The sequence below is a fragment of the Staurois parvus genome, unplaced genomic scaffold (assembly GCF_062004578.1).
Source record: "Staurois parvus isolate SC_StPar_1 unplaced genomic scaffold, SC_StPar_1.0 ptg000715l, whole genome shotgun sequence".
Taxonomy (NCBI): Eukaryota; Metazoa; Chordata; class Amphibia; order Anura; family Ranidae; genus Staurois; species Staurois parvus.
Window position 1 is genome coordinate 670,367 of NW_028318511.1, and position 68,551 is coordinate 738,917.

The 68,551-nt window shown below is 42.2% G+C and overlaps 1 protein-coding gene across 1 annotated transcript; it reads left to right on the top strand.

The window, feature by feature from the left end:
• Window positions 1-6,739: 6,739 nt before the first annotated feature.
• On the top strand, window positions 6,740-50,846 carry LOC149445607 (cathepsin D-like). Its single transcript, XM_089653522.1, has 9 exons — window positions 6,740-6,909; window positions 23,386-23,536; window positions 27,421-27,544; window positions 34,131-34,249; window positions 35,653-35,852; window positions 41,146-41,268; window positions 43,725-43,869; window positions 49,139-49,237; window positions 49,379-50,846. The coding sequence occupies exons 1-9, from the start codon at window positions 6,842-6,844 to the stop codon at window positions 49,538-49,540; spliced, it is 1,191 nt and encodes a 396-aa protein (XP_089509648.1). The 5' UTR covers window positions 6,740-6,841; the 3' UTR covers window positions 49,541-50,846.
• The last annotated feature ends 17,705 nt before the right edge of the window (window positions 50,847-68,551 follow it).

Genomic DNA, 68,551 nt, shown 5'->3' on the forward strand with positions numbered 1-68,551 from the left:
CAAAACAAGCAATTGCCAAAGCGTGGTGAACTAGAAACCTCAGGCTATCTGCCATCCTATCCAGATTTCACTGGCAAATATCAATGAAAAGATTACTTCAAAACTCAGATTCTATGGTTAATTTTAAGAGAAAAGTGGGGATGTGTGTACCATTTTCTCCCTTCAAGATTTGACCACCAATTAGTTGACCAATAGGTCCTTACCTGTTGTAGCTGACTTTACCATATATGTGGCAGCACAACAATGACCTTTCCTTTAACAGTGGTACAGATTCTGATCACATGACCACTGTGACAGCCAATCAAAATGATCACATTATTTAGAGAGCCCGCCTGCCGGCCACTGACATGAATCATGCCTTGAAGGGTTGGCAGGAGCTAGCATCCTCTTTGGCTGCAAAATGCTCAGCCTCCTCCCTTCCCAAATACCTCAATCCCATTACTCCCCTCTATTTCCTTTCCCTTTCCCATTTTGATTGTATTCGAATCAAAGGGAAAGCTACAGGATGGTGCTGATTACTGTGCTATAATAGAACAGTCAGCGACTCAGAAAATGTCTAGATTAGAAACTGCTAGGCATCTTGCATTTTCAGGAGGTGATCAGTAGTTTCAGACCCATATCACTATCTTGAAACCAAGGTGACCATTAAAGGATAAGTTCACCTTTGGGAACATATTACATGTTCAAAATGCTGCAGTTGCCACCAGCTGCCTACCCTCACAGTGACAGAAGTGCCGGGAGAAGTTCAAGCTGTCAGTATTTAAAAACAGCACGACCATGCGGGGCCCTGCCCACATGGCATCATTCATTCACAGTGTTCTGGGAATGAGTTAAATAAAGTCCCAACAGCTTTAGCAGCTGTTGGCTTGTAGTTCTCAATGAACTACCATGGCGCTGTGGAGCACTGTGGTAGTTCATCGAATCTTCCTTTCAGTATATCTGTTTGCCACGTACATCCCGTATAATAATCCTTGTAAATATGGAAAAAAAAAAGGACCCATTTTAGCATAGGAGTAGAATGTACAAGGCCAGGGCATTCTGAGACTAAGAGATGAGGTTTTACTCAGCAGGAAAGTGTTCAAGGCCAGCCTAAAGTAAATTTGTAAGGGATCAGATTAAACTGAGGGGAGAATATGCACTCAAGAAAATTAAAGGAACGCTTTTTAATCAGAGTCTAGCAACAAGACAATTAAACTCCTGGGATAGTGATCTGGTCAGTTAAGTAACAGAGGGGGTTGTTAATCAGTTTCAGCTGCTTTTGTGTTAATGAAATTAACAATAGGTGCACTAGATGGGCAACAATGAGATGACCCCAAAACAGGAATGGTTTTACAGGTGGAGAACACTGACTTTTTTTTCCACTACTCATCTCTTCTGACTGTTTTTCACTAGTTTTGCATTTGGCTAGGGTCAGTGTCACTACTGGTAGAATGAGGTGATACCTGGACCCCACAGAGGTTGCACAGTCAGTCCAATTTCTCCAGGATGGCACATCAATACTTGCCATTGCCAGAAGGTTTGCTGTGTCTCCCAGCACAGTTTCAAGAGCATGAAGGAGATTGCAGGAGGCAGACAATTACTCTAAATCAGCTGGACAGGGCCGTAGAAGGTCCTTAACCCATCAGCAGGACCGGTATCTGCTCCTTTGTGCATGGAGGAACAGAATGTGCACTGCCAGCACCCTACAAAATGACCTCCAGCAGGCAAATGATGTGAATGTCTCTGACCAATCAGAAACAGACTTCATGAGGGTGGCTTGAGGGTCCGACATCCATAGAGCTCGATTGGCATTTGCCATTGAACACCAGAATTGGCAGGTCTGCCACTGGTGCCCTGTGCTTTTCACAGATGAGAGCAGGTTCACCCTGAGCACATGTGACAGACGTGATAGGGTCTGGAGAAGCCATGGAGAACGTTATGCTGCCTGTAACATCGTTCAGCATGACTGTTTTGGTGGTGGGTCAGTGATGGTCTGGGGAGGCATATGCATGGAGGGACGCACAGATCTCTAGAGGCTAGACAATGGCTCCCTGACTGCCATTAGGTATCGGGATTAAATCCATGGACCCATTGTTAGACCCTATGCTGGTTCAGTGGGTCCTGGGTTCCTCCTGGTGCTTGACAATGCCCTGCCTAATGCAGTGAAAGTATGTAGGCAGTTCCTGGAGGATGAAGGAACTGATACAATTGAATGGCCCCCATGTTCGACTGACCTAAATCCAATGGAACACCTCTAGGATATCAGGTTTCAGTCCATTTGACGCTGCCAGTTTTCACCTCAGACTGTCCAGGAGCTCAGTGATGCCCTGGTCCAGATCTGGGAGGAAATACCCCAGAACATCATCTGTCATCTCAGGAGCATGCTCCAACATTGTCAGTCATGCATACAAGCACATGGGGGCCATATAAACTACTGAGTACCATTTTGAGTTGCTGAAAAGAAATTTCAGCAAAATGGCCTAGCCTGCTGCATAATTTATTTCACTTTGATTTTCGGGGTGTCCTTGAAATCAGTCCTCTCCTAGGTTGATTTTCATTTCCATCAAACAATGGGGCATCCTTACATTCCTGACACATTACCCAGTCCATATCAGTATGGATATCCAGCATGAGAATTTTCCCCATTGAGATCTGATGTGTTTTCACAGTGTTTCTTTAATTTTTTTGAGCAGTGTAGCAGGTTTGTCATACTGACAATTGGGGAGTATAGGAAAAAACCAAAAAGTACAGATAATCTGCATTCATTTTTAGCATTAAAGGAAACCTATAATAAAAGGAAATGGGCTGTTTTTGCTGACCTTTTCTGAATATGTGAATGCTAAGTTCCAGGATATCATGCAATAAGCCTCAACAAGTGTGCAGGTAAAGACTTTAAACATTTGTTTAATTTACTGCTCTGCGTACTTGTTCTGAGTACTCAGAAAGTTCTGAAGTCCGAGGACCAGTCTTTTCTCCAATCAGAATTTTCTGAAGCTGGTTGGCAATGGGAGCCCCTTTGTTTCTTTTATGACAGATTTACTTTTAAATGGCTTTGTCTGCAGTGAATGTGTTACAGTAAGTGAGAGGTTGGTTGAGCTGGGGGCAGTACTTGGTTCGTCCAGTGTTTGAAGGTTTTTAGATGCTTTAGTTTTATATGAAAGTTTAAAGAGAATCTTCAGTGACTAAAAAAATAAAAATAAGTCAGTGGATACAAATACTGTAGCTTCTGACTTTTAATAAAAGGACACATACCTGCTCCGGGGTCCAGTGCTGCCTTCACCCAGGCTAGTTAAGGCAGGTCTTCAGTTCTCCGATGCCAGCATGTTTACTGTGGGAAGCCAGCTGTGACTCCTTGTGGCTTCACAGCCAGCTTCTCACTGCATATTTGCGAGGTTTGCAATGCCTTGTGAATGGTCCCACAGCCTCATGGGACCTGTGACATGTTCCATGAGGTGGTGGCCTGGATTTGGGAGAACTTCCATTGGTATCACCTAGGCAATTCCAGCAGAAGTGGGAGCGGGTTCCTGCCAAATAGGTACTGGCCCCCCTAAAAATAAAAATAAAGTGCCAGTAATGTTGGAGGTGTTCATAAGAGCAGAACTTCCCATTTAGGGTGGAGTACCGCTTCAATGTAGAAGTGTATCTAAAGCTTACAACACAAATCGAAGGTATTGCAACATACCAGTCTTTCAATGTGGTGGCTGCTTAAAAAAAGCTAACTCCACCTGTCATTTTTCAAATTGATGGAGCTGTGCATGGCTCCACCTGTACAGCCTTGTCATTCATTCACAGAAATCTGTCATTGGAAGAAAACTACAAGTTCCATCTGTTACCACGGCAGAGGGACTGTAGTTCTGATTGGGGCATAAGTGTGGTTGTGGTAGCACCCAGATATGGCAGAGTTTCCCTTTAAACTCCTAACACTTTTAGCAGCCTGTGTTTGTAGAAGCAAGGTTTTTGGCTCATCTTCCTCCCTCCCTTATTTCCTGTGAGTATTATGTGTACCGGTTCGTAGCTGGTATTTTTATATCTGCAGCTGATGTCCAAGGTTATTCTGAAGAGTTATTCTGTAGAGTTTAGTAAGCCTTTTGAGTGTATAGAAAGTAAGAAAGGAATGTATGCCTTGTGACGTAATCATTGGTATATACACTTGTAAGAAGTTTTCTATAACTCACTTAGCAGATGAGAGCACAAGCCATCTGTTGAGTCAAAACAGCGCTGTTTTTAATCATTTGTATTCCTCAAGTCCTTGTCCGGAGTTCTCTGGTTTGCAAAAATTGCTACTACATGGTGACATCACAGCACTTGTAGTCCATTGGTGCTTCCTCCAGCATGGCTGAAGGTCTGTAACTCTTTAGGGACAAGAGGCTGGAGGAAGAGTCTACCGGAGCATTGCACCAGAAATCACTGCTTTGCAGGCAGAAATGCAAAAAAAAAATAATAAAAATACTATTTTTGCTTTTCAAAAAAATGGTGGATTTATTATGTTTTGCAAAAGTTTGATGGAATCCTCTACCTTTTTTTTTTTTTTTCAGCTTGTGGCCCTTCCAGTAATCCACGTCCTGTCCTAAGGAGACAGCGCTTGCTGTACTGTATCTATGAAGAAGTGGAGGAACAGTGTTGTCACCACAGGATAGGAAGTGTGTTAGGACTACAGCATCTCTTTCTTTCTAATCATCTCATTAATTTGGTTGGGTGGTATTTTGTAGTCTTTACATGTATAACACTGTAAATAGTGCTGAGCATATGGGGCCCAGTGGGTGAGTTGTCTGACAGAAGAAGAGAATGTGATATGTTGGGACCGTAATTCTCCTTCACCCATATGTCAGAGGAGGCATATTGCAGTCAGGGAGGCAGCAACACAGTAGGCTCCCAGTGCTTTTGTGAGAGTGGGTACCAACTCTGACCTGACAAACACAGCTGCAAAGCCTTGGGTAATGTTCAGATCTTGCGTTCTCTCATTCTACAGTTATGTGCTAGTGTCAGGGACCATCGCGACGCATGGGTCTGCACATGTGTAGGTGTCTGTCAAGACATGCAGGCAGCAGGGCACTAGGACCCAGGCGCACCCAGCGCCTATGATGGTGCTGGGCAGGCACTAGGACCTAGGCTGCGCCTGTCAGGTGCAGGGCGGGCTACTTAAACCAGCCCTGCACAGACACAAGTTGCCGTATGGTCTGATCTTTGCTCCTGTGTTCCTGCTATTCGAGATTCGTTGCTGACCTTGCCTGAACCTGACCTCCGCTGACTTCTCCTGCTCTGACCCCCTGGCTAGTTTGACCTCTCTTCTGGATAATCCCCATACCTGATCTGAACTTCTGTTACCGACCCCAGCGAGTGACCTGACTATTCTTCTCCTTGCCGCCTTGTACTACGCTGATCCCACTGTTACCGACCCGGCCCGTTTGACCACGCTTACTATTCCGCCATCCATCCATCCCGCTCTGATCCCGTCTTCCACCTCTTCACGTCAGGCTCTCTACCTGAACATACCCCTGGCGGATCTCTCTACCACGGACGGGTGTACTCAGGGGCCACGACCTGGTCCCTGTCTGCTCCAAGCCCATCCCCACCATCAGGGGCCCTGGTGAACAAGCAGACTGGGGCTTAGACTCCGTGCCCTGGGGAATCCTGTCCTGTGGACTGCTAGAGGCCCTGCTAGGTGGTTACTAACGGCTAGCAATCAATCATACCATACTGATGGTCCTTGTAATATGTTTTCTTCCCTAGGACCAGACCTGGTTCTGCTGTTTGCCCATGGGATTGATCTTTTTCCAGGTTCTGCCTGCTTCTCAACATGGAAAACATCATAGCATTGGATTTTCACCACCGCCACAAGTTGGTGTTCTGGTCACATGTTACCCTGGACCTTATTATGAGCGCTAACTTCAACTCCAGCAATGTGGAATGGGCGCTGTCTTTGGGTCTTGAGAGTCAAGGTGTGTTGGAGTAAGACGTGAGTGATGGATAGAACATTTCTTACAACACAAATGACAGGACTAAACAATAAGAAAGGACAAAACCTTTTTTTTAGTTTTGGATATGGTGGAGAGGGATTAGAACACCTGTACATTTTTTTAGCTGTCTCTGCTCTCATTAGGGATATTCGCCCTCTATGTTTCTTCTGTTTACCATTATTACTGAGAGTGAAAGTGGAAGAAAATCTCAAATTTTAAGTTGTCACCAGAACAGGAATAGAGGGGAAATCTTCAAATGTGGGCATTAGCTCAGGTGTCCCTGGTTACAACCAGCGATTTCCTCACTTTGAAGGGATTTTCTCTCACTTCCTGTTTTGGCTGTGGCCAGAAAGAGAAGGAAAATCTCCCCAATGAGACACAGATCAGAAATAAAAAACTGACGGGTTATAACCCTTAATTACTCTATCCAAAATGGAAAACAATTGCCTTTAGTTCTACTTTAACCAGTTAAACTCCACCCTGTAGCAGTAAAACTGCTACAGGGCAGACTCCCTGCGCAAAATCGGGTATATATACGTGATCCACGCTCCCGTTGTGTTCACGGGCAGGGGGTGCCATACGTGCTTGTTGTAGAAAATTTCATGATCGATTGTTTCTCATAGTGTATACTAGGCTTTACATCTCAATAAAAACAGAAAAAAAATGGAACTTCAGAACTTTATCCATTTTATTTTTTCACTAGATTTCTGTATTTGTAATGGTTGTGATGACCACTAGGGGGAGAGCACGGGTTAGGAATGAACATGGTGTGTGTGTCCGCCCTTCTCGGGTCATGTGACATGCCGGTCAGCTGACACATCACGTTTGTTGAGACATCTTGTGACCTGTGTCGGGTGGAGGAAGAAAGCTCAGTGTTCTGTGTGAGGAGAATAGCCGGGACTGCTATGGAGGCTCTGCTAATATGGACTCTACTGCTGGGCTCACTGCTACATCCGGGCACAGCGCTGGTCAGGTGAGAGATGTGGGGGACCCCATCCCATGTATAGGTCATGTGGGGGTACCTTGTATATAGGTCACGTGGGGGTACCTCGTGTATAGGTAATATGGGGGTACTCCATGTATAGGTCATGTGGGGGTGAGCGTAACTTGTATATAGGTAATGTGGGGGTACGTCATGTAGAGGTGGGGTACCTCATATATAGATCAAGTGGGGGGTGGGTAGCTCGTGTATAGGTCATGTGGGGGTACCTCATGTAGAGGTGGGATACCCTGTTTATAGGTCATGTGGGGGTGAGGGTACCTCGTGTATAGGTCAGGGGTACCCCGTGTATAGGTCACGTGGGGGTACATCGTGTTTAGGTCACGTGGGGGTGAGGATACCTCATGTATAGGTCATGTGGGGGTGGGGTACTCCTGGTATAGGTCATGTGGGGGGGTGCCTAGTTTATACCTCCCACACTCAGCAGGACTTTCTCATTGCTTCTCTCCTCCCTGCCCAGCCCTGGCTGACATGAGAAGACCCTGGACTGGCTCTCCAGTGGGAGTTATATAGAGCAGGGAGTTATATGGCAGTGTGGTATACAAGGTGGACTCCACCATGGCCAGCCTGCACTGTACTCCTTCCAGCCATGTCCTGTGCCCACTGCCCTCACAAAATAATAAAGAAGCCTAACTATTTTTAAATGTTTCTCATCCCCTCCTCCTACCTATCCTGTTTAAAAAGATGTGAACTTACCTATTTTTATTCTGTTCTGGTATGGTCACATGATTCCAGAGCGCTCGGCAATGGCTGGGAATTCCTGGAGCCGTGACATCACCCATAGGCTCCCGTGGCCAAGCCATTGTTGATGTCCCCTCCTCTCCCCTGCAGCAGCCATGGTCTTCTCTGGCATGTAAACTGAGTTGCACATACTCAGCTTGCACCTCCAGCCGGGGCTCCATTTGTAGGGATGACTGTGCATGCACAGGAGTGGCATTATTCCACACTTGCCAGTGAAGATGGCAGTAGACTGACACACAGCAGAAGATGCCTGCTAGGTACAGGGCCGCTGAAGTTAAGGTAAGTTTACTTCTGCTTTAAGGGCTCCTTCACACGTGGGGATGGTGGCAGTGAAACCCTGCAGTTGAGCCTTGCTTTTACAGCCCCTCTAACTGCTACCCTCTTTAGCTGCAGAGGTAGCAGCCAGGGGTGTACACCTACCACAATGCTTTGTGGCCTTGTCAGGAATTATACTCCCTGTTGCTTTCAATGAGTGTAGCGCCCACCATTTGTCCACCAAACACAACCTGTTCAAGTGAATCGGCCTAATCATGTGAAATGCACGGGGTTGTGGCGTGCTAGTGTGGGATTTAAGGAGTTAAAGTGTTACTAAGCCCACAGCGGTAAAATCATTCTGTATATGCAGTAACGCATGCTTGTTATACTCACTGTAGAACTTAAGGGGTTAATCCTCTGCATTGTGAAGAAAGGCTGTTTGATCCTGCCTTCTCTGATCCCCCCCTTCTTTTACTGTCCTCAATTTATCTACTGATAGTACAGAGCTCTAGGAGTCACTCTGAACATGCTCTGTTTAATGTGTATGGCTAGAAGGTTTTTTTTCCTTCCTTTGGGAGAGTGCATGTGATCAGCACAGGGCCAATCAGCACTGTCCAGACAGAGGGTCAGGGGTCCTGCAGCCTCATAGGACAGTGAGAGGAGAATAAAAACTCCTGTAAGCTTTAACCAGTGCTCTGCTAGGCACTGATAAAGTCACAAGACTGCTATATACTACCGATGAGAAAAGGTATTTAGCAGATTATATTTATTAAAATAATTGCGTTTCCATGTTGTGTGTACTGTGGGAGACCAGATATAGTGAATGCAGGGTCCTGGGTTTAGTAACACTTTAAAGCAGGCACTGAAAGAATGCAGGTCACTTCTAGGACACACAGAAAAGAATTGTTTTCTATGTGTCCCATTCACACTGCAATGCACTCTGGAGGTGTGGTGCAGTGAGCTGAAATAAAATGTAAACATGCTGAATTTTATCATAGTGTACAGGAAGGGACCACTTGCCACTGTACTAACATATATTGAGAAAAATATATTTATATAAAACTGGTTTCTTTTAAAAAACAAATCCACCTTTTGCAAAAATATACTGAATGCTCCCATATTAACAAAATAAAATAAAAAAAAAAACCAAAAACCGCAAGGCTCCTGCAGACTCTTCCCCCAGCCCTGGGTCAATACAGAGGTCTGGACCTTTTGGTTGTGGCTCTGGAAGAAGTTAACCATAGACTACAAGTGCAGCAGCATCACTGGATTTGGGACTTGTAGTCTTTCCATTCACAGACCCCTGAATTCAAAAGAAAACAGGACACTATAGGAAGAAGAACCCAGTAAGGTAAGTGGGGGGGGGGGGGGGGGGGGTTAGGGAACACAACCATGTTTCATGTTATACCCTAAATATATGTGTAATGTTAAACGACCTGGGCTTAAAGGTGCAGTTTGCTTTTAAGGTAAAATATACATTCCATCTAATTACTATTATATTACTACAGTAATATAATAGGGAGGCTCTATTTTTCACCATCTGCAAAAGGGAGAAGCGGGTGATTGCATTATTCCTGTTTAATGACTTCTTCAGGTTCTTTCTTCTTTCTGAAATGAAGTTACATGCATACCACAGCTGCTGATGTAATGTAAGAAGTGTAGATTGCTCTTCCACAGGTATCACTATAGAACCAATGGGTGCCATTCAGCTAATGCACAATTGTGGAGTATATAAGATATTAGGGTTGTATATTGCACTCATTCGAGAAACTTTGGTGCATGTTGGAAGAAGCTTCCATCATTTCTCTCTGTTCAAGCCTTGGGCCTCATTCACACAAGCGTACTTATGCATACATCCATATGAAGGGCCATCTTCACCTGCACAGTGACATGTAACTACCCACCCCTCCACCTTGTCCAATCAGAGAACACTTTGGATTGATTCAGAAAATGCAAAGCATTCTTTGAATGGCACCCGTGCCAAGCGGATGCCCTTTAGTGTTCACAATGCAGTCGGCTGGCTGCTTAGCATAGGACCAGGAAGTGAGTGGCGATCACTGAAGTAGTGGTGTCTCATACGGTAACTTCCAGGGGAGTTGGCCAGGTATAGTATGTACATTCTTATTCTTTAACCACGTCAAAACCGCGCTATGGCTACAGGTTGTCCAGTTTTGGGAGGGCGTCATATGGCATCCTGCCAAAACGCACGCCCCAGCTGCACGCACCCGGAGCTGTCCGTGATCTGTGTTCTACGGACACAGCTGATCACATGATGAGGTAAAAGGCCAATCGCAGTGGCCTTTTACCACGTGATCAGCTGTGTCCAATGACACAGCAGATCACGGAGTAAATACAGTTGCCGGTTATCGGCAGCACTTTCCTCACGCTGTCACACAGGACATCTGCATGGGTGATCAGTGCCCAGTTGTGCCAGTCAGCGCCACCCATCAGTGCCGCTTGTCAGTGCCCATCATTGCTGCATATCAGTGCCTCCTCATCAGTGCTGCCTATCCATGCCACCTCATCGGTGCACCTCATCAGTGCTGCCTATCAGTGCAGCCTCATCAACGCACATCAGTGAAGGAGAAAAATTACCTGTTTGCAAAATTTTATAATAGAAACAAAGAAAAACTTTTTTTTTTCAAAATTTTTGCTCTTTCTTTGTTTTATAGTGCAAAAAATAAAACACCCAGTGGCGATTACCACCAAAAGAAAGCTCTATTTGTGTGAAAAAAAAAGATAAAAATGTCCTAATGGGTACAGTGTTGCATGACCGCGCAATTGTCAAAGTGTGAGAGCACTGAAAGCTGAAAATTGGCCTGGGCACGAAGGGGGTAAAAGTATCCGGTAGGCAAGTTAAAACCACAAAGCAAGGTACTATATACAGTTAGGTTCATATATATTTGGACACGGGCACAGTTTTCTTACTTTTGGCTCTGTATGCCACCAGAATAAATTTAAAATGAAACCATCCAAATGAATTTGAAGTGCAGACTTTCAGCTTTAATTCAAGGGGTTGAACATAAATACCAAGTACAAATTTTATGATCAACCTTTTTTTCCCCCGCCCTCCATTTTCAGGGGCTCAAATGTAATTGAACAATTGAATATAATCATTAATAAAATGTTCATTTTTAATATTTTGTGGAGAATCCTTTACTGGCAATGACTGCCTGAATTCTGGAACCCATGGACATTACCAAAGACTGGGTCTCCTCCTTTCTGATGCTTTGCCAGGCTCTAACTGCAGCTGTCTTCAGTTGTTCTTTGTGGGTTTTTCTGCCTTTAGTTTTGCCTTCAGCAAGTGAAATGCATGCTCAATTGGGTTTAGATCAGGTGATTCACTCATTCATTGCAGAATATTCCACTTCTTCTTCTTCAAAAGCTCCTTGGTTGCTTTTGCAGTGTGTTTTGGATCATTGTCCATCTGTACTGTGAAGCACCGTCCAATCAAATTTGCAGCATTTGGCTGAATCTGTCTGACAGTACATCTCTAAACACTTCAGAATTCATCCGGCTGCTTCTGTCTTCTGTCACATCATCAATAAACACCAATGACCCAGTGCCACTGGAAGCCATGCAAGCCCATGCCATCACACTGCCTCCACCATGTTTTACAGATGACGGTGTGTGCTTTGGATCATGAGCTGTTCCAAGCCTTCTCCACACTTTTTCCTTCCTGTCATTCTGGTACAGATTAATCTTAGTTTCATCCGTCCAAAGAATGCTTTTCCACAACTGGTCTGGCTTTCTTAGATGTTTTTTGGCAAAGTCTAACCTGGCTTTTCTAGTCTTCAGGCTTATGAATGGTTTGCACCTTGTGGTGAACCCTCTGTATTTGCTTTAGTGAAGTCTTCTCTTGATTGTAGACTTTGACAATGATACGCCCACCTCCTGGAGATTGTCCTTCACTTGTCTGGATGTTGTAAATGGGTTTTTCTTTAGCATAGAGAGGATCCTATGATCATCCACCACTGTTGTCTTCCATGGACGTCCATGTCATTTTATGAGCTCACCAGTGTGTTCTTCTTTCCTCAGAATGTACCAAACTGTTGATTTGGCCACTCCTAATGTTGCTGTTATCTCTCTAATGGATTTGTTTTGTTTTTGAAGCCTTACAATGACCTGTTTCACTTGCATGAGACATGTTGTAGGTTCACAGCAATAGATTTAAAATGCAAATACTACACTTAGAATCAACTCCAGACCTTTTACCTGCTTAATTGATGAAGAAATAACGAATGAGTAGCCCACACCTGGCCATGAAACTGCTTTTGATTCAATTGTCCAATTACTTTTGGTCCCTTGAAAAAGGGGGGTTAGCTACTCTTAAGAGTTTTAATTCCTAAACCCCTCCTATAACCTGGACATACATACCTTCAAATTAACCCTGAGAGTGTGCACTTTCAGCCTATATCCATTATAGAACTATAGCCTGAATATGTTTTGGTAAATACCTGGAAAAAAAACTAAAATTGTGCCTGTGTCCAAATATATATGGACCTAACTGTATGTCTTGTGGTGCGTTGAGATCAGATGCACTGTTTACTACATGGATGCATGTTGGGGGTCTATTAAAAAATGAATAGGAGTGCCCCCTAAACTTTGTGGCATGATGGGACTTGTACTGAGGGATAGGACTGCAGTGGCCTTTGAAAATCTACAAGTAGACTCATCACTGTACCACATGTTCCATTTTGTTTCAAGTATGTCTTACTGTCTCATGAAAGACTTTGACCACGGGTCTAGCCTTTTCTTTCTCTTCTTTCTTGCCATTCTTTGCTTGCTCATAAGCTTCATCATAGAACTGTTTTATTTCCTTGGACACCTGAGGAGGAGAAAATTATGAAATTGTATCTGGAACATCACACAGCCTCGTTTTAGTGTCTAAACTGTTTCTGGAAATTATTATTATTATTATACAGTATTTATATAGCGCCCAAGGGTATGCTCAGTGCTGTACAATAGCAAAGGGGACAGAACATGAGACAAGACAGTAACAATACAATACACAAGGGGTTCGAGGGCCCTGCTCTTTCGAGCTTACAATCTAGGAGGGAAGGGAAGGTGGTACAGGAGGAGATGGCTGTGGGGGATGGAGTGGCGGGAGGAGTGGAGGAGGTTAGTTGCTAGGTATATATGGACCTAACTGTAAGTACTGTCTAAAAGTGTAAGGTGCTGAGTAAATAAAGCAGAGTATGTCAGATATTTAGTGACTGCACAATAACCTGTACAGCTTCATATAATTGCACAACCATAAGTCTTACCACAGCCTGAGATGACTCTTTTTATGCTGCTTAACATGACACTGAAATGACCACAGGCAGCAGTATTGGCTGCTATGGGTTACAAAGCATTGCACATAATCACTTTTAAACTTCATTAACAAGTAAAGCAGACCATGCACTGAATTTTAATGTGCGGGGCTGTTACTGCTTGACAGAAGTCGATCGTATAATCGTATATATTCTGACAGCAGCGGGAAGGGGGGGATTTTTGTGGATGGAGGAATTTTAGTTAGATTTTTTTCTTCATGCAGTGTATGCCCAGCTTATCCCTGTTGCACTAAGCTTGTATTGGTAGCTCTGTAGTTGAAGTAGTTAAGCATGTCTGGACAGATTTGTGTTTTGATCTGTTTACTGCAGGTGACAGGGCCGCTCTTATTCTCACATGTATGAGCTGTATTTCTTTGTGTGTTTATTAGAAGCGTTGCAAGAATCGCATAACAAGGCCTTTTGAAGGCTGAGAAAATTTTCATACCATCATGAGCTAGCCTAAACAGTGTTACCTAATGACAATGCTGACTATATTATTGTCACCACCTACCTGCAGAATAAGCCATTAAAGGATACGAAGGCCTTAAATGATAACTGTAACTGCTTCCTTCACCTCTCTTATGCCAGAAATACCTAACACCAGACCTCAGATCAGGGGGTGTTCTCAAGCCAGTGCTGTGAGCACTCTTGTCCTCCATGTGGTATTGTGTGTATTCTCAATAGGTCCTGATAGAAAAGCTGTATACTTGTATCCTTGCAGGGAGACAGCTTCTCGTTTAGGAAAGTACCACACAGACTGCCCCTCTGGGTGCAAGTTTTCTTCTGATCTGTGGTAGTATATGCAATGGCAGGATGGAAAAATTGGCATTACCATTTAAAGTATTCTTATTTCTTTGGACCCTTTCACACTGATGTTCTTTTGATGCTGGACAACCAACCACTAGAACTGTCAGCAGCAAAGGGCGAGCGGGAGGTTGAACTGTCAGCTGCAGGGAGCAATAATAATTAAGATAAAAAAAATCCATCCATCCCCAGGTAGAACAGACAACTGGGGTAACGTACATTTACTTGCGATTGACAACACCACCCCGGCCACATGCTGAACTCTTGCAGGCAGCGGGTTGAACACCCCTTGATCTAAGGGAAGAAGCCTGTATGGGTAATTATTGACTGGTCTGTGTGGCAGCTGGAGGTTACCTCTGTTTAAGGCATTTAACTGCTTCCCTACCGTCCTATAGCAGAACTACTGCTACAAGGCGGCAGGGCTGCGCAATCACGTATATTTACTTGATTTCACACATCCGGGTAGGGGTTGCGCGCACCGCCCTACGTGTAACCGCCATTGGCGGCCTCAGCTGTCGATCACTGGGTCCTGGCTGGAGATTCCCTGCCACCACTCGGCAATCGCCGAGGAACACTGTCAGGGGAGAGGTCTGTATGTAAACAATACAGATCTCTCCCCTGTCAGCACCAGCATTCTACTTTGTATTGCTGTGCATAGCAGATCATTACAAAGCAGCATGCTTACACAGTAAAACACAGCACAGTTAATAAAAAAGCACATAGTTAACCCTTTGATCGCCCCAGATGTTATCCCCTTCCCGCCCAGTGTCATTAGTACAGTGTCAGTGGTTTTTGTTAGCACTGATCACTATATTAGTGTCACTGGGGATGTCAGTGGCAGTTAGTCCCCCTCCCCCCTACCAGTGTCAGAATGCCCGCCGCAGTCCCGCTGTAAGTTGCTGATTGCCGCCGTTGCTAGTATAAAAAAGACCCTATAACTTTCATGCAAACCAATTTAATTTACACGTATTGGGATTTTTTTTTTTTTTTAGCACAGACGTAGTAGAATGCATATTGGTCTAAATTTATGATGACATTTTATTTCAAAATTTTAACTTTTTGTTTACTGGATATGTTTTATAGCAAAAAAAGTAAAAAAAATTGTTTTTTTTTTCAAAATTCTTTTTTTATTTATAGCGCAAAAAAATAAAAACCGCAGAGGCAATCAAATAACACCGAAAGAAAGCTCTATTTGTGGGGAAAAGTACATAAAGTAACGCAGTGCTGTATCATAAAAAATGGCCTGGTCAGGAAGGGGGGGGATTCCTCTGGAGGGCAAGTGGGTAATTAGAGGTAGTAGCTTTAAAATGTATGTCTGGGTAAATAAAAAAATCTGTATATTTCTACACTAGATGCATATTTCGCCATGTTTTTTTACCTTTTAAAACATGTAAGGTACTGACAAATACCTGTTATTTATGCCATGAACTATCTCCTAACTTCCTGTTTGAGCCAGCAACACAGTGCCTTTGCTGCATAGAAATCCTAAGCTCTGTTACCAGCCCTGCCTGAGTTTCATCCTGCTGGGCTACAGGACACCTTGCCCTCATGGAGAGGAGGAGAGGGAAGGCAGTATGGGGAATACTGATTTGCAATGCAGCTTGAACACCTGCCTGTGCAAGATGTACCTACCCCCAGACCTAATATCAAGGTGTCAACCCAGTGTCATGGGCTAGGATGAGTCAGACTGTCTACCATCGAGCTTGAGCTCTGTGTGGTACTGTGCACTTTCTACATAAGCCCTAATGGAGAAGCATTATACTTTCGAGCCTGCAGGGAGGCAGCTTCTCCATTAGGGCTTATGTATCAGTTTTCCCACCTGCTCAGCAACAGAACACCTTCCTCTTGTGAAGATGTTATATAGTCCAGCGTGGAAAGAAGTCAGCAGGACTGACTACACTGCTTGGGATTTCAGTGCAGAAGAAGGTGACCACAGTATTTATGGCAGATCAACAGGTATTTTTCTGTACTCCAAGCATTTTTAAGGTATAAAACGTGGAAATGTGTATGTATTGCACAAATGTACTGAATTGTTTCCAGACATACATGTGACGATCGTGTGTCAAACCCCTGACCTTCTCACCAAACTCGTGATCGAAGGACTAGCCAATCTGAAACCGCAATGTCACGCACGTAACAATGCCACGCCCAGCTGCACACTCCACAACGATTTTCCAGCTAATGGACCACAAATCGATGTAACGGCAGCCTGAATGCGATTGTTACTGGGTCAGATTAGTTACGCAATTAACCCTTCACACTGCCACCACCTCCTTTTTGTACAGAGAGAGAGGAAACTCTGCAATATCAGCAATAACACTATGATGGTTGAGATAATCGTCTGTATAGCACGGTCACCGCAGACAGGTTATACAAAGGGTTAAACAAACACAGTAGCGCTCTTTTAGAGGCAGGAGTTCGTAAGTTGCATTAACGAGCTATAGAAACAGTTCAACACTTTCAGAAAGAAAGAGATTTATTACTAAAAGATCAAAAGGGTGCAATAGTAATGTTTACAGAAAAAAGATGTAACCAATATATATATATATATATATATATATATATATATATATATATACAGAGCACAGCAAAGAAGTAACAGGAGGTTAAAGTACTTGCCAATCAGCCTTGGGTTAAGCAGATCAAGTTTCAGAGCAAAAGGCCTCCCAAGTTGGTTCTGATGTTAAACGGGAGAATTCTTCAATTTCCACTCTTAGGCCTGACATCCTATTTTGTAGTCCCCCAGCAGGGGGTGTCTCTGAAGCCAAGGACCAATGCCTCATTTGGGGAGGGATTGTCTGGGCGGAGACCCAAACTAGAACCAAAATCTCTCATAGCTCGTATTTTGGCTCATATCTTTTCCTAGGCACAAGTACCATTCCACCCGAGGGTAGATTAATATGCAGACGCATCTGAGGAACGGTTAGATATGAAATATAAAATACAGACTTGAATGGTTCAAGAGATGGAATTTTCTGCTTTCCTATATATTCCAGCCAAGGAGAATGACATATCAAACGGTTTGTCTTCTCGTGGCCAATCTGAAGATATACCTGGTTTTTATGCAAGTCTCTCATATTCCAAGATATGAGACATAGGGGAAAAATGGATTTAAAAATGTTATCTAGTTTTACGCCTCTGGAATGTCTTTGAACTCAAAAGGAAGGCTTGGGTTATCTTTTTACGAGGTGCCAGATTGCTCAGCTGGCCCGGCACCCAGCTCCGAGATGGTTTATAGCTCGGAGCTCCCTGTTGTGCCCTGGCCTGCCTGTGACACTTCCAACACACACACACACACCGATCAAATGTCACTGTGACTCTTAGAGAGGGAGGGGGAGAATGAGGGGAGATATGTTTGTACAAGATGGATGATCCTTTGCCAAGATGGAGGTTGGAGCAAAAATGGTTGAACCGTGTCCATCTCTGTGGGTACGAGTGCTCCAATACATTCTAAGGAGTATGGTGTCCGTCTGACCACTATAGTATCCTATACTAAGCCTCAGTCTGTACCATGCCTGTATGCCCTGCATAACATTGGAAATATATTCCAGTCTATTCATCCTAGGGGTGGAAAGACCAGAATGCCCCTTCTTTATTTTATTTTATTTTTTTTAGTAAGTCAGAAGGTATTTTTAAAGTGGCTTTTATAACTGTGAAAAGTAGGCTAAAAGGACACTGTTTTTGCTTCTGTAGACCTAAGCTACTAAAAACTGTCACTTTAATGATGCACATCAAAGTGATCAGCACAAAAGTCAAATGAAATGTTTGAAAATCTGGAGGAGTGGGGAGTTTGAACATTTCCAGTACATGGCACCATTGCCCTAAACAGTCTCCAGGTAGTTGAAAGGTGAATCGAATGCTTTTTTAGCACAAAACATTAAAGAGGTACTACCCTTTTGAAGAAGGCAGCACTAGACTTTGGGATGCCTCTTTGAAAATTGACTGTCCTGTGGCTAAGGTTGCAGACATTCTGATCTCCCTGTTGACAACATGGCGAGATTAAAGAACTTCAGCTTGCAAGACTGACTTTACAGTTATGCCTAGAGCACAAAGTGACACCGTCATGGTGATGAAGTACTCCTATGAATACAAGTTTATAGTGGGACCTGAGAGGTGCCTTTTCTATGATTTAGTTGTTTGCCTCTCATGCTCCCCTGAGCACTATGGACACAATTTAGTACAAAGACTTTGCTTACTGTAGTAAAATGTATGTGTTGAAAATGTGCTTTGGGCTTGTGAAAGGGAAGTGTTCATTGATGACTTGGGGAAATTTAACACAGACTTGGGTGCTACAAATTGCAATACCGTGATTAAGCTTTATTCAATTTATCAGCATACACCAGGAACAAAATTTTAGCTGCAGTTGTTTTTCATATTTTAAGTATTTTTCCACTTTGCGATGTGTGCTTCTACATGTAATTACATGAAATATTCTGTGTTTTCCCTCCACCATCTTTCAGGACTGCACCGTTGAGAGACCTCGGCTCCACCCCACCTTAGGAAACAGCACTGCCACCCAGTTTAAAAAGTGGGCTCTCTATTAGGACCTCAGTAATTGTGTCTTCTCCGGTGGGGAGACACGAATTGGAAGACCTCCCAGGGTGGCCAGGGGGCCTACGCTGTACCTGGGGAGGGGAGGGGGGTGTACCGGACGCGGTCTATGTTCTTCTCCTTTCTTTCTTTTTTTTTCCCCTCCAAGGTGGGGGGAGGTACGGACCTGGTTCAGTCCTCTGGGGGCCCCTTTACCTCCTGTTCTATGGCCTGGCCTCCGCCTGGGGAGGAGAGGGGTGCTGGGGATCTGCTGTTCAGGGGGACCCATAGGAGAGGTGCCGCTACTCCATGCAGATGCAGGCAGTAGAGCTTTTGCCAGGCTGGATGGCGTGGAACGTCGCTCCCAGCTAAGGAAGGGGGACTTCCTACTGGTACATGGCTTTCAGCTTCCGGTCGCAGTGCTGTGATCAGCATACCAGAGTTCGGGCTGATGAGGGGAGCTGTATTCTGCAGAGGCAGGCCATGCGGACCACCATATTGGGACATGTCCTGAGTGGAGGGACAAAGTAATGCCAGCACCAGCCAGTCTCAGGTAGGTGGCTCAGAGGAGCCTCTTCCCCTACCTGTTAGGCCCATAGCTCCAGGGGGTGTCCTCAGTCCTCCTGGTGGTCAAGTGACGAGGCAGGGGGTGGGGGGTCTCATCTTAGGAGATGCCCACGCCCTGCCAGGCGTTGCACTAAAGGTGTCTAGGGGGGAAAAGGAAGCCTGGAAAACTATGGTGTACCAGGCGACTGTGTTTTCTGTTCTATGTGAAAGCCAGAGAGCCTAAGCCTCACCACAGGACTAAAAAGAAGTGCCCCTCGTGCAGGGTGACACTTAGGGACTCCTGGACTAAGGTGCTATGCAGATCTTGTATAGAGGGCCTTATTATGGAGGAAGCGCCTTACCAGGGGGGCCTGGTAAAGTTGGTTAAGGAGTGATGAGACACCTGGAGAGTTTAGGTTGACTTCAAGTCAAATTTGGTCCCTGCCCAAAGCATGGTGTACCTGGATTAAGAGCTGGATTCCACCCTTCAGAAAACCTTCCTATCGCAGGAGAAAATTCTGAAGTTAGACAGGGGAATCCAGCGGCTGCCAGGGAGTCAGGCCATGTCCCTAACAGAATCCATGTCTGTGTTAGGTCTCCTGACCGCATCCATCCTGGCAGTGCAGTGGGCAGCCCTTCCAGCTGTTCACTTTGGACATTTGGGATCACTAGCAGGAGTCTCTGTTCGGGCTACCCCATTCCCATCCCCCCAAGTGGAGGAGGTCAACAAACTTAGCTCAGGGGCTGTTATGGGCCTTTCCCATCTCCAGAGAGGTTACTGCGGATGTAAGTGCCAGAGGTTGAGGAGCTCACCTGAAGGGGTTTGTGGCTATTGGCTACCAGAAGAAGTGGGCAGATCCTCGAACTGGATGGAACTGAAAGCAGTGTCACTTGCCCTTGTGGTCTTCCAGGAGCAGCTGTGGGGGCAACACGTGTGGGAGCTTTTGGACAACTCCTCGGTTGTGGCGAACGTCAACAGACAAGGAGGGACATGAAGTAGAGCCCTGCAGGCCCATGCCTCAGAACTGCTCAGCTGGCCTGGGCCAATGTAGCCTCCCTATCCGCTGTCCACCTGAAGGGGGATTCGAACCAGGTGACAGATTTTCTCAGCAGGAGACAGCTGAGGGAATCTGAGTGGGTGCTCAGTCGGGTTGTTTACCAGATCGTCATAGAGAAGTGGGGGACTCCATCCATAGACCTGTTCGCGTCCGGTCAGAACTGCCATGGTCCCGGTATTTTTTTCCGTAAAACGTTGGAACAGGGCATTGGCGGTGGATGCACTAACACATCGGTGGAACTTTCCCCTGTGTTACGCCTTCCCTCCAGTGTCCTTGTTGCCGGCGGTTCTGAGAGAGTTCAGATCCGAGCAAACTTCCCTGATCCTGATAGCGCCACACTGGCCCAGGCAGGCCTGGTTTTCGAACCTCGCAGCCCTGGCAACTTATCCTCCCTGGATGTTGCCGTGCTGAGAGGATCTTCTTTCGCAGAATCCATTCCTATGTCCCCAGGTACACAGGTGGAATCTAGCAGCCTGGTTTCTGAAGAACAGCTGCTGGGGAGGAAACAGTTTTCTGCTAGGGTGGTATCCACCCTCCTAAATAGTAGGAAGATACCCGTTCAATCTACATTAAGGTTTGGAAACTTTTTAACAGATAGTGTGCCCAAACTTCCTCAGAAGTGCATAGTCTAGTATTGGTCCTGGAATTCCTGTAGGCTGGGGCCAACAAGGGGCTAGCAGTGAGTACGCTAAAATGCCAGGTCTCAGCGCTTGACGTATTTCTGGAGTTACAGTGCCAGAGACGAGCTTGTGAAGACTTTTTTTAAGTCCTTGACCAGACAAAAGCCAGTAAGGGAGAGGCCATTTCCGAAATGGGACCTGACGACAGTGCTCAATGCGCTGACAGGTTCCCAGTTTGAGCTTTTGGATTCAGGTTCCCTGAAAATCCTAACCTCAAGACAGTATTTTTGGTAGCTATTACCTCAGATTGAGTTGGAAACCCTATCAGTCAGGGCCCCCATCCGCCAGGTTTTTTCAGATGGGGTGATGTTTAGGACGGACTCGGCCTTCTTACCCAAGATAATCTCGGGTTTTCATCGGGGCCAAGAAATTGCTTCACCATCATTTTGTTCTAATCCTTCGTGTGACCAAGAAAGGAAATTTCACACGTTAGATGTTAAGAGATCTATTCGTCTTTATTTAGATATGACTAAAGATATTAGGAAGTCAGATTCTGTTTTTTTATTATTTGCAGGGGCGAGAAAGGGCTGTAAGGCTTCTAGGCGCATCTTGGCTCGGTGGCTGAGACTAGAAATTAGACAGGCATATCTGGCCAAAGGTCTAGAAGTCCTGGAAGGCATTGGGGCTCACTCCATCCGGGCTATGGTAGCCACGTACGCTGAGCTGGTTGGTGCAACTTTGGATCAGGTAGCTGCTTTGCATATCTGTTCCAATTACAACATCTTTGTTAAGCATTACAAATTTGACCTGGTCTTGGTAAAAGAGCAGGCCTTAGGACCCAGGGTCTAGCAAGTGGTGGTCCTGCCCTAGAGGTAAGTGCTCGCTTATCCTCTCAAGGGTGCTGTCCTGAAAGATGGCGGGGGGGGGGAAAGCAAAGTTACACTTACTGATAACGCCTTTTTCAGTACAGCGCCAGCTACCCACCCTTTTATCAGTTTTTCTCTTTTTATGGTTGCGTTTTTTTTTTGGTCTTGTTCTGTGTCTCACCAGATGACTGGAGGTGCTAAGACATGAACTGAGGTCCTAATAGGGAGGCCGCTTTTTAAACTGGGTGGAGGTGGTGTTTCCTGAGGTGGGGAGGAGCTGAGGTCTCTCAAGGGTCCTGTTCTGAAAGATTCCTGGAAAAGGTGTTACTGCTAAGTGTAACTTTTGCTTTTCTGCCTTATAAACTGACAAAATGCTGCTCACTGAGCAGACTGGAGGGAAGATCTGATCTAAGAAGACGAATTGCTGAACTAGGACAGCAAATTGCTTAAACAGGAACTACATGTAGCTGCACAGATGGGGAAATGTTTGTAAATTACAAAGCTGGCTGTAAATTGCCAAACAGTAAATAAAAGGCCTGATATGGAAACCTGATAAGGGGATAAGGTTTGCCTGTTGTTAGTGTGGAGCGTGTATATCATAGTTCCCCCAACCCCATCCTAAAGAAAGGTGCAACATTTCAATGGAATTGTACTTCATTCCTTTATTATGATCAGTTAATCCAGAATGATCTGGAAACACTTTTGTCATGTATTTAATGAATATTTGTAAAACTAAATTTGTATATAGGTAGTAAGAAAACTCAGAGTTAATACAGACCTTAAATTAAAACCAAAACTATTATGATTTCTTTTTTGTGCATTTCACTTATAATGCCCTATATACTCACCTGTCTCCAAAATCGGGAAGATATCCTAGATTGTAGACTCCCAGGAGCAGGGCCCTCCTATCCCTCTTGTATTGAACTGTATTGTTGCTGTATCGTCTCCCTTTATATTGTAAAGCGCTGAGCAAACTGTTGGCGCTATATAAATCCTGTATAATAATAATAATATCGTTGACTAGATCACATATCTGCCCTTTAAAATATTCTCTGCTGGGCCTATGCATGCACTCTAAACTCACATTCATTCCTATGGAAATTTAGTCATGAGGATAATCTTGTACTTGAAAGTTCCAAGGGGATGGCTTAGGGTACAGAGCGCATGTCTGACCCGTCCCTAAATACCTGAAATGGAGGCTGTGTGATCTAGTCAATTATGTCTTGTGGATTTGGGACAGGCAGTTATAAGACTGGGAGGAGGACAGGGTGTAGAGTATAATTATAGCTACAGCAAAGATGAATTTACACTTTTATTATAATTGAAAACTGTAATGATTTGGGTCACTTAATTTAATAGTTTTTACATTTGTTGTTTTATATCTGTTCTTTATTATCTATATGCAATTTTAGTTTTACAAATAAACATAAAATACATGACAAGGGTTTCCAGTGCATTGTGGGTTAACAGACTATGATAATGAGAATAAGTACAAAGCCAGGATACATTTCTTTTGAAGTGTTACACCTTTCTTACCTTGCTTTAGTTGACTTTTTTCTCTTGTTCCAGTGTACAATTGCTGCAGGATATCTGGTCCTATATCGGACCTTTTATTATTCATAGAGGAAGCTCCTGTAAAGTGCAGATTATATAATTTATTTTAATTTACTAATGTGTCATCTATTCCCTGCCTTAACCTGTTGTCTCTATTCAGAATTCCTCTGAAGAAAATGCCCACAATTCGGCACACCATGGCTAATGCTACAAAAGATCTGAAGGACGTCATTGGATTAAACCAGAAATATTATCCTGGATTCCCTATGAGCAATGAGCCCACCCCAGAGACTTTGATGAACTATCTGGACGTAAGTATGCCTCCACTGGGTGAGAATGTTGTATTCACCATCTGATGTCTCTTAGGCCTTGTTCACATGGTGCTATTACATCCATACCCCGGGCAGGGCCATGTTTACCCACATGAGGATGCACAGGTGTTCTGTGTATTCCTGTGTCTAGCGCTTTTTCTCAACCTTTTTTTCTGTCAAGTTACTCTTTAAAGTTATGGACAATCTTGAGGCATCCCATTCTAAAATGTTAAAAAAAACAAAAAACCCTAAACTAATAGTTTTACAGAACACAGCAACATCCACACATTTAGGACACCCAATGTTAAGGGTGATTTATTCTTCAAAAGCAAATAAATCTTTGCAAACTGGTACTGGCTAGTATTCCAATGTTGTTGTTTTTTTCCTCATTATTCTACACTCAGTATCCCATATTGACAAAGTGAAAACAGAATTTTAGAAATGTCTGCAAATTTATTAAAAACAAAAAAACTGAAATATCACATTGCCAGACGTATTCAGACCGTTTGCAACAACACTTGAAATTTAGCTCAGGTGTTTCATTTCTAATGATCATTGCTGAGATGTTTCTACACCTTGATTGGAGTTCACAAAAAAAAAAAAGAATATAGCATATATATCCAACAAGGACCAGCAACGTACTAGTACATCACTGGACTTTGGTTATACCAGGATGATGCCTACAGCTGCAGGCATCATCCTGGTATCGTTTTTTTCAGCTGTCGATCGGCTTTCATGTAAAAGCAGGATTGCTTTTACAAGCAGCAGGAAACGCTGACTCCCCCCACCCTTCCACTTCCTTCTCAGGCAGTCGCGTGCCATTGGGGGAACCTGAGAATGCAGCCGGTGTTTCTACCAGCTGACCATAGAGCTGAATGGAGATCGGAATGGTGCCAATCATCTCTATAGTCTAAGAAATCAGAAGCTACGAGCATTTCATCACTTCAGTTGCGCAGGATATAGACCGCGCCATTTGTAAATTGGGAAAGCATCTGATCACACCGATCTTGGTGAGATTAGATAATGTAAGGGCAGAGGAGATATCTAGAGTAGGATAGACCCCAGATTTCTCAAAAAGGAATATATGACAATGCCCATTGAAGTTATAGGGGATATTTGCATTCCCTGTGATAGCATTAAAAGTGATTAAATAAAATGAAAGGGACAGTGTAAAAATAATAAAAAAAATCAAAATAACTGTAAAAAAAAAAAGCAACCCCGCTTCCCCTCCATGCACACCAGCGCGAGCGTGCGTTTACCTTGTGCAGGTATGTAAACAGCTGTTGCACCATGCATGTGATGTATCGCGGCAAACGTCAGATCAAGGGCAGTAATTCTAGCACTAGACCTCTGTAAATCTAAAGTGGAAGCTTGTAAAGGCTTTTAAAGCATTGCCTATGGATATTAAAAATGTATGCAGTTTGTCGCCATTGCACAGGGCATGCACAGCTTTAAAGCATGTCATGTTTGGTATATATATACTCTGCATACCGTCATCTTTTATACTTTTCCAAATAATTGGACAATCTATTGCGTTTTTGTGCATTAAAGGTAAAAAAAGTGTATTTTTTTCAAAATATTTGCATTTGAAAAAACGCTGTGCGAGTACTATGTGACAAAAAATTGCAGCACCCACTATTTTATTCACTAGGGTGTTTGCTTTAAAAAATATGTAATATTTGGGGGTTCAAAGTAATTTCCTAGCAAATAATACTGATTTTTTTTTTTTTTTTTTTTTTTTTTTCATGTGAACAAAATGTGTCAGAAAAGGTTTGGTCTTCAGGTGGTTAGAAGAGTGAATGATGTGTGGCATAAACGTCTAATGCTGGGCATAAAATGCCCCCACCCCCCAAAACGACTCCTTTTAGGAAAGTTGACACCCCAAGCTATTTGCTGAGAGGCATGTTGAGTCAATAGCAGAATTAATTTTTTTTACAAGATTTTGGAAAAATACAAAAACTTTTTTTTTTTTTGCACAAAATTGTCAGTAAATTTATTACTCATACATGCCATGGGTATATGTGTAGCTACTCCCCAAAATACATTCTGCTACTTCTCTTGCATATGGGGGTACCAGATGTGAGACTTTTTGGCAGTCTAGCCAAGTAAAGGACCCCGAAATCCAATAAGCACATTTAGGCTTTTAAAGGGCTTTATTTTCTCTTTACGCTTCCTGACTACCTATCACAGTTTCAGAGGTCCTGAAATGCCAAGAGTAGCACCAACACGCCCCCCCCCCCCCCCCCAACTGACCCCTTCTTGCAAAGTAGACACCCCAAGGAATTTGATAAGCATTTTGAGTATTTTGCAGATCTCGGTTGTTGCCACAATTTTTTGGAAAATGAAGGACAAAAGAGCAAAAACCTACCTAATTTCTATATTTCAAAACCTTGTGAGAAAAAATGAGATCTGCAAAATACTCACCATGCCTTTTTTTTTTTTAATTTCTTGGGGTGTCTACTTTCCAAAAAGGGGTCATTTGGGTGGGGGGGTTTGCCTCTGAAACTGTGATAGGTAGTGAGGAAGTGAAATGAATAAGTTACGCACCTTCAGGCTTTCAAAGTGGTCATTGGATTTCAGGCTCCTGTATGTGGCTAGGCTCCCAAAAAGTCTCACACATGTGGTATCCCCATACTCGGTACAAGTAGCAGAATGTATTTTGCGGTGTAATTCCACATCTACCCATGGCTTGTGTGAGAAATATATAATTTAAATGACAACTTTTGTGTAAAAAAAAAAAGTTTTTGTCATTTTCCCAAAAAAATAAATCTTCCATGGACTCAATCTGCCTCTCAGCAGATAGCTTAGGGTGTCTACGTTCCGAAAAGGGGTCATTTGGGGGTGTTTGTACTGTCCTGGTATTTTAGCACCTCAAGAAATGTGATGACCAGTCAGAAAGTAAAAGCTGTGTAAATTCCATTATCTATACCATAGTTTGTAGATGCTATAATGTTCACACAAAGCAATCAATATACACTTATTGGGATTTTTTTTTACCAAACACATGTAGCAGAATACATTTTGGCCTAAATTTTTTACGAAATTTGAGTTTATTATATATTTTGTATAGCCGAAAATAAAAAATGTTTTTCTTAAATTTTCAGACCGGTAATCTAATGCCACCTAAAGAAAGCTCTATTTGTGAAAAAAGGGCGTAAATTTCATTTGGATACAGCATTGCATGACCGCGCAATTATCAGTTGAAATAGTGCAGCGCCGAATAGTAAAAAGAGGCCTGGTCATTAAATCCTCTTCAGGGCAAGTGGTTAAAGTTTTATGTAATCTGTATATTGTTTTATTACTCAGCTGACTGTCGCATGATCAATGAAATGGTTTCCCTGGACATGTGACAGTGATAATAGGTCATGTCTAAAATAAATCTCATTTATAGCAAGCAGTTGTATCGGCTGTATTTTTCAGTACAAAAAATAACTTTATCCCTTAACAAGCTTGCATTAAAACCTGACCAGAGCATATTCCTGGTCATTTTGAAAACATTTTTCAGGCCTATCTCACGTCTATAGGCTTTTTCATTGTAGACTATGGGATCAAAAACGCCTGAATACAAGAAAAAAAGACCTGAAAATAAAAATGCAAAGTATACTTTTTTGAGTGAAGGGTACCTATACAAGTGTGAGCAGGGACCATTAGAAAGAATGGGAAACGAGCAGAAACCGCTCAGGTGTGAATGGGAGGTAATTTCCTGGGTTTTTTTTTTGTTTGTTTTTTTTTACCTAATGAAACAAAGAACAGGCTGGTCATTGTTTTTGTTCACAACTTTTGTGTCTTTTAGGTTCCCCAGAATCAAATGATTCATATTATGTTCTGTTATCCACTACTAGTAAAAAGTGTTCTAATCTTGGATGATCTTTCTGCTCTAATAGGCCCAGTATTTTGGTGAAGTTGGTATCGGCACTCCTCCACAGACCTTCCTGGTGGTATTTGACACTGGCTCCTCTAATCTCTGGGTGCCCTCCGTCCACTGCTCCTTTTTTGATATTGCTTGTTGTACGTATCTTTTGACTTTGTATATACATCTATGCTTGGTTGTTTTTTTTTTCTACTGTTATGTGTAATATATACACAGATCAGCCATAACATGTTGGTTTTGTTTTCTCTTTTTTGTTTATTTTTAACTAAGCTTTTTATAGAAAAAAGTTTTTTACTTATTTATTATTATTATTTTTTTAAATAAAGTTTTTCAGCCTAACACTTCCCAGGCGCATTAACCTCCTTGGCGGTATTCCCGAGTGTAGCTCGGGGTAACATTTCAGTACCAAAAGCGGTAACCCCGAGCTACACTCGGGCTTACCCTGCGGCACTGCTCCGGCAAGTGTTCTTCACTTACCTTACCCTGCGCTCCCACGATGTGTCCCCTGCAGCGTCCCCGGCCATCTCCTCCGGCCGATGCCGGCATCCGGCTTCTGTGTCCTGTCCCTGTGACGTCGGGACGTACGGGCGCCGCCGGCGGCGGGAAATTTAAAAATTTTAAAAAATGTCATTTTTTTTTTTTTTACATTTTACATAGTAAAACATTGCTGTCTCAACCAATTTCACATACATTTTGTCCCGAGTGCTTTGTCCTGTGCCCTGCCTGCATTTTGTCTGTTCTTTCTGCCTGGAAACTGAGAAACGTCCATGGCGTCCAAAAAGTGTCCCTTTATGTCAAAAGCGGTTTAGATCAGCTAGAGAACAGCGATAGTAAATCAGAACCACTTGCAGAATTGAGTGATAATGATTCGTGGGGAAATTCGTCATCAGACACTGAAAACGATTTTGCGACTTAGCTCAGCAATGTGCGAACTTGGCGCTATATTTCACATTTCAGTGTTTTTGGTTTGATTATATTATTGAATTAAATTTTTTATTATTTTTATATTATTTTTATGATTATTTATTAAATTATAATTTATGATTTTGTGTTTCAAATTTTATCATACCCGGGATGTTTACTAGACTCTTGTTCGGACAGATTTCAGTGAGTTTTTCCTAAAAATTACAGCCTACAATAAAAAAAATACATATTTCCATGCAAAAAAATGGTACCGCTTTCAGCACCAAAAATCTGAAATAATCATACCGCTAGGGAGGTTAAAAGACAAAGATAAGGAAAAAAGAGTAACAAAACCATACAGAGCAACCAGAACTAAAAAGAATATTTCTAAATAATCATTGACTGACCACATTAACCACTTCCTGCCCACCCACAATGTACTGTGACCGGGCGGCAGCTACAGGCTCTGGCTGAACTAAAACGGGGGAGGGGCTGCGCTGCGACTGCAGACACAGCGGAATGAAGATCCCGGTGAACGGGACCTGGTGATCATGTGATTGCTATGTAAGCAAAGCTGTTATGAATCAATGCCATTCATAACAGCTCTGCTTCTCTTCCTAGTGAGCTGTGATTGGCCCACAGCTGACACATGGGGCCAATCGCCACACCCTGTACCATGTGACCAGCTCCAGCCAATCACAGATTACTATCCTGAGCTGTCAAAACTTACCTCATTCATGACAGTTCATAAATGAGTTAGGTTCTGACAGCAAGCTTTGTATTGCAGGAGAAATGAATTCATTTCTCCTGCAAAGCAAAGTATAAAGAAAAAAAAAATCCCTGATCACCCCCCATCCCCACACACACACACACAGTAGTACACTGTCACTATGGTAACGTACTATTCTGATAAAAGTATTAATAAGTAAAAAAAAAAAAAAATTGAGAATTTTTTTTTAATCTACTTGCCAACCACTTACTCACATTTTGCTCTTGGCAAAGCGACATAATCACGCGTTCGCTTCCTATTTTGGGGTGCGAACACACCTGCTCCCCCCCCACCCGTCGGTCCAGGGAGAGAAGAGAGAACAAGGCACTGAGTAAAAACACCACTACATTTTACATGCATGCGTTAAATTAGCACATTTAACCCTTTGAGCGCCCCTATTAACTCTTTGATCACCCCGTCACCCAGCCAGTGCCATTAGTACAGTGTCAGTATATAGAGGTTTTCACTGATCACTGCGTTCCTGCCACTAGCGACATCAGATAGCGTCAGGGTCCGTAAGCGTCCCTCCCAGCCAGGGTCAGCTAGCGTTAGATTGCCCGCACACTATCACACTCATGCTATAGGTTGCTGAAAGCTCTATTTGTGTGAAAAAAGGACATAAATTTTGTTTGGGTACAGCATTGCCCGACCGCAAATTTACCAGTTGAAATAGCACAGTTCCGAACCGCAAAAAGTGGCCTGGTCAGGAATGGGGGAAAATGCTCAAGTGGTTTTTGTGTACGGTGATCCCAGTAAGCATATATGACCAGCAATATAGTTCCCAACACCAACATACATGAAAAGGGGCACTTCAGCTCAGAGTTAAGCCATAATGTTATCACCAAGCATCTAATATTGAATAGGTTCCCATTTCTGCCGCCAAAACAGCTGTGACCAGTCAAGGCATTGACTCCACTAGACCTCTGAAGGTATTCTGGCATCAAGCCATTAGTAGCAGAGGTCCTGTAGGCTGCGAGGTGGGGTCTCCATGGACCATACTTGTTTTTCCAGTACATCCCACGTATCGTCGGTTGACTTAAGATCTGGAGGCCAAATCAACACCTAAAATTCGTTGTGTTCCTCAAACCATTTCTGAACTATTTTTGAAGTGTGGCAGGGTGCATTAGCTTTCTGAAGAAGGTCACTGCCATCAGGGAATACAGTTTAAAAGCCATCATTCGGCTATAGTGCGATTGGCAAGTGGTTAATACATTTTTCTTTTTTTTTTTTTTTTTTTCTCCTAAATTTTTTTGTTTAACTCTTTTGTGATCACATAGGGTTAACAAACCCCAATGTAATAGCATTGGGCAGGTGACAGGTGTTCTTTATGGGGACATTGCTTGTGGCAGTGCTGGTGCTTAACCCTTCACTCTTTGGATGTATTTATTATTTGTCTGAAGGACTGAAGTAATTAGTTAACTTCTGTCAAAGTGACATCTTGGAAGATCTTCTATCAACCAGTGGCTGCAGTTGCTGTCAGAATACAATATCCTGGGAATTTCTCCGTTCACCTTGATTATGTGGCTGGAGGAATTTGATAGTGTATGCTCATCTTTAGCAGATAACCAATCACTAAAAAAACATCTTTTTAGTAAGCCTATCCCACTTCCAGCTAAAGGAAACCCCCGTTGCCCTGTGCACACCCACAAATGTAAACGTACGCACATGTTCGCACGTGTATGATAACCTTGACTGCACCACACGTGAAGCATTGGCACAAATCTCAGAATGAAAGTAACAATTCTAGTGCCATAGGTTGCTGTTAACTCAACAGATGTTATAACAACAAAAAAAATTATATATACACATATATTCTCTTGCTCTCCACTCTGAGCAGAGAGCTGTGACTGTCAGCCACCGGCTCTCTGCTCTGCCCTACTAGCCCTCACTGGAATGCCGGGCTGGGGAGGGAGCTGCTGGCTCAGTCTCCAACAGCGCAGCTGAAAGGCTGAGCCAGCTGCTGGTCCAGGTTTTTGGGTGGATCCCAACCATATTTTTCCAGAGACTGGACTGGCTCCATGACCTCCCTTGACAGGAGTGCAGAACGAACTGCACTCCTGTGATCCATAGAAGTACAGTCAAAAAAGCTTTAGCTATACTTCCTTTTTAAAGGGTTACCTATGGAGATTTCTGGGTACTTTTTTTTTTTTTCTTTTTTTTTTTCTTTTGCATGTTTAGTTGTGTAATTTAAATCTAATCCTCTAGCATAGCTATAGTAAAATACACTGAAGCCTGGCGGTACACAGGTCTGCAACAGACATCCATTATAACATGTCTAATATGCACCACATTAAAAGAAGCAGGTACAGTGTAAACCTCCTATCAGGATTTGGTGTACCTTTTTGTGTTTCAGGTATATGCTTTTAAAACATTTTTTTTTTGTTTGATTTTAATAAACAAAAGTTCATAATCTTTTAACAAGAAGTTTTAAATATACATATTGTAAACATCTTTGACCCTAAAGCCGAGTACACAAACCATTTTTTTTTTTTTTTTGTTCAGCCAGTTCCAAAATACACTGATTAGTGCTTACAGCCATTGGCTGCGATCTCTGATTGCTGGTTTTCCAGCATGCCTGTTCCAACAGAACCAGTTATTAGACTGGCTTCTGATGAACAGAGCGCAGTACACACAGACAAAATGTTTTTCGGTTTTTGGCATGTGTATCCATCTTTAGGTTCAAACTCTGCCAGTTTTTTCAGTGGCCACATTAGCACAGGCAGAAGAACCCATTCATTTAAATAGGCTGCTGTACCTACTGAAAACATAGGAAAAAGATCCCTGCACCTATTCCAAAATTGCATCCGCAAGAAAACTGCATAGTGCTATGTGGATTCCAGTTGTACGTGCAGGTGCCGGGTAAAAATTGACACCCCCCATGCATCTGTTAACTCCCTTATGCATGCTACACTATGGGGTGTGCGCTCTTCTCTCGTCTCGTTTTGCATACTGTATATCAATGTAATCCTCTTCAGATGCCTGTATGCAGTTGCAGCTGTCTTCTAAAGTGCCCCTGAACTTCAAAGGTGATGTCATATGCTGATTTTGATTAAATCCAGGAAATTAGCATCTAATCTCCCTACCTACCTATTGGGTCCAGAGACTATAGAGATCAGGGATGTCTAAATGTATATGCAAAGGGCCAGTTTACTGTCCTTCAAACTTTAGGAGGGCCAGGTTGTGGCCAACGGGGGTAGAAAATATCTTGGTGTCAGTGGGAGCAAAGTGTCCCCTCTTTAGTATTAGGGGCAGGAATAGTGTCCCATCTTTGGTGTCAGTGGGAGCAAAAGTGCCCCATCATTGCTGTCAGTGGGAGGAAATATGCCTCACTGTTGCTGACAGTGGAAAGAATAATAGCCGAAGGACTGCATCCGGCCCCAGGAATGCAATTTGGAAACCACTATGGAGGTGTAGTTGGGCTCAGGGTTAGGCTAATGCTACACTAGTGAAAGATTAGCATTCCAGTGGCTGGCAAGATTTTCTCAGTGGCAGAATCACTTAGAAGAACACATGCAGGTAGTGCAACATTTGTCTATTTTCATGATGTTGCTCTGACGCCAGTGATTTACATTTTGGAGCAAGGGAGTGACACAAACAGGTGAGTGTTCTCTGCATTTGTTAGCAGTATAGTATGTGGCACATTCTTGCTTGCATTAGGTTCATAAATGTGTCCTTGGCTTAGGGCTTTGACTTCCTAGGTGAAATGGAAATTGGTACTGTAAATTGGAGCCCTCAGGTTTTGAGGCTTATGAGACCATTTAGAGAACAGCTGGAGCTAGGTGCAGGCACCTAGAGGTGTCAGATTTAACATGAGCTACATAACCTGTATAATGGGTATATATTTTTGATAGCAGTATGTTTGTACAAGACTTCTAGGAGAGCCATAGAGTCATAGAAATAGGTGTTGAGTCAGATGGTCATTGTATTAACAGCCTCCATTTTCATATTGTTACCTCATTTTACCTAAAGGATAGGTTCATCTTTCGTACCATTTTACATCCATATTCAGGGTGTAACATGTTATGACCGGACCAGCACCCTCTGCCCTCGATCCCCATTCTGACAGCTAGCAGGGGATCTTCTCCCTGCTAGCTGTCAAAATTTTTATAAAAACACGGCGGTTCCGGGCTCCGCCTGCCCGGCACTTCACTCATTCACAGTATTCTATGAATGGGAAAACTACAAGTTTTGGTGCTCCACAGCGCCGTGGTAGTTCATTGAGCCTTCCTGTCAGTATCTGCTTACCCATATGGGATGTACAAGCAAGCAGATATACTGACAGGTCAGGGGAGACCTGAATGGCACCAGCGATCTGCTGATCACTTGTGCAATGCTTTAGAGCTTCCAGAAACAAAAAATAATAAATGCACATTTTTTTTTTTACCTGCACATGATATTTGTGCAACTGTTTATCAAATCTGTATTTTCTTATAAAAAATTTGCAATTAACTTTAGTGTACACAAACATAATATATTACCTAATATATTACGGGGGGCAGCTAAACAAAATAGTAACAAAGCATATTTCTGCTGCTGAAGCCTTGAGTTTTTTTTAACTCCTTGGGTTGCAGAACATTTTTGTACGGCTTCAGGGACAGTAAGTGGTAAATTTCTTTATTTCAGGTACTTATATAGCGCCGTTAATTTATGCAGCACTTTACATGTATATTGTACATTCACATCAGTCCCTAACCCTCAAGGGGTGTACAATCTAAGGTCCCTAACTCACATTCATACATACACATACTAGGGCCAATTTATACAGGAGCCAATTAACCTATCAGCATGTCTTTGGAAACCAGAGTACCTGGAGGAAACCCACGCAGGCACAGGGAGAACATGCAAACTCCAGGCAGGTAGTGCTGTAGTTGGGATTCGAACGAACGACCCTAGTACTGCCAGGCGGAAGTAATGAACAAGGGCAGTATTATCTGATTTCTGTTCTTTCACATAGTTGTGAATGCTTTGGTAGTTTATACTAAAATTTTGTTATCAGTTTGATGAGGTTTTTATTCTATAAAAGATTTACCAGCAGTATTTCTCCTCACCAGGGTTACACCATAAGTACGACTCTTCCAAATCCTCCACCTATGTGAAGAATGGTACAGACTTTTCCATCCAGTACGGCAGCGGGAGTTTGTCGGGTTATCTCAGTGAAGACACTGTGACGGTCAGCTTTTTTGGAGAACTTATTTGTTTTGCCTTATTCAGTGTACAGCATGGCATTGTAGGTCAAAGCAGTGTACCATATCTATAAACAAAAACGATAAAATCATGCATGTGTACTATAAGTGCATTAGCACAATGGTGTTTATTTGCTAAAGCTGGAGAGTACAAAACCAGCCTCACTTCTGCATAGAAACCAATCTGCTTCAAGCTTAACCTTCGATAAACGACCGAACGGGAGCAGTGTCGATGAGGGCGGATGTTTCTAAATGCCCCCTCCCCCGCATCCATTGCCTGTGACGGGGCTGCTGTGTGAGGTCCCGATTCATGTGACCACTGATCCACTGATTGGCCACTCAGTGATCACATGAACAGTTGTAAACAAGATGTCACTTCCTGATGTCGTTTACTACTTGTGAAATCTGTGAATGATCACAGAGATCACATGGTATAAGGCCATTTACAGCCTTGTACCATGTGATAAGTTCTGACCAATTACAGCTTTCGCAGTATTTTTGCAATGGCTGCAGGAATGCAGCCAGAGAGCAGGAGAAATTATTGCTTTCACAGCCTTTTATGGATGTAAAAGCAATTTGTTTAAAAAAAAAAAATCATTTTATCACCCCCAACAAGCTGTACAGTGTCACTATGGTGACAAATTTTTTTTTTTCAACATTTTTCATTTTTTTTTTTCATTTATATCGCAAAAAAATTCCCAGTGGTGAATAAATACCACCAACAGAAAGTTCTGTTTCAAAAAAAATGCTAAAAATTTCATTTGGGTACAGTGTTGCATGACTGCGCAATTGTCATTCAAAGTTCAAGAGTGCTGAAAACTGAAAATTGGCCTGGACTGGAAGAGGGTGAAAGTGTCCAGACTTGAAGTGGTTGGTTGAATTAGCTGAGGTTAGAAGCTGATTTGTTTCTATGCAGCATTTCTAGCCTGAGGGATGTGTGCCTATCTGTTGATAACAAAGGCGTATACATATGGTGAGTTTTCCATGCAGCGGGAGAGGTCTTTCACTGAGAGCACAGGTCTATCAATGGAAGATTGGGAAGCATTGGTTTGGAAACTTATTTGGTGTGGACACTTTTAATATATTGCGGATTCACATTTGGACACTTGTTTGGCACTAACCCATCATGTTGTTGCACTTATAGTACACATGTATGATTTTTTTTTTTTGCACAGTTTGATTCATCCTTCTTGTTTATAGTCTACCATATTACTAGGAAATATTCCCTGGTGAACTAAGAGACTGTTTCCTTGTACAGTATATATTGACCTGCAGAATGTTGACACTGCAGGGTCTGTTTTCTTGTATGTTGGGTATGTTTCAATCTTGCAATATATATTTACAGTGTTGGTCTTGCAGCATAACATTCTATATTTTTTTTCTGCTCCAGATTGGAAACCTGGCTGTGAAGGGCCAGCTTTTTGCAGAGGCTATAAAACAACCCGGCATCACTTTTGTAGCAGCAAAGTTTGATGGTATTTTGGGAATGGCATACCCACGAATATCTGTAGATGGGGCTCCAACTGTCTTTGATGACATCATGAATCAAAAGCTTGTAGATAAAAATGTGTTTTCTTTCTATCTGAACAGGTAAGGCTTCTCTGTGACGATGGCAAACTGTAAATTTTTATTTCTGTAGGCAGAGCAATTATTATATTAATGCATTTCCTTGCCAGATTTTCCATTTCCTTTTATCAGCTAGACAGTAGAGCAGTCATAAATCCTTTTAAAAAATATCTGAAATATAGCAGCAGGGCCATTAATTCCATTTTCAACAAACACTCGTGGGTATCTTCTCTCTGTGATCATTTAACAGACATACTGTAGATCGGGCTCGTATCATCCTTGTTGCCTGGGGGGGGGGGGGGGGGGTGGAGTTGGCCTCTACTTCTGACTGCTTGTTTCCCTGATCTGTCACTCCTTTCTATGTTCAAAATCTGTGATTGACAAGCTATTCTAATTGGTCTGTGTGACAGCTGGAGCGATGTCAGAAATACATATAGCACTGTATAGGACCCTTCCACTGCCCCCAGCAATAACAAGTTTATTTTTGTGATCTTAATGGCATCACAGGTAAATTTAAAACCACATTTTTACATGAAATATTTTTTTTAACCAAAAAAGCAATAATGGTATGGAGCTTGAGGAGAGAGGGGATTGAATGCATTGTAAGGTGGATACCGAAGTTTAGCTTTAAGGGCTGTAGTGCCTGAGATTTGCTCACTCCCTGGTCCGAATGATTAAATACAGGATTCGCTTCTCTTGGTGGCAGGATGACACTGAGAGCAATCAATAAAACCAATGTGAAAAGATAAACCATTCCTCACTTAGCTAAAAAAATAAATAAATAAAGTTGCTCTTGTTTCTGTCTGTGGCCCCTGTAGACTGATTTCCCATCACTGTGTACAGTGGTAATAAGCATGGGAATGTTTCTGTAAGGGGATGTAATCGGCAGTAAAAATTTGATAGGGGTTCTAGCCTTCAGTTACTCTCAGTGTAAGTTGAGTTTGCAAATCTGAGACAGTGTGGTTATGTTGGCTCTCTCAACATTGTAAGTTGAGACCTCCAACTTACTTAAACTGTCACAGGTTTGCAGTCTCAACATACACTGACTACATATCTATTTGATCATCCAATTTTACTGAAACTATCTAGGCCTAAATAAAGTTTTCTGAGCCCTAATGAAGGGCTTACAGCTCATCTCTGGGCAAAAAAATTTTACCATGCAGTTGGGCTGCGCCAGCACTGCATGGGTTAACTGCTCATTTTTGTCTAGGGTAGAGGAGAAAGGAGATTTAAAGAGTCACTAAACCCACAACAGTAAAATTAGCCTGTATATGCAGTAAAGCATGCTTGTTATACTCACTGTGGAACCTAAGGAGTTAATCTTCTGCATTGTGTAAAAATGCTGTCTGATCCTGACTTTGACTGATCCTCCCCTTCTTCCAGTGTCCCCCTCTTATCTCTTGATAACACATATAGTGTGGAGACTCTAGCAATACACACCAAAATGAGCATGTGCAGAGAGGGTTTTTTTTTTCTTGGGAGTGCATGTGATCAGCAAAGGGCAAAACGGCACTGTCTAGGCAGAGGTATGAGTCTATCAGCTTGGCACATCTTGACTTGGCAATATTTTCCCACTCTTCCTTGCAAAAACACTCAACATCTGTCAGATTGTAAGGGCATCTCCTGTGCACAGCCCTCTTCAGATCACCCCACAGATTTGTGATCAGATTCAGGTCTGGGCTCTGGCTGGGCCATTCCAAAACTTGAATCTTCCTCTGGTGAAGCCATTCCTTTGCTGATTTGGATGTATACTTTGTGTCATTGTCATGCTGAAAGATGAAGTTCCTCTTCATATTCAGCTTTCTAGCAGAAGCTTGAAGGTTTTGTGCCAATATTGTATACAGAAAGGTGCAGTGCTGAAAACCTATGAATGCCAATAAATCAATATAAATTAATAATAATTCATGAAAAATGAATAAAAACAGTTCAAAGGTGACTCTTGTGCTCTGGTAAAATTGGACCCGGTATCTGCGCGAATGGTTATGTAAGTAATGCACACTCACCGGACGCGCATATTATATGCGCCTTACATTAATAATTCAGATATCACAAGTGGGAACAGGAACTAGAAGGTCTTCCCTCTAAGGGATGATGGATCATCAGACAGGACCTTTAGGACTTAACAAGTGATCCACGTCCACTGGGGTTCCCCTATGAGGGGTTAACCTGCTATTGCTCTCTGGGTAGGCAGATTTCCACTTATGGATGTATGATCCGTCCAGAGGTGATGTATTGTCACAGCCGATATGTCTCTGCAGCTAACCGATCTGATCCCTGATCACACACCACAACGGCTTTGCACATCCACTGACCATGTAGCACAGGACGTGCAAAACAAAATAACCACAAGTAATATTGACTGACATACAGTCATGGCCAAAAATATTGGCAACCTTGCACTTCTGTCATATCATGTACCACTTGGCACAGAAAATTGTTGCAATCACAAATGTTTTGGCATTGCCATGATTATTTATTTTGCTTGCATTGGTATGACACAAAAAAGTGGAGAAACAAAAAGCCAAATCTAGCACATTCCCTGCAAAACCCCAAAAATGGACTGGACAAAATTATTGGCACCTTCTCAAAATTGTAAGAAATAATTGCATTGCAAGTTTGTGGTGCTCCTGTAATTTGTAATTAAACTCACCTGTATCAATTAACAGATCTTAATGTTCCTGTGTCCACTGTGCGCAACATTGTCAAGAAGATTATAGCCCATGGCAATGTAATCTCCCTGTTTTATGGTTGCTTTGCTGCTTCAGGCACTGGGTGTATTGACCGTGTGCATGGCATGAAATCTGAAGATGACCAAAGAATTCTGGGGTGCAATGTAGGGCCCAGGGTCAGAAAGTTGGGTCTCCGTCATGGGTCTTACAGCAGGACAATGACCTAAAGCACAAGTCAAAAAGCACCCAGAAATGGTTTGACAAAGCGCTGGAGAGTACTGAACTGGCCAGCAATGAGTCCAGATTTAAATCCCATAGAGCCCATGTAAAGAGATCTCAAAACAGCAGTTGGGAAAAGGAAGCCTTCCAATCTGAGAGACCTGGGGCAGTTGGTGAAAAAAGAGTGGTCCAAAAATTCCATTGGAGGAGTGTAAGAAACTCGAATGGTTACAGGAAGCGTTTGGTTTCAGTTTATTTTTTTTCCAAAGGGGTATGCTATTATATTGAGTGTTCTGATGATTTTGTCCAGTCCATTTTGGGGATTTTGCGTGGAATGTGTCAATTTGTATTTTGTCTCTCCACTTTTTTGTGTCCTACTAATACTAACAAAAGAAATTTTGTTAGTATTGAAATCCGGGCTTGAAATCCAAAATTGATGAAAAGTGAGAAGAAAACTGGTCTGGGAGGCTGCCAAGAGGCCTACAGCAACATTAAAGGAGCTGCAGGAATATCTGGCATGCACTGGCTGTGTGGTACATGTGACAACAATCTCCCATATTCTTCATATGTCTGGGCTATGGAGTAGAGTGGCATGACGGAAGCCTTTTCTTAGGAAGAAAAACATCAAAGCCCGGCAACATTTTGCAGAAACACAGCTGAAGTCTCCCAAAAGCATGTGCAAAAATGTGTTGTGGTCTGATGAAACCAAGGTTGAATTTTTTGGCCATAATTCCAAGAGAAATGTTTGGCACAAAAACAACACTGCACATCACCAAAAGAACACCATACCCACAGTGAAGCATGGTGGTGGCAGCATCATGCTTTGGAACTGTTTTTCTTCAGCTGGAACTGGGGCCTAATGCAGGCCATAGACAGTTCGTTTATTCTCCTAGATTGTAAGCTCGAAAGAGCAGGGCCCTTGATCCCCTCATATTTTGCATTGTATTGGTATTGTTCTGTCACATGTTCTGTCTCCCTTTTGTAATGTACAGCGCTGAGCGAACTATTGGCGCTTTATAAATACTGTATAATAATAATATTGGCCGATTTTTAGTCTGAAAAACGAAACATCGTTCGTTCTGTAAACAGATGTTGACACCAATGATTGGGAACATCGGCCGTTTTTCACAAATTTTCCAGCATGACCGATAAATGAAATGAGGTGGAACCGCGAAAATCGGCCAATGCCATTGCCCCACTAACAGTGCAAAAATTGGCCGATTGTTCTTTCGGACGAAAACTCGGCCGATAAACGAACCGTCTATGGCCTGCATAGGTAGAGGGAATTATGAACAGTTCCAAATACCAGTCAATATTGGCACAAAACCTTCAGGCTTCTGCTAGAAAGCTGACATGAAGAGGAACTTTATCTTTCAGCATGACAACGATCCAAAGCATACATCCAAATCAACAAAGGAATGGCTTCACCAGAAGAAGAATAAAGTTTTGGAAAGGCCTAGACCTGAATCCGATTGAAAATCTGTGGGGTGATCTGAAGAGGGCTGTGCACAGGAGATGCCCTCGCAATCTGACAGATTTGGAGTGTTTTTGCAAGGAAGCATGGGAAAATATTGCCAAGTCAAGATGTGCCATGCTGATAGACTCGTACCCAAAAAGTGCTGTACTAAAATCGAAAGGTGCTTCAGCAAAGTATTAGTTTAAGGGTGTGCACAGTTATGCAATCAAATTATTTTAGTTTTTTGTTTTTACATCCCTCCACCTAAAAGAGTTCAGTTTGTTGTTTAACTGAGTTGTACAGTTTAAGTTCCATTAAAGGTAGAAACCCTTCTGAAATGATTTATTTTTTTCTATTTTTTTTTTTTACATCACAGAAACTTGACATTTTAACGGGTGTGTAGACTTTTTATATCCACTGTAGTTAGTCTGGCTGAAAAAACACAAAAGTCCATCCAGTTCAACCAAAAAACTTACCTGTCCATGGGTCCAGCGCCGTTGTCACCCAAGCCAGTTCTTCACTAGCCTCTGGGTTCCCGACACTGGCCCTGCAAGTAAGGGAAAACCGAAAGTGAAGCCTTGCGTCTTCACAGCTTGTTTCCTACTTCATATGCGCAAGTTGTGCTGCGCCTTGTGATTGGTCCAACAGTCTTTTGGGACCTGTGAAGTGTCCCAAAAGACTGCGGGGGGAAGGAGGGGGTACAAACTTTCGGCTCAGTTCACTATGTCAAAACCAGGTACCGTCTCCCCACCAAAAGGTGCCAAATGTGGCAGTGGGAGGGTGCAAACAAGCAGAGCTTCCCCCTTTGGGTGGAGCTCCGCTTTTAAGATTTGTTGACTTTTTCTGTTCTGATTAGCTCAGATGCACTTACAGTTTGAAAATATGAATTCTTTTAGTAGGTGTAATATAAGATATTTTATACAAATGAACTCTGTCAATGATTTCTAATATTTCTCCCATGATCATCCTTTAGAAACCCCGATGCGCAGCCAGGGGGAGAACTGCTACTTGGAGGTACTGACCCTAAATTTTACACTGGAGACTTCAATTACATGAATGTGACCCGTAAGGCATACTGGCAGATTCGTATGAACCAGTAAGTAAAAGCTATAATTTATTTATTTGTGTTGTCATCCTGTTGGTGGGCTGTGTGCTAGTTGATATGATAATATCTGTTAATTAGAGAATTAAAGTGGTTGTAAAGACTAAAGGTTTTTTACTTTCATGCATCCTATGCATGAAGGTAAAATAACCTTCTGTGTGCAGCAGCCCCTCCAAACCATAACCCCCCCCATCCCCACCAATACCTACGTGAGTCCCTTTGTGATCCAATGCTGTGCAGGAGAGCCTCGGCTGTTCCAGGTCTCCCCCTCCTCATTGACTGAGACAGCAGCAGGCGCCATTGGCGCCTGCTGATCAAAAGATCAAATATACTGACCAAGTAAATATGCAAGATGGCCGCCGGGGCCCCTCGTGGCTCCGGCGGCATAGCGTCAAGCCTGCTGTAGCTTTCCCTGCACCCCTATGACTACGAGCAGTCGCTCGAAATGCGTCAGAGAAAGCTACAGCAGGCTGGATGCTACTCCGCAGGCGCCACGAGGGGCCCCGGCGGCCATCTTGCATATTTATTTGGTCAGTATATTTGATCTTTTTATCTGTTGGTACCTCTTCTGCTATATATGTGCCTGCATATGGAATAAACACCCTAAGGATACTACACTATGTGGCCCTCTCTGTTTGTTTGAGTTCCTATGAGAACCAGCTAGGTTCACAGAGCAGCCACATCCATCAAAACGGTATCTGTAAGTGTGACAGCACCAGGCAGTGAGAATTATGTGACCAGATCTGACCAGACCAGTTGGATGACATCAGATGTTCAGTGGTTTCCTATTACTTATGCGCAATCTTTACACAATTTATCAGCTCCTTTATGGTTCCACATATTGGACATCTGAAGATCATCTGAGATCTTATCAGCACTTCTGTTTTGGACTTATTGATTGATTTTACACTTCCTTCACTTTCATAGCCACAACTTAGTGGCCTTTTTATGTGCACATGGTCACTTTATTTGTTTTTCAATTTTTTAATTTTTAATTTTAATCTTGATTCTACTATTACTGTGGATTCTTTTATAGTGCTGCACCCCCCCCCTCTTATCTCTGTTCCTTTTGAAGGTCTTATATGGTGCCTTTTGGTGCACAGTCGCGGTCAGTTCTCATATTTTTATATTTATATTTATTTTAGCGCTCACTCTGTTTTTATATTAATTTATAAATCCAGACATGGCAAATCTTCAGTGTTTGAGTTCATATCCAGTTTGAGTTCAGCATTTCTCACTGTATGAATAGCATCTATCACTACTAGCTGTTGTATTGGCTGTACAGGCCCGAAGTAGCACAGAGTCTGAGAGAGACAGTCCATACATAAGACGCAAAAAGATTTAAGAGCATTTTTATTTAAACTTGCCTAAAATTGGATTTTGGTCTCGGGAAATATTTTTCTGTCTTTGCATGCCAAGATTTGCACTATTGACTATGTTGAAGGATGTAAACCTAGAGCAGTCAACTGCAAAGTGTTTATGGCACTGAGATCCTTTAAAAAAAATAATTTTATTATTCTAAATGTTGTTACTTACCGTATCATCAGCTTGCCTTTTGTCAGTCAGAACCAGCAGTGGACTGGATTTTTTCCTTTATCCTTCTCCTAAAAGGCACCTGTCATAAAAAGCATATATAAATAAATCATTGGTTCATATAGCGAACTCGGTGTAGAGTTACTCACTCTGAGGTCATCACAGAGGACAAGGGGGCACTCTTTACGTCTGGAGGAAAAGAAATTTTTTCTCCAAATATGGAAAGGTTTCTTCACAGTATGAGCTGTGAAAATGTGGAATAAACTCCCTCAAGAGTTGGTTCTGGCCAGCTTAGTGGATTGCTTTAAAAACCGCCTGGATTGTTTCCTAGATACACAGAATATAACTGGATACTAACATTTATAGGTAAAATTGATCCAGGGAATATCCGCTTGCCTCTCGGGGGATCAGGAAGGGATTTTTTTTCCCCTGCCAGAACAAAAATGATCATTCATTGCTGGATTTTTGTTGTCTTCCTCTGGATCAACTGTGGATATAGGATTATAACTTTTTTTTTTTTGTGGTAGAACTAGATTGGAGTTTTGTCTTTTTCTCAGCCAGACTAACTATGTAACTATGCATAAAAAGCAAATGCAGCAGGAGAAGTAAGATTTCCTGATCAGTGTACAGGTTGGGAGCGCATGACTCAAATTGTCCATGCTGTAACATTTCCATCATGGTAGATTTCCTATAAACACTGGTCCTTTGCCTTGAAATTGAAATGTAGGGTCCGTAGAGAATGTGTCAGTCTTGTAATTGTGGAGAACTGCAATGAGTCTCATCCCTGGTTATGTTAAGTGAAATATGAAGCTAGGAGGCTATTGTCTGTCCAGTGCTAGCATAATTGCTTTGTGTGGGCCAGTTCAACTGTAATGCAGTTAGATCCTGCCTGAGAAATGTTTCTCTCTCCCCTGCAGTGTAGAGGTCGGAGGTCAGCTGACTCTGTGTAAAGGCGGTTGTGAGGCTATTGTGGATACTGGGACCTCCCTGATCATTGGCCCAACAGAAGAAATCGATGCACTGCAGAAGGCTATTGGAGCTCTGCCCCTTATTCATGGAGAGGTGAGTGCCTGTCTGACAATGGGTGTTCAAGTTATACGATGAAACATTGTTAGTTACTTGGTGGACTGTAGAGCATTATGTACCAATTGTCACTGGAGATTGTAACTGAACCAAAGAAACCAGGAGCACACATAACTCAGAATCATGAATTTCTATTCTTATTAAAGGGATATTAAACCCAAAAGCATACATTTAACACATTGCAGCTTACCAATGTTTAGATGTAGTGGTTGCATTAGTTTTCTTTTTCAGGCTTTCTCTGTTTTCACCTGGTGTTCTGGCCAGTAACGCCTCCCTGTATTAGAGTGCCTCCATTCTAGATGAAGGGGGCACCTTTGGGAAGGTGGTGTTAGATGTACTAGCAGATTTTAGTAAACTAATGAATTGAAGCAAAATTCCAGCTCACACTTATTAAGCAGTTACAGCAAACAGTTTTGTTCCTTTTGGGATAAAGGTTTTACATGAATAAATTAAAGATGATCATTGTAAGCATCCCTGTCAATGTTAAATGGTTTGTCCCAACCCTCCAACTTCTAAATATGCAGGACAGCTTGTTCTGTTGAAAAACAGACTTACTGGCTAGATTACTAGGTGAAAATAGAAGAGAAAGAGCCTGAAAAAGAAACCTAATGCAGCCATCACATCTAAGAATTGGTAAACTGAAATATAAAAAAATGTTTGCTTTTGAGTTTAAAATTGAAGTGCTGCTTATTCCTAAAATAAGCCTGCTCCCATCCCCCTTCTAAAGCTTCTATCTTCTCTGTGGAAGGAAGATGCTGATACTTACCTATTCTGCGAGCGAGCTGGTCCAGTCACGTGATCTCCCCAGCAGCGACTGCTGTGGCTGCAGAGCTTGGGTGCTGCCTTCTAACATAGACTTATTATGGAGCATCTATTGCCGGCTGTCCCTCCTCTATTCTGAGCCTGCACTGTGACCCAAGTATGTGACCGGACCAGATCGCTTAGAATAGGTAAGTATAGGCATCTTCCTTTCCCAGGGTAGATAGAATAGGGTTTAGAAGGGGGGTCGGTGCACATTTAAGCTTAAGTAGGAATAAGTTTAACTTTTACTTTAACCACTTAACACGCCAGTGCAACGGCAACAAATGATGTCAATTTTACTATCCATAGGTGAAGCTTTAAAAGACTTTACAGGTTACCACTTTAGATTTACAGATGAAGTCCGGTGCTAGAATTACTGCCCATAATCTGACAGCTGCCGTGATACTTCATGTGTGGGACAATCACTGCTTGTGTGCTTTCACTTTGTTCACAAGCACAGGAACACTTCAATTGTTTTTTTATTTTTACACGCACTTTAAAAAAAAAAAAATCACTTTTTTTCCTGTCACAAAGAATGTAAATATCACTTGTGACAGCAACAGGCTTGTGACAGATACTCTTTATGGGAGGGATCTACGGTCAACAAGACACCAAATCCTTCCTATGCCCTTAAAAGCATTCAGTCACCAAGATCGATGTGATTGAATGCTTTTATGTTTTTTTAAATTTCCGAGTAAACTGGAAGTGATTTCAGGTCATTGCTTCCAGATTGCTATTTAACAGAGCAGAACAAAGCTGATCTGGTCTTTGTTCGACTCTGTGACCAGCCGGCGGTAGCACTGGCTGGTCGATCAGGACTCCCGGTAGATGGGAACTCCCGTTAAAGCCTCGGGAAGGAGAGGGACTGTCCCCTCCTGCTGCTTGTAATAGCAATCAAGAGGCTAGTTAGCTGCTTTGATTGCTATTGCAATAAAGCCAGCTGTCAGCAATAAAAAACAGTACCAGGGTGATGCCTGAAGCCACAGGCATCTTTTGGGGTACAACAACTTGAAGTCCAGTGATGTACCAGATAAGTGACTGGTTGGCAAGGGGTTAATGTTTTAACTGCTTCCACGCTGCCCTGTAGCAGAAATACTGCTGCAGGGCGGCACTGGTGCGCAAAATCACGTGTGTATATACATGAATTTGCAGTTCCCTACCCGCGCCGCCATTTTCAGCCTTGGCTGTCAATAACCAGGTCCCAGCTGGTGATTCCCCAGCAATCTCCAAGGATTTCCGACGGGGCAGAGACCTGTATGTAAACAATATTTATATCTCCCGTCAGCTCACGCTATAACTTTTACCTAAACCAATTAATTTACACGTATTGTGATTTTTGTTTAGCAAAGACATGTAGCAGAATACATTTTGTCCTAAATTTATGACATTTGATTTTTTTTCTTACATTTTTTTACTGGACATGTTTAATAGCAAAAAGTAAAAAAATACAGTTTGTTTTCAAAAATTGTCAGTATTTTTTTGTTTATAGCGCAAAAAATAAAAACCACACAGATGATAAAATACCACCAAAAGGAAGCTCTGTTTGTGGGGAAAAAAGGGCGTAAATTTAATTTGGGTGCAGTGTTGCATGACCGCACAATTGTCAGTTAAAGTAACGTAGCGCCGTATTGCAAAAAATGTCCTCGTCAGGAAGGGGGGTAAATCTTCTGGAGGACAAGTCGTTGAACTAGAATTGAAGGCAAACCTGTTTTTTTTTTTTTTTGGTTTTTTTTAATTTTTAGATGGAGTAGAGAGGGCATGTAACACCTGTCAGTTTTTGTTTTTGCTGTTGTCCCCAATTGGAGGACAGAAGCGAACACAAAGTGGTAGCAAACGCATATACAGCTGGTTTAAACCTTGGAAATACAAATCATATGTTCTCAGACCATGTGTGCAGCCTGAGTGTGATCCTGGACACCGATCAATTTAGCATCCAGTTATCATTTTCCATTCAATATGATTCCAGCAGAGGATATGCCAAAATTAATCTATGCTATTGTAACAGATAGGATTATTGCCGTGCCTCTTACTGTGGTCTCCCTGAGAGAATTAGAATTGCATTACTTGCAGCTGGTGCGGAACACAGCTGCCAGGCTATTTACTAATCAACCCCATCGCTGTCACATTCTCAACCCCCCCGTTCTTGCATTTCTACATTGACTGCCAGTCAAATAGAGAATGTAATATAAAATCAGCTTGCTTATAGAGCCCCCAAAATAACTCTGTCTATCTGACTGAACTACTGATTACCCATACTCCCACATTCTCATTCCACTGCTCAGAGATTGGGAGATTACACATGCCCTGGGTCCTCTTAAAGTCTTTTGGATCTTGTGTTTTCTTTCATGCACCACCCACAATATGGAAGTCGCTGCCATCAATTAAGTCCCTAGGGAGAAAAGTGCTATTAAAATATTAATATTATTTTTAAAGCACTGAGCAAACTGTTGGCGCTATATAAATCCTGTGTAATAATAATAATTTTTATTTGTCCTGATGACCATTTATTACAGATAGTGAAAGAAAATCCCAGATTTTAAGTGGTCACCAGAACAAGGAATACAGAGGGAAATCTTGTTATAGGAGCATTAGTCCTGATGACTACCAGGGATATCCTCTCACTTTTGTATTGTGACTATGGAGCAGGAAATCTCCCCAGTTGGACACCAGAATGGAAATCCCTGTGGTGGGACACCAATAGCAAAGAAACCCTCATAGGTTATAACCTCCCTTACGCTATCCACAAAGGAGGGAGTTTTGCCCTCAGTTCTACTTAATCACTTGACCTCGAAAAGGTTTTACCCCTTTCATTACTCGCCAGCGCCCGATGATTGCCGAGCATCTCCGACGGGAGAGAGAACTGTTAGTAAACAAAACAGTTCTCCACCCTGTCAGCTCGTGCACACTGCTTTGCACAGCACAGCCATGCAAAGCTGTGTGCTCACAGTGAAGCACTAACACAGGGCCCTGTAGTAAAACACACCCAGCACACAATTTAGCCCTTTGAGCGCCTACATGTTAACCCCTTCCTTCCTGCCCAGTGCCGTTAGTACAGTGTCAGTGCTTTTTATTAGTCAGTGACACCAATTCAGTTCCCCCCAGTGTCAGAATGCCCGCCGCAGTCCCGCTATAAGTTGCTGATCGCTGCCATTACTAGTAAAAATTAAAAAAAAAAACAGTATATATACCGCCATTTGTAAACTCTTTAACTTTCACGTAAACCAATTAATTTACACGTAGCATGTTTACATGTAGCAGAATACATTTTGGCCTTAATTTATATCCAAATTTAATTTTTACAATTTTTTTTTTTACTTGGCATTTTAATAGCAAAAAGTAAAAAATATTACTTTTTTTTCTCAAAATTGTCACTTTTTTTTATATAGCAGAAAAAATTTAAAACGCACAGGCGATCAAATACCACCAAAAGAAAGCTTAATTAGTGGGCATAAAAATGACATAAATTTCATTTGGGTGCAGCATTGCATGACCGCGCAATTGTTAAAGTAGCGCAGCGCTGTAACGCAGAAAATGGCCTGGCCTGTCACAAATCAGTGTGCAGAAGCTGACAGGGAGGAGAACTGTTTTGTTCACTAACAGGTCTCTCCCCCGTCGGAGATCCTTGGCAATCACAGGGTGCTGGCGAGTAATCACCAGCCGGGACCCGGTGACTGACGGCTGCGAACGGCCGCACGGGTAGGGTACGCGCATGCCCACTACCTGGAAATGCGAAATCGCATATATACATGTGATTTTGCGCACAGCTGCCGCCCTGTAGCAGTATTTCTACTATGGGGCGGCACTGAACCGGTTAAGGCAGTTCTGAATGCAAAAGATTCAACAAGGTGTTGCAAACGTTCCACAGATTTTGGTCCATATTGACATGAGTTACTGTTGCTTTTCTATCATCTCGAACCTGTCTGCCAATTCTCCTCTGACATTAACAAGGCATTTTTGTCCACACAACTGCTGCTCATTGGATATTTTCTCTTTATTGGACCATTCTCTGTAAACTCTAGAGCTGGTTATGCGTGAAAATCCCAGTGGATCAGCAGTTTTTTAAATACTCAGACCAGCCCGACTGGCACAACAACCATGCCACGGTCAAAGTCACTTTCTTCCCCATTCTGATGCTCGGTTTGAAGTTCAGCAAGTCGTCTTCGCCACATCTAGATGCCTAAATGCATTGAGTTGCTGCCATGTGATTGGCTGATTAGCAGTTTGTGTTACCAAGCAATTGAACAGGTGTACCTCATAAAGTGGCCAGTGAGTGTATATTAATCTATCAACTTTGTGCACGTGGATGTTTCTTTAGGCTGCATGTGCCAGTTTTGAGGAGTCCTCCAAGGCTAACAGAATGGCTTTTTAAAGTTACATTTTTTTTTTGCTTTTTTTTCCCAAACAGAATTAGATGTTATAGATAAAACTGTTTTTGTTTTCACTGCAGTATATGGTGATCTGTGATCAAATTCCCTCACTACCTGTTATTACATTCAATTTTGGAGGAAAGGACTACAGCCTGACCGGAGAACAATATGTTCTGAAGGTGAGTATTTCGCAGTGATGAATTAAATATGAAGACAAGTAGTGTTCATATAGCCTTTGCATGTATTGCAATTTAAAACACATTTTAGGAGCTGTATTCTGAATAAGACCCTCCTAATTGTAATCCTGTGTTCTCTCTCAGGTGACTCAGTTTGGCCGTACTATGTGCATCAGTGGATTCATGGGCCTTGACATTCCTCCTCCCGCTGGCCCACTCTGGATCATTGGGGATGTTTTCATTGGCCAGTATTACACTGTATTTGACAGAGAAAATGACCGTGTTGGATTTGCTAAATCTAAATAATTTAGGCAACACATAAATGGAGTGGCCCATTACCTGCACTTACTGACAGTACAAAGCATGTTACTTTGTTACCAACTCCACACCTACCCATGTAAAAACTGGATTAGTCTTCCTCTCCTTCAGCACAGTGTGTGATTAGCACACAGGAGGTTCTGTTAGTGGCAGCAAATTCACCTAATCCTTCTTCCATTACATCCTAAATTGGCAGCGCCTTTAACTTGGCTGTTGCTGATACTGGTTTCCGTTAAAGGTATTCTGCCATGAGAATAGAGCTGTGGCTGGTGTTGCTCACCTTCTAGAAATGCAATTTGCCTGACTGTTATATTGACCCACTAGCTTCAGTACTTTGAATCACTGATCCAGAGCGAGTATGCCAATAGAAAAGTAGGAAAAAACACAGTCCTTTTTGTAGATGTTTTGGATCAGTTACTTGAAGTAAGAGGATCAGAGAGCCAGGCAAATAGAATTACAAAAGATGTTAGCAGAAGGAGCTTTCATAGGTCTTCTGACAGGTTCCTTAAGTTGTCCACTTATGTAATTATTGCTTTTTTGTGAAATTGTAACTTCTGGAGTTAGTTGTACTATTTTCAAAGGAGTAGTTCATCAAATAGCAATATTTCAGCTGATGTTAAATTGTTGTTGCTGATGTTAAATTATTCACTGTTTTTTGTTTTCTCTCCTTGAGCAGTGAGGTCTCTACTGCCAATCTCTGTTCCCACACACCTTATGTGGCTATTATGGTGAGAATTTGCTCTTTTTTTTTTTTTTTTTTTTTGGATCTTCATTTATTTTACATTTTGGAGAACCGTGCAGGAATAACCTAACCCATAACTGGAGCATAGTAGCAGCAGTTAATGGGCAGGACAGGGAGCTGTTTGATGGAAGGCTGCTTTCTATAGCTTTGATTCCAAAAATGTTTGCCCATGGTTCTGAAAAACCTATTCAGCTTTTTTTTCATGATCACACTTCATACCCTTCCTGCCTAGCAATACAATTTTGTGCTGTTTGATTTACTTTTCTAAAACTTTAAGGTAAAAAGCTGTATATGGAAAATTATTTTTGTATTGGATTGAAGAAAAAAAAATCTCCTTGCCATGCCTAAGTATCATTGTTACAGCCAGATGAATGTGTTGTGACTTTTTTTTTTTTTGGGTTGTGCACTGGCTTTAATTTCATTTTGATTAACAATATGAAATAACCTTTAAATAGATATTTAAATATCAGTCAAGTATATTGTGGGTACTTGATTCACACTGTAATTTGTGTCATTGTAAAACTTGAAAATTAAAATTTCTTTGGAAAGTTATTTGTTTGTTAATAGCTGTATATTTGTCATGTTATAACTTAAACAGAATGGTTAAGCAAGAGGTGCCATGTACAGTTACAAGAAATAGTTTGTGAACCATCTAGTTTCGCACCGGATTTCTGTGCAAATGGCTGTACAGAAAAAAAGCATATTGCATATATGTGAAGTATCACAAACAAACAAAAATTTCTCTGCACACTTACCAGCTAGCCTGCAAAAAACAAAAAAAAACAAAGTGGTCCTGTCTAACACTTTGTTAAAAACAGATTTTAGTTGCACACTTTTGCAAATATATGTGTAATCCACAGCTCCTATGTCAAAACCCTGCAATTACAGAAAATACTTATGGATCTGCCAGAAATCCAGTGGGCTTCTAAGGCAGTCCAAAGATGATTTTTTCTTTTCTTTTTTTTCGCTCAACCAGTGGGTTGAACGAAAAAAAGCCTGGATTCTCCCATCCACACATTTGATGTACATGGGGGGGATTCTCCTACTGTGCCTTTGTATTCTGACATCGGGAGACTTCCCCTTTGTCAGAATACACTGATCAGCGATCAAGCGACAAATATCCAACAGGGTAATTGTACAGAAGTCGACTTCTCTACAACCATCCTGCCCATACATGGACTGGATTCTACTGAATTGGCTGAATTTCGATCCATGTATGGCCGGGCATAACTTACCCTAGTAAGTGAACAATCCTGGCTGTGTGTCTTTGTTTTGTTGCAACATCCAACACCTATTAAAGCTTTACGTGACAGGCCACTATCAACACATTCTGTACAATTTTATATTATGATTTTGAATATGTCCTGAAGCAGCAAAGCAGTCTCCAACTATGCTATTGCCTTTACCATAATTCAGGGTCAGGATGAATTTTGATGCTGGTTTAGCAAATCAAGAGCCCCTATATTCATGTAAAGTTTGGTATACACGTGTGACAATGTATAGCAGTAGGTTGAGTATAGCTGTGTTTGTACCACAGGTAGTAAGGAAAGGCTGGTATAATGTCTAATCGAGACATAAGGATATGCGTGTAACAGTAAGGAAAAGGATCTGCATTCAGTAGAGGGGTATTAGGTTTTACTTGTTACAGAAAGGCATGAGGCACTGTGTGTAGCACTTTATGTAATACAAAAGTAAAAGCTGTGGTGTGTAATAGATAATAGATAAGTGTGACACTGTGTAACTGAAAGAAATGAAGCACTGCATCCAACAGTGATATGAAGCACTGAGCTTGCCAGAGAGGTACAGGGCACAATATGTAATAGACGCATGAATCATTGTGTGTAATTTAGAGGTATAAGGCACAGTGTGGAAAGAACACTGCATGTAGTTGTGTTGCAAGACTGTGTTTGTATTAGGGAAGTGTAAGAGACTGTATACAACAGAGAGGGATAGGGAACAGCATGTAGCACTGTATGTAACAGGAAGGTGTGAGAGGTTTGGAAGAAAGTTACAGCCTAAAGCTGGCCATAGATGGATCTAAGTGATCGAATGATTAACTTCATATGAACGGGATTGTTGGAAAATATTTGTTCCATCAGTGCTGCAGCATTGATCAGTGTATTCTGATGGCAGAGCAGAGAGGATTTCTCCATCCACCTTGTGTTTATGTATGGAGGAAATCTGTTCAGTGGGCTGATCAAAAAAAAAAAAAAAAACCTTGTCCGTATACGGCCAGCTTAACTCAAAAATTTTCTGTGACTTTAAATAGTGCATGTGGACCAAGCTGGTATAAATAAACTATTTGCTTCTTTAATATATGTGCCCGTGGTGAGTGATTTATGAACTGCTACAGCTACATGGAGTATAAAGCACAGCAAGCGTACAGGGACTTTCCATCTTTCCGGGAAAGAAATTTTGAGTCAGGATGAGAGTTGCAAAGCATAAAGCTTTTCTATTTCTTTTTTTTTTTTTTTTAATTCAGGTATTTTTGTAATTTCTCATGAAACTAAATAAATATATTGAAGATTTCAGACAGGTTATCTTGAAAACATACAAGCGTATCACAAAAAGTCTGAACTCTAACTTGGTAAATATAACAGTATATAAAGGCTTGTCAGCCATGTGAATCATAGCACAGAGAGATAATCTCAACAAAATTGGAAGTGATGACAGCTCACAATAATAACCATAACCCGAGGCCAAGGGTAGGACACAGGACATATAAAAGAGTAATACAGGTGCTCATGAAATAGTAAAGAAATAGGAGTGAGAGAAAGGAAGATAAAAGAAGGGAGGAAAGGGGCAGGGGGTGGCAGCGGTCAGGGGTGACCCATGAGGCAGTGGGAAAAACCCAAGACTAATAGTTGTTTAAAGCTCAAGAAGGCAGCGATCTGAAGTCCCCAGAAGACTACGAGAAATCCAGGTGTCCCAAACTTGCCTAAATTCCAGCATAGTGCCTTGCAGTTTAGGTGTGAGTTCTCATGGATTAAAACCAATTGCATGTGAGTTGTGACCTCCAGTGACCGGGAGCATATCAGACAACCATGCTTTCGCTATTGCCTGCTTCACGGCTGTCAGGACATGGACCATCAGAGCATGTTGTTTCTGAGCGATCTTAGATGGTTGTACATTAACTTCTTGCAGTAGCATGGGTATGGATTTTTGCAGACGTTTATGCAAAATGTCATAGACTTGGTGCCAGAATGTATTTACTATGGGGCATGACCACCAAATATGGTAATAGAAGCCCATGTCTGGGCAGTTGCAAAAGCAAGAAGGGTTGAATGGGTATGCTCAGGCTAGTCTGGCGGGTACCATAGGCCATGAGAGGAAAGAACTTTATAAATGGTGTCAACCGCCGCAGCCTATTTAGAGCTAGATTTGGTGATGCACCAAATTTGGTTCTATTCTTGCAAGTCTCTCTCCCAGGCATTGACACAAGGAAGAAACGTTTTCCATTTTATGAGAATATTAAGAGCTTTCAAGGTGCCACATGCAATTGAAATTGGGAAAAAAACAACTGCTAGAACCTGGAGAGTATAATAGCGGACTTTATAGGCACTACGTGAGACCACACTTTGTTTCATTAAAAAAAAATATATATTTTATTCTACATAGATGTGAAACACTTTACAATACACAGAGACATTCCATATATTTAAAACCGGGGGAGGGGGGGTTGTAAAGAAGATTCCCCCCCCCAAAAAAAAAAATACATAACCTCTTCTTGTTAATTGTATAGCCACATAGATTATGTAAATAGTTTGTCCAGCTTCAAAGGTCAATGTGTTTTGCATATAGGACCGTATGTTAAGGGAGGTGCAAAACTGATATTCTGAAAAGATTACATACATTAATACATTTATCACTGGAAAATCAAAAAACGTACAATAAAACCTAAATTAGGCAAAGATAACACACACATATATATATATATGCAAGGTCTGGCAGGCAGACATAGGAAATCCAGAAGGAACCGTTCCCCGAGGGACACATGCAATAATCTAAACAATCACCAATAGAGTCTACAAAGATAAATACATTAGAATAATGTATATACTGTGAATGCCTACATAAATGGCCTTAAGTGCAAAAAAGAGAAGAGTTCTCAAATTTCCTTACATTTGAATAACCATGGCTTCCAATCAAGTACAGCAACTGTATTCAATCTACAGAAAAAAAGGTGAACATAGGAGCCCCACATCAGAAAACCTCATCATTTCATTAACATGTATGTATACATAAACATGCCAAAAAAAAAGGAGTATATATAGCCACTTACTAAAGTTCAGGCCATCCGCAGATTATAGTGTATATATGGATAATATCTGGAACCAGGCCCCTGCTAGTATAAGACTCTTAGGACCCTTCGAGTGAATAAGCCTCAACTGCAATTCCTTAGGCTTTTGTCTGGAATATATATTCATAAGCCCCATTTCACTCACAAATATAAGAGTATACCACTAATATATATATATATATATATATATCTCTCCAAAAAGCCATACATTTTATCCAAACATAGTATGCATATATACAGTTGTGTTCAAAATAATAGCAGTCAGACATCACTAACCTGATCAATCACTGTTTTTGGTAGAAATATTTCTACATGGCAAATAATTTACTAGCAGGTGTAGTAGAGTAATAGAAATCCAACAGACCGAACAGTCATGACATGCATGCTGCTGATTCTGTGTAATTGAATCACTAATTGAAAGAGGCATGTTCAAAATAATAGCAGTGTGGAGTTCTATTAGTGAGGTCATTCATTCTTTGAAAAACAGGTGGCAATTATTGCCCTTATTTAAGGAAGGAAGGCAGCAAATGTTGTACATGCTGGTTACAGTGCATTTCTCTCTGAAATTCTGCGGAAAATGGGTCGTTCCAGACATTGTTCAGAAGAACAGCGTACCTTGATTAAAAAGTTGATTGGAGAGGGGAAAACATATAAAGAAGTGCAGAAAATGATAGGCTGCTCAGCTAAAATGATCACAAATGCTTTAAAATGGCACCCAAAACCTGAAAGACGTGGAAGAAAGCGAAAAACTACCATTCGAATGGATAGAAGAATAGCCAAAATGGCAAGGACTCAGCCAACAATCCGCTCCAGGAAGATGAAAGAAGGTCTAAAGTTACCTGTGAGTACTGTTACAATTAGAAGACGCCTATGTGAAGCCAAGCTATCTGCAAGAAGCCCCGCAAAGTCCCACTGTTGAAAAAAAGACGTGCTAAAGAGGAACAAAGAGCCAAAGAGCACATTGACTGGCCTAAATAGAAATGGCGCAACATTTTGTGGACTGATGAAAGTAAGATTGTTCTTTTTGGGTCTAGTGGCCGGAGACAGTTTGTCAGACGACCCCCAAACACTGAATTCAAGCCACAGTACACTGTGAAGACAGTGAAACATGGTTGCGCAAGCATCATGATATGGGGATGTTTCTCATACTGCGGTGTTGGGCCTATTTATCGCATAGCAGGGATCATGGATCAGTTTGAATACATCAGAATACTTGAAGAGGTCATGCTGCCTTATGCTAAAGAGGCAATGCCCTTGAAATGGGTGTTCCAACAAGACTACGACACCAAACACACCAGTAAATGTGCAACATCTTGGTTCCAGACCAACAAGATTGACCTTATGGAGTGGCCAGCCCAATCCTCGGATCTTAATCCAATAGAAAACTTGTGGGGTGACATCAAAAATGCAGTTTCTGAGGCAAAACCAAGAAATAGAGAAGAACTGTGGAATGTAGTCCAATCATCCTGGGCTGGAATACCTGTTCACAGGTGCCAGAAGTTGGGTGACTCCATGCAACACAGATGTACAGCAGTTCTCAGAAACAGTGCTTATACAACTAAATATTAAGTGATTCAAACATTTTTCAGTTTATATAGTGAATGTTTGAGTTTGTAAAGAAGATTTTTCTTCATGTTTTGATTTGGAATAGAATGTGTAGTGTTCCCAATGCATTTGTGTGTATGGAAACTATATATGCTCACCTATAATAGGGATAGGTAAAATATCGGTGGTGACATCCACCCCCACAACGGGGGGATGAAGGTATAAATTGGCCTCATAGTCTTCCTATAAACGTCTAAAATACAGATAATGCCCCTATAAGTTGACTAAACATGCACGTAAAGTCCAAACAATTCATGAAGTCCTACCTCCACATAGTCCTATGGATCCCTCATATCTACTGTTCAAGACTCCTGCAAACACGTCCAACCCCCTGTCCATATCCCTCTAAAATGGTGTTTCTCTTATACTCCTGCCACATCTTGACGCTGACGTAATGATGTGGCGTACACCCTCGAAACCGCGCATGCGCAACATGGCGCCCATCGCAGTGACATACTGAGAGCGGCAATGCAAACAGCCAAAAGATGCAACACAGGCAAATCACACACTGGCCAACGAGTGAAACACCCATGCTTATACCATGGGAAAAGAAACCCAAAGGAATTGTCGAAAACAATACATCAATACATCCCTCAAGCCAAGAGGTGGAAGTCAAAGGTGCATATATCCGCTTAAAAGATCAACCAAGCCCCCAAGCAGTAGACCACCATTATATAAAGAGCATGAGCCAATCAATCAATAAACCATAAGTATATCCATTTTATACAAAGTTAAAAAAAATGAATAATTCACTTCTCATACATATAGTTATGGACATATCTGGGCAAATATCTGTACATAATCATATAGGTTCGCATCCATTGTATTTGCAGATAAACACCTCATGCCAGATGCAAAATAATGACCCCGTACTATAAAGCATAAGGTATCTGAATTAACAATAAACACCCAGCATAATAAAACATATAATTACTCACTTGAATTTGTGGCATGATATGTTCTAAGAAAGGTTTGAAACTGATAGTTTCATTCAATCCAGGTGGTGCCGGCTGGGCGTTTGCAGAGCGGCACCATAGACTAGAATAGGAGACTTCAACGCCTCCTGACTCAACTAGAGGCGTCCCTTTTGCCGCAATGCGACGCTAACGGTCCCGTTAGAACAGCACCATGTGCTGAAATGTGCAGAATTGTCCGAGGCGTTTGGGAAGCTGTAAAAATGCTTCCCAAACGCCTCTCTGCCGCCTGCACACAATGCTAGTGTGATCGTAGCCTAAGTCAAATGTAAAGCAAACCTGTGGGAACCAGTCTCTCAGTTCCCTATTAGGATCTGCACACTGAGGGACAAGTAATTGTCTTGTATTTTGGAAATCTCCTTAACGAATTACTGCCAGTTCTCAAATTTGTAAAGAATTTGTCACTGCCATAGCGAGTTTCTTAAAGTGGCGGTAGTAAGAACTACCTGTATTTGTAATTTTACCGACATTGGCACAAATACTTACCTGAATTAAGCACTGGTAAACTTTGAGGCAACTACTAGCAGAAAACTGTCTTTACGGCTATTTTGAATTCATCTGACAGTGTCACCGAGCTATGAGATACAGGGGGAGATTTACTAAAACTGGTGTACACAGAATCTGGTGCAGCTGTGATTAGTAAGCAATCGACTTCTAACTTCAGTTTGTTCAATTAAGCTTTGTCAATGAAACCTAGAGCTGATTGGTTACTATGAACAGCTGCAGCAGATTCTGTGCGCACCAGTTTTAGTAAATCTCCCTCTATATTGTACTACATACAGTATAAGAAAAGCTTGAAGCAGTGTGTGAAACACAAAAGGAAATCCGTGTATGGTGTAGCAGGGCTTAAAATTTCAAATCTAGACCTAGTAGTCAGGAAAAAACCTTACTCTCCACCAGTTGCCCCACCAAACCTTGCCCAGGTCCGCCTCCAACCCCACCCCAGACCCCTCCCCCAGCCCTGCCCCCAACCACACCCCCTTAAAGCTTATTAAATTACATTTTTCTTTAGAATAAAGAGTTCAAAATATGAAAAACTGCAATTATAACATAGCTTTATTATGTCAATTTAAACATAACAACATTAGCCTAACAGAGTGTAGAGGGCAAGTGGTTAACATAAAACAATGTAAACAGTGTCCCCATCAGAGTCCTCCTTTACATCAGGTGTCCCCATCAGAGTCCCCATAAGTGTAACCTCGCCCTTCCCCCTTGTACTCACAGATCTTCTCATGAATGCAGCTTCTCCTCCTTTCCCTCCTTTGGTCATGTGATAAGTCACATGACAAGGAGAGAGAAGGACGACACTCTGCCTTCACTCCTTAGTACCGGCTGTCTATTGCACCCTGCAGGTAGGAGGGAGGAGAAAGCCTAGTCCTCCCTCCAGCAAGTGTCAGCAGCTGCTCCCTGTGACAGGAGTGAAACTGCGATCACTCTGATCACTGAGGAGCGGCACCAGCAGTGCGCCCCCCTCAACACAGTGCTCGGGGCAGGTTGGTGCTGCTGATAGCACCCGCCCCCCACCCTCCGATGCGGTGCCTGGGACACACCCACCCACGTTATTTTCACTAGCCAAATGCGAGCAGGCGAGTGGAAATTTCAAGGCCTGGTGTAAAGCACTGCTTACCGTAGATGCATTAGGTTTACAGGGACCAGAACACACTTACATTCTAGGATCCTTCAGACAATGCGGGCACAAAGCTACAGTGAGGTCATGAAACATAAATGATGGATGATGCCAACACACTATGTAGAGCACACTTTGGCATCATAAGGTCTGAATTAGAATTATCTCTATATCTGTTGTGCTGGAATTTACCAACTTTAGTAGAGGTAGCATCAGGCACTATATGGAGTAGAAAAATGCAAAGAACTGTGTGTCATAGAGGAGCAAAGCACTACATGTAATAAAAGGAGTGTGGTTCTGCATATAACAGGGGGGGAAGGTATTGCATGTAGCAGAGGAGGGTGGTAAGTATATTATTACTTTGATCATCCAGGTATGAGCACAGCTGGATTAGTTCATGAAAATCAACCACAAATTCTATTTCCTGTGTGGGCTCTTTTTTGAAAATTATAAAGCCTAAAATATGAATAGGTTGTACATTACTAAAAATATAAACTTTGGCACTTTTTCCCTTATAATATCAAAAAGGGCACACTTCTAGTTATAGTTACATAGTTAGTCTGGCTGAGAAAAAAGACAAAAGTCCATTCAGTTCAACCAAAAACGAAAAAAATTTTTTAATCCTATACCCACACAGCTTCAGCTAATAGTCATAAAACTGTCGGATAATGGTTGAGGAATCCCATGTCCAAGTTAAGGCCGCTATCTTTTGAGTCAAATAGAATTATCATTCTTAGTTCAAATGTTTTTCTTTCCTGGATGGATTTGAATTCTCCTTTCAGAACTAAAACATTGAGGTCTTCCATTGTGTGAGTGTAGTATCCACCCCCCCTCGCTTTTGATGTATCTTATCTGTAGCCTTTTTTTTTTTTCTTTTCTTCAATCCCTTCTAACATTCTGCTTAAACTTTGTGATTTGTATAGTACTGTTTGGACTTTGAAGAAGGGGACATACCCCGAAAGCTTGTCCTCAAAATTGTATGTTAGTGCAAATAAAAAAAGTATCATGGACAGTACTCCATTGTTTCTGTCGCAAATGCACTAATACGGCTACAATCACCTTAATCCTATACCCAAAATTGATCCAGAGGAAGGCAAAATAACCAGCAAAGTATGATCCAATTTGCTCCTGCAGGGAATCAAATTCCTTCCTGATCCCCTGAGAGCCAATCGGATATTCCCTGGATCCACCTTACCTATAAATATTAGTATCCAGTTATAAATTTATAAACTTCTGCTTTATACATAATGCAGCTACTTAAAAAGGAATATTATTATACAGGATTTATATGGCGGCAACAGTTTTTGCAGTGCTTGACTATAATGCCTGACTTTGTAAACGGTCTGTTCTGTTATGTGTACATCAGGGGTTCTAACAGGGTATGGTTAATTTCAGCTGCTGATTCATCAGTTACAGATAAGAAAGAGTCATTCTTCTGATCAAAGTCCTTGTAGTGATAACAGAGAGGATAACTCTCCTCATAATATCAGGTTATTTAATCTGGAAATGCAAATCTGCATACTTCCCAGTGTGTAATACAAGGCTGGCGAATGACCCTGTGTGCAGGAATATTAGGCAGTATTTCAGTGCCATCATAACATAGCTGCCAGCATGGATTGTTAGATGGCTGATCACACTGAAGTTTATGAATTTGTCAAGCAGGTTGAAATGAATTAAAGTCATCTTCACTGCAGGAGCGTCTGTGATAATGACCAGTTTAACTGTAAAACTAGAAAATAATGTTAGCATTGCAATCTAACACTACTATATTACTGAATGTGCACTGCAGTGCTGAATAACCACATTTCTAGTGCTTGAAATTACAGGCTATCGATTATGAAAGCTGTATAAACAGAAATTATTTACCAGCCAATCTGTTTCCAGCTGTCATCTGTTTGTGTCGGTTAGACCATGACAAGACAATCCATTCTGTTTTTTAAGGCTGTGTAGCACTTCCTCCTTAGGGGTTGCTGATGAATTGGGTCCCCCTACGATCCAGGGCTCGATAATTCCTAGGTGCCATGGCAACCAGAAACCACATCCTGGTGCCTGAGCCCCCACAAGCCCACATTGCCCCGTGATCCCCCACCCTGCATTCTTGGCTGGCTCCTCTCCCCTGCCCCACAGTGTGGAGCCCAACCTAGGGTTCCGGGACCCTTGGAGTCTCCACCATCCTTCCCTGTGCACAGAGTCCTGGACAGCCCCACAAAAGCTGCGCTCCCCCCCAGAAGATGCTGCTCCGCACCTGTCTCCCTACCCCCCTCCTGTGATGCTGCCCCCCACCTGTGACGCTGCCCCCCACCAGTCCCGCTGCCCCTCACCTAGCCCACTGCCCTCCCTCCTGTGATGCTGCCCCCCCATCTGTCTCCCTGCTCCCCCCTCCTGTCCCTCTGCCCCCCACCTAGCCCGCTGCCTTCCCTCTTCTGATGCTGCCCTCCCTCTTGTGACGCTGCCCCTCACCTGTCTCCCTACCCCCCTCCTGTGTCACTGCCTCTTTCCTGTGACGCTGCCCCCCACCAGTTCCACTGCCCCCCTCCCGTGACACTGCCCCCCACATAGCCCTCTGCCCTCCCTCCTGTTATGATGACCATGGTGACACTGTACTGCTAGGGTGACAGTATGTAAAAAAACACCCATAAATAATAATATAAAAAAAATAAAATAAAAATGTAAAAAAAAGTTTAAAAATTATAATTTTTGGTTATAAACTAATTTGGCTTATTTTTTTTTTACTAAAAATATAACGGAATACATTTTGGTCAAGATTTATGATGAAAGATTATTTATTTGCAAAATTTTATAAGAAAAACACTTTTTCAAAATTTTTGGACTTTTTCATTTACATAGCAAAAAAAATAAAAATCCCAGCGGTGAATAAATACCACCAAAATAAAGCTTTATCTGTCTCAAAAAAATGGTAACAAATTCATATGGGTGCAGTGTTGCATGACCACGCAATTGTCATTCAAAGTGTGATAGTGCTGAAAGCTGAAAATTGCCCTGAACAGGAAGGGGGTAAAAGTGTCTGGACAGGAAGTGGTTAAGGAGGGATGGGCTCCTCCAGGCACACATGCCCTTAACCTAGCAATTTATACATGTGCTCCTGCTATGGAGGCTTTGGAAATTTTAGTTAGGTCCACAGTATACAGAGGACCCTTGACGTGGGACTGTGGCTTACGCACGTATTTGCAAATGTGTGCAAACAAAATCCTTTTTAACACAAACTGTTAGGGCCAAATTGGTTGTTTCGCAGGCTGACTGGTAAGTGTTGCTGGGAAATCTTTTGTTTGTCTTGTGATGTGCATTGCCCCTCCATGTGCACCTTACTGCTAAGGCTGGTTATAGGTTGGGACAGTTGCCATTTTTCGTAAAGTCAATTACTATATCCATCCTTAGTGCAGTACTGGCCCTCAATCCTGCAGTTCACTAGAGGCTCTAATAGATGTGTAGTATGTATTTCCAGTGTGGGATGCACTGCCTGATGAATGTCTGCCAGCTGGAGACTTGGGTCTCATGCAAGACAATGTCCAAAACAAACTATCACCAGACACCAGCACAACTGGACTTCACCTGAACAAGTGACACCATAGCTGTATAGCTTCAGTAGTCCAAGCACCCGCAGTGCAGGAGATACCCTTGAAATGCTGTGCAGACACATTAGGCTGTAACACAGCATGAATGCTTTTAATAAATAATATTAAACATGGCAGATGCATACTTGTCCTTTATGCTGCAGACATTTTCAGTAACTCCTTATTTTGTACATATGAACATTGCACAGTACCTCTCCTTTGGTCCTTTATACTGGGTGTAATTCCTAGTATCTGTTCCTTTTTGGCACGTATGAATATTGTGCCATACGACTTCTCTTGTCCTGTATTCTGGTGTAATTCACAGTACCTGTTTTTATTCTGTATGGATGGATGCTGCACAGAAGCATTTCTTATGTTCAGTATGCTGGATATAATCAATATCTCTTGTGTCTACAGGGACACTGCGTGGTACCACCTCTCTTGCATTGTGGAAGTAATTCTTGGCATCTGTTTTTATTCGCTACCTAAATGTACTCTACAACTTCCCATGTCTGCATTTTTATTCTATGCATTGTTAAGGCCCCATGTACACGGGTCACTTCTGAACAATGGAAACTGACTCCTGGAAAATGTAGGTTAAAAAAGTCTGTTTAATCACATTTGCATAACGCATTTATGCGCGTTTGCGTTTAGAAGCGTTTTTTAAAGATAAGCACAGGAGAACCTCCCAAATGCCCAGAATGCACTGAAAAGTAGTAAATTATTAACTATTTCAGACTGTTTCAGAGAAATACAGAGAGTAGAAGCAGAGACAGCAGTATGTCTTGAAATTAGCTTAGGTGTGAGTTGCTCATTAACATTTCTTCTGTTTCCAAGGGTGGGAAAGGTGTCTGGTGGAGTGAGTCATTAAGGTCACCCGGCAGGGGGTTTTCATGAGGAATTTGAGGTGTGAATGATCATTAACATATCTTTTGTTTCCAAGGGTGGGAGAGGTCTGAGGTGTGAAATGGTCATTACAATGTGTGACAAGCTTGGTAGGAACATCTTGTTTTCAGTGTTTTGTCCATTTGAGTACCTTGAAAATGCTTTGCATGCATTTTTCATGATGAAAAAAGACTCTGGACAGCATCAGAAATGGAAAAGTAAAAAAAAAAAATTTCAGATGCAAACGCTTATAAACGCGATTTGCCGCGTTTACAAGCGTTTTTCGTTTGAAACGTTGATAAAATCAACTGCTGAACGTAAGTTTTCTGCATTAAAAAAAAGACTAAACTAAAAAAATGGCTGTAAACGACTGTAAACGAAGATGTGTACATGGACACATAGGAAAACATTAAGGTGAGTTCAGGGGCTGCTGCAAAAAACGCTGAACAGCTCCTAAACGTGAGTTTATCAGCTGCAGTGTACATGAGCCCTAATTTTCACTGCAGTGCACTCCACTTTCTTCTCATCCTATAAACTGTGGCAGCAATTTGGTGGTCTTCAACCCACTGGAGACACAGACTGAGTGTGCTGCCATGTTAGATGTGATGACAGCAGCCCCAGTAGTGTCAAAGTTGTTGCCTAAAGTGGAAATTCACTTAAAATTTTAAGTTCTGCTCATCTTCCTTGCATCATTTTTTTTTTTTTTTGGGAGCAGGTACCATTTTTTTTGACAGGTGCCAGCTCCCACTTCTGCATTTCTTGCCTAGTAGAGAATGGCAGACGTTTGGCCACCCCTCTCTCCTCCCGTAACCACCTAGGACACATCACATGTCCCAGGAGGCTACGGGGCCAGCCTGAAAGTGCAGCAGATCTCATGCAGTGGCAGTTGGGCGCTGACCGTGAAACAGCAGGAAGTCATGACGGCTTCCCACAGCCATGATAGAAGTGCTGAGGATCCAAAGACCAGCTAAGAATCGGCCCAGTTGAAGAAAGCGCTGAACTCCCGGGCTGGTAAGTGTAGGTTTATTACAAGTCAGCAGCTACAGTATTTTTTTTTTAAATTAACCATAGTTCCTCCTTAAATGGCACTGTGTAAGTACTTCCCTTCACTCCTCCTCAGGCAGTGACACAAAAGGTTTTGTAGGGAGAGGAGGGTTGGAGAAGACAGTAGACACTAATAGAAGAGAAGGTTATGACTTGAAAGGAGGGAGGGAGCTGTGCCAGGGAATGGACCCTACCTGGAATAGTCACATTTTCTAGTAAGTTCAAATGCACATTGTGAGTGAATAAAACATAATCTTGTATGAAAAGGAAAATCACTTGAAATAACCATATAATATCCGTGATTTCTTTCTGTGCTTTGAGCTGCAATTTTCTAGGTAGGTGACAGGGTCTCTTTAGCCACTTGACAACCGGCCTATGGCCAAATGAAGGCTACAGCATGGTTGTCCAGTTTTGAGAGGGCGTCATATGAAGTCCTCCCAGAACGCATCCCCTGCATGCCCTCAGCGGCGCGCACACGGCACTATCTGTGTCCATAGGACACAGCTGATCACATGACAAGGTAAAAGGCCAATCACAGCAGCCTTATACCACATGATCAGCTGTGTCCAATGACACAGCTAATCACAAAGTAGATACAGTTGCCGGTTATCGGCAGCAGTTTCCTCACTCTCACAGCGGAAGGAAAGTACTGCTGATAACCGGCAAGTGTGCATAGAGGACATCTGCACTGATATTCAGGGCACTGATTATCAGTACAGCCCCAAAAGTGCCCAGCAGTGTCACCCATCAGTGCCACCAGTCAGTACCCATCATTGCTGCATATCAGTGCCTCCTCATCAATTCCCTTCAGTGCCTATCAGTGCAGTCTCATCAATGCACATCAGTGAAGGAGAAAATTTACTTGTTTGCAAAATCTTATAATGGAAACAAAGAAAACCTTTTTTTTCCCCTCAAATGTTTTGCTCTTTTTTCGTTTTATAGTGCAAAAAAAAAAATCCCAATTAAATACCACTAAAAGAAAGCTCTATTTGTGTGAAAAAAATTATAAAAACTTCATATGTGTACAGTGTTGCATGACCGCGCAATTGTCATTCAAAGTGCAACAGTGCACTAAAAATTGGCCTGGGCAGGAAGGGGGGTGAAAGTGCCCGATAGGCAAGGGGTTAAAGGAATTCTGTCAAAGAAATGTATACTGTATGTTACCTTTACTAGCCCTCTTTAAATATGCTTGGTGCCTAGCAGTTATGTTGATCCTCTGGCTTCAATAGATGTTTGATTACTGACCCAAACATTTCTGAAGATCAGGAGTTCGGACCTCACATTCTGCATGTCCCACGTCTGTGAGAATTTATAAAAACTGGTACAGCAGGAATAAAACTGCCAGTGCATGAATAATTTTAGCTGATGCAATGTGATTATAGAAGGTTTGGCAACTGTCTTCTTTCATTTGAGGCCATTGTGCTATCTATCGTGAGGTTTGAAAAACTCAGCAATTTCTTTGCATACATGGATAGATTTTTTTTTAAATAGGGGAAATACTGCTTAAATTTGCACCTCCCTTATTCTGTCCACACTTGTACAGCTTGCGTGGCTGAATACGCGTATTTCTCACTCAAACACTAATTTGGGCCCAAGCTGTAGTGACACATTCCACATGCAAAAGGCATTGTCACTGTGAGGCCATGTAGTGCCCTGCTAAACAATCCGAAAATGTCATTATATGCTGATAATTTGCCCAACTGTCTGCTGAGCAGGGGGATGACAGGTCCATGTCCGCTCCATTTATGCTGACCGGACATAGACCGCTCTCCTCTATGGGCGGTTGGATGTAAATTGACCATCTGTTCGTTTACACCTGACTGCCATCCACTCAGATTGTATGTAGGTGGGTGTAAACAGACATGTCCGTTTACACCTGCCACTCCATAGAGGAGTAAGGAAGTTCCGATCATGCCCACCTGAAACGGACAGGCAGACCCAATCAGAACGTTTGTGTGAAAAGGGGCCTAATATATATAGCCACAAAATTGTGTCACATTCACAATGCATTTTGCTTCTGGATTACCCACTTGCCCTCTGGAGGCTTTACACCCCTTCCTGACCAGGCCATTTTTTGTGATACGGCGCTGCGTTACTTTAGCTGACAATTGTGCGGTCATACAACACTGCACCCAAATTAAATTTATGTCCTTTTTTCACGCAAATGGAGCTTTCTTTTGGTGGTATTTGATCACCTGTGCGGTTTTTATTTTTTTGCGCTATAAACAAAAAAAGACCAACAATTTTGAGAAAAAAAACATTTTTGACTTTTCGCTATTAAACATGCCCAGTAAAAAAATGTAAAAGATCTAATTACATAATTTAGGCCACAATGTATTCTGCTACATGTCTTTGCTAAAAACAAAATCCCAATACGTGTAAATTAATTGGTTTACATGAAAGTTATAGCGTCTACAAAATGCGGCATATATACTGGGATTTAGTTTTTTTATTCGGGAACTGACATCCCCAGTGACACTAATACAGTGATCTGTGCTAATAAACAGTACAGACACTGTATTAAGGACACTGGGCAGGAAAAGGTTAACATCTGGGGTGATCAAAGGGTTAACTGTGTGCTGTCTTACTATGTAAGCACACTGCTTTGTATTGCTCTGCTATGCAGAGCAATACAAAGCAATGTGCTGGAGCTGACATGGGAGAGATCTGTATTGTTTTCATACAGACCTCTCCCCTGTCAGTGTTGCTCTGTGGTCGCTGGGTGCCAGCGGGGAATCTCCAGCTGGGACCCAGTTATCAACAGCTGAAGAAGCAAATGGCGGCATGGGTACGATGTGCGCGCCCCCTACTGGAAATACAAAATCATGCCCTGCCAGTAGTTCTGCTATAGGGTGGTCGGGAAGCGGTTAATCGCACGCAGACACACACACACTCTGTGAAGGCCAGCTTTGGGAAACTTGGGCCCTGTGCTCACACTGCAACGGTTAATTGCTTGTTTAGGCCTACAGGACATAGATAAGAAGATCTACGTACCCAGTCCTCTACTGCTAAACCAAACTTCACAGCTTCGTGTCCCCTGTGCTCAGGTGGTCTAAGGTCCTGATGTCATCAAGACCAGTGCAGGGTCTATTGCTCTGCATTGGATGTGATGATATAGAGGGACCTTCCACTGCCAGAGAGCACAGGGGAGTGTAGGATCGAGTAAGTAAAAGTATCTTTCCCCTAGACTAGAGGTGTGCGGAGCATGTAACCCTTCCAATGTGGGCATAGCTGCACTGCAAGGGATATATTACGTTTCCTGGAGTTGGGCTTTAATGTTAACAACAGCAGTATTTAGTTTGGCTATTGAATGCTTACTATGGGAAATGTATCTTGAACCCATCTCATGGTGACCTTTCTCTCGTATACTTTACAAATATGTCTTGTTTCAATAGTTAGTTACTGATGCAGAACAAATAAATAGATAGGAATATCTAAATTTACCAATTATTTCCAGATACTGTATACAACACACATTTATTCTGAGTAAGTAACCCAGGAAGGATTGGAGCTAGTGGGCCAGCTAGACTGACAGGCAGCAAGCACTATTAGATGGCAGTCAGTAATAGCAGCTCTCTTATATCTATCAGGAAAGGTATGCTATGTTGACTCAACACAAGGCATTATGATACCACAAATATGGGGTTGCTCAGGTCCCTTGTTAAGGGTCAGTCATTTCTTTCACTACGTTGATCCTGGTGGTGGTTGTGGGTATTGCAGAATGACCTGGCCAGCTCAGCCTCCACCTGCCTAGTTTCAAGCTTGAGCTGAGAAATTCAGTATATTGTTCTGGAACTGCTTTAGGGCCTCCTCCCATAAAATAGACAAAGTACCATTAGCGGCCTCTGTACAAGATGCCAAAACTAGCTTGTCTGATTCCTTTGTAGTAGGTGAATGTTCACACCAGATGTTCTATTTTGCATTCTCATCATGATGCCCACAGAGGAACATATCTGGCACAGGAGAGAGACTGTCTAGTCTAGTGAATCTACAACGAAATGTAAAAACTCATCTCACAGCCAATATGTCCACCTTTATCCAGTACTCATGATCCAACACTGGCCATACAGGTAGTCCAAGTGTACAATCTTTATAGAAGGAAGAATGTACAGAGCTACCAAATGTGTAATCTGAGAATCTATTTAAAGTGGTTCTAAAGCTAAAACATTTTATTACCTTAATGCATTCCCTACATTAACCACTTGCCCTCCAGAGGATTTACCCCCCCCCCCTTCCTGACCAGGCCATTT

What these genes read in the sequence shown, in the direction of transcription:
- LOC149445607 (XM_089653522.1), top strand. Translation starts at nt 6,842, where the DNA reads ATGGAGGCTCTGCTAATATGGACTCTACTGCTGGGCTCACTGCTACAT. An exon ending in CTTTGATGAACTATCTGGAC is followed by an intron (nt 23,537 to 27,420) that starts GTAAGTATGCCT and finishes CTGCTCTAATAG; the next exon opens with GCCCAGTATTTTGGTGAAGT. An exon ending in TCAGTGAAGACACTGTGACG is followed by an intron (nt 34,250 to 35,652) that starts GTCAGCTTTTTT and finishes TTTCTGCTCCAG; the next exon opens with ATTGGAAACCTGGCTGTGAA.